Below are 72,089 nucleotides of genomic sequence, written 5' to 3' on the forward strand. Positions count from 1 at the left end.
CCTCTCCTACTCCTAATAGGAAAAAGGGGAGTCCTACTCCCGGTGGGAGTTGAACTGCCCCCCTTGGGCGCGCCACCCTCCTTGGCCGGCCCCCTCCTCCACTCCTTTATATACGGGGGCAGGGGCACCCCAGAGACACAACAATTGATCATTGATCTCTTAGCCGTGTGCGGTGCCCCCCTCCACCATAATCCTCGATAATATTGTAGCGGTGCTTAGGCGAAGCCCTGCGACGGTAGAACATCAAGATCGTCACCACGCCATCGTGCTGACGGAACTCATCCCCGACACTTTGCTGGATCGGAGTCCAGGGATCGTCATCGAGCTGAACGTGTGCAAAAACTCGGAAGTGCCGTAGTTTCGGTGCTTGATTGGTCGGGCCGTGAAGACGTACGACTACATCAACCGCGTTGTTATAACGGCTCCGCTTCCGGTCTACGAGGGTACGTAGACAACACTCTCCCCTCTCTTTGCTGTGCATCACCATGATCTTGAGTGTGCGTAGGATTTTTTTTGAAATTACTGCGTTCCCCAACAGATACGCCTAGTTGATGTGAGACTATCTTCTCCCTTTTTGTCTTCTCCACAACCACCATTCTATTCCACCTATAAGTGCTATGTCCATGGCTCACGCTCATGTATTGCGTGAAGATTGAAAAAGTTAGAGAACACCGAAAGTATGAAACAATTGCTTGGCTTGTCATCGGGGTTGTGCATGATTTAAATATTTTGTGTGGTGAAGATGGAGCATAGCCAGACTATATGATTTTGTAGGGATAACTTTCTTTGGCCATGCAATTTTGAGAAGACATAATTGCTTTGTTAGTATGCTTGAAGTATTATTATTTTTATGTCAATATTAAACTTTTGTCTTGAATCTTTCGGATCTGAATATTCATACCACAATTAAGAAGAATTACATTAAAATTAAGCCAAGTAGCACTCCGCATGAAAAATTCTGTTTTTATCATTTACCTACTCGAGGACGAGCAGCAATTATGCTTGGGGATGCTTGATACGTCTCCAACGTATCTATAATTTTTGATTGCTCCATGATATATTATCTACTGTTTTGGACATTATTGGGGTTTATTTTCCACTTCTATATTATTTTTGGGACTAACCTATTAACCGGAGGCCCAGCCCAGAATTGCTGTTTTTGCCTGTTTTAGGGTTTTGAAGAAAAGGAATATCAAACGGAGTCCAAACGGAATGAAACCTTCGGGAATGTGATTTTCTCAACGAACAAGACCCAGGAGACTTGGACCCTACGTCAAGACACAAAATAGGAGGCCATGAGGTAGGCGGTGCGCCTACCCCCCCCCCCCCCCCCAAGAGCTCCCTCCACCCTCATGGGCCCCCTGTTGCTCCACCGACATACTCCTTCCTCCTATATATACCTACGTACCCCCAAACGATCAGATACGGAGCCAAAAACCTAATTCCACCGCCGCAACTTTCTGTATCCACGAGATCCCATCTTGGGGCCTATTCCGGAGCTTCGCCGGAGGGGGCATCGATCACGGAGGGCTTCTACATCAACACCATAGCCCCTCCAATGAAGTGTGAGTAGTTTACCTCAGACCTACGGGTCCATAGTTATTAGCTAGATGGCTTCTTCTCTCTTTTTGGATCTCAATACAATGTACTCCCCCTCTCTTGTGGAGAACTATTTTATGTAATCTTCTTTTTGCGGTGTGTTTGTTGAGACCGATGAATTGTGGGTTTATGATCAAGTCTATCTATGAACAATATTTGAATCTTCTCTGAATTCTTTTATGTATGATTGGTTATCTTTGCAAGTCTCTTCGAATTATCAGTTTGGTTTGGCCTACTAGATTGATCTTTCTTGCAATGGGAGAAGTGCTTAGCTTTGGGTTCAATCTTGCGGTGTCCTTTCCCAGTGACAGTAGGGGCAGCAAGGCACGTATTGTATTATTGCCATCGAGGATAACAAGATGGGGTTTTCATCATATTACATGAGTTTATCCCTCTACATCATGTCATCTTGCTTAAGGCGTTACTCTATTTTTAACTTAATACTCTAGATGCATGCTGGATAGTGGTCGATGAGTGGAGTAATAGTAGTAGATGCAGGCAGGAGTCGGTCTACTTGTCTCGGACGTGATGCCTATATACATGATCATACCTAGATATTCTCATAACTATGCTCAATTCTTCCAATTCCTCAACAGTAATTTGTTCACCCACCGTAGAATACTTATGCTTTCGAGAGAAGCCACTAGTGAAACCTATGGCCCCCGGGTCTATCTTTATAATATTAATCTCCTACTACTTAGTTATTTCCTTTGCTTTTTACTTTGCCTTTATTTTACTTTGCATCTTTATCACAAAAATATCAAAAATATTATGTTATCATATCTATCAGATCTCACTCTCGTAAGTGGTCGTGTAGGGATTGACAACCCCTATTCGCGTTGGTTGCGAGGATTTATTTGTTTTGTGCAGGTACGAGGGACTCGCGCGTAGCCTCCTACTGGATTGATACCTTGGTTCTCAAAAACTGAGGGAAATACTTACGCTACTTTGCTGCATCATCCCTTCCTCTTCGGGGAAAACCAACGCAGTGCTCAAGAGGTAGCAGTTGGACGAATCAGAGTTGGTTTACGAGCCGTATACTGAGCCGCCAGCTCGGCCTCTCAATGGGCTCTTCCTTGGTCCACCACATTCTGAGCATTAGCACCACCACCCGCCGGGTCATTACCACACGGCGGGTTATGATTCCGTCCACTACTTGACACCGTCGGCTCATCTAGATGCCTGCTGTAGCTTCGGCTCGGGCGAGGTGCGGAATGAATCCTATCACGGTTGTAAGAATATGCTTGCTGCTGCACCAATGCTGTCTGAAGAAACTCTCTAGCCCTTCGTGTCTGAACCGCCGCTGGCGAGTCACCTTCCACAGGGATAGCCGCCAGTCGGGACGCCGCGGCAACCATGTTATTCAAGGGGTTGGAGTAGTGACCCAGTGGCATCGACATGTGTTGTGGCGAGTTATTGTTCTGTCGAGGCGGATCCATTATACGTGGCTAAGCTGGCATTCCTGTCCTAGGTGCTCCGGCCCGGTTTATGGCTGCCGGGTTATTGGTCCCTGCCCCTGGCGTATTGAAAATATTCCTTGCTTTAATAGTCACCGGCAGACGGCTCTGATGCCTTCTCCTCATCACTTCATTTGAGGCATTCTGATCTAACATGAGCCGGTAAGATTCCGCTTGGACTCGCTCTTCCTGTGCATCCAAAGCAGCCCGCTCCTCAGCCATCCTGGTATTTTCAGCGTTCAGCACCTCCCTGGCCTGCGCTATATCATCACGCACCTTTGTAATCACCGCATTATGTTGATCTTGATCCGCCGGATTAATAGCTGCCGTAATTAGCGCAGTCAGCTTGTCCAATAATTCAGTTAAAACTTGAGCCGGCGGGCACTCAGGGCCTCCTACCCCGGCAGCCGCCGCCGCTCCCGACCCGGAAACCAGCTCCGCCGCTATTGATGAGTGCTATACAGGCTGTGTACCGGCCATGAAGATCGCAACCCGGTTCGACGGCTCACATGGGTCCGGAATACTGTTGCCATCGGAACAGCCCCCGAGCCGGCCGTCTTGCAACGGGTATAACGATTCTGTCTCACCAGTGGATGAACCGCCATCGGAATAGACGACGGTCTCGTCACCAGATGCTGATCTGTCCTCAGATCCCTCTCCATGGATGAACCCCACAAAGGTACGTTTCATGGCTAGCCGAATCCGTGCGGGTCTCACGCGCTGAGTCATCTCGACGATGTCGGTGCAGATGTCTGGCTCAGGGACCGGTTCACTGATCTTGCCGATGAAAACGTGAATTCCGCCGAAGGGGACCCGGTACCCGTACTCTATTGAGCCGGCCTCAGGGCCCCAGCCTACATCATCGATGTAGAGCCTGCCGCGGCGACTCTTGGTCATCTGGCCCACGGCGTATCCCTTGATCCCTTTGAAGTTCCCCTTCAAGAACTCGAAACCATCTTGCAATAGCCCCACGGTGGGCGCCAACTATCGTGGAAATATCATGTCAGATGTCCTAGAGAGAGGACTTAGTCGTGGAGCCATCACTTGAGGTTAGCTTAAAGGGGTTAATCAGGACAAAGGACACGAGGAGTTTATACTGGTTCGGCCCCTTACGGTGAAGGTAAAAGCCTAATCCAGTTGTATGTGGAATTGGTAGGGTTTTGATGAGCGGGGAGCGAATATGCTTGATCGGCTCTCGAATCTGTTGTTTCTTATCCTAAGCCGCCGCCGGGTCGTCTCCTTATATACACGGGTCGACGCCCTGCGGCTTACAGAGTCCCGACCGGCTCATACAACATGTCCGGCTCAGTGACGTATCTTACATGCCTTTACAAGTTCTACATACATGGCAGTTTATGCTTATGGGCCTTAAGCCGCCTTCGGGTCTGGGCCCGCTACTAAGCCTACCTATGAACCGTCGTGCAACCTTGGGCTTTATAATCGATAACTCTTCAGGGGGATGACCCGGCCCCTCCTGGGCGAGTCATACCTAGTAGTTATATCCCCAACAGAACTGATCGAACTGAGTAGGCTCAACAAGAATGAGCGCTAACTGCAGATCCTCTCTGAGGCCACCCCTAAAGTGATAGATCATGCTCTTTTCATCAGGAACGTCCTGCCTTGCGAAGCGAGCAAGTTTCTGAAACTAGATGTTGTATTGATACACAGACATGCTTCCTTGCTTGAGATTGCGGAATTCCTCACACTTGCTCTCGACAACACTTGATGGAATATGATGAGCTTTAAAGCCCCGACAGAAATCAGTCCGGGTAATCTCTTGACCCCCTCTGGAATCTTTGTATTGCCGATACCAATCAGCTGCTTGGTCCTTGAGCTGAAAAGAAGTGAACTTGACGTAGTCCTCAGGCCTGATATTGCTACATTCAAAATGCTTGCTGATGTCCACGAGCCAAATCATCGGCGTCCATGGCCTAGGCACAATTTTTGAAAGTCTTTGGCTGGTTTGCAAGGAACTGGTTGAGGGTAGCAAACTGAGCCTGATTGTTGAATTGCCCGTGACCTTGATTTCCTTGGTTGCCTTGGCCTTGGTTGCGCTCTTGCAAGAGTTGCAAAAGCACCTGAGTATTGGCGTTGGTGGCTACCATGATAGCTTGCCATGCCTCCGGAGGCGGAGGAGGTGGCGGAGGTGGAGGAGGTGGCAGAGGTGGAGGGTTTACCTGATCCCCATCGTTGCGGCCTGGATTCAAACGTGTTGGAGGAGCCATCTTGAAGAGGGTGACATCCGTTAGAACCATGATAGACGGATAGACAAGCTGAATCAACGGATAGAAATTGCAACATATAGTCTTCACAATAGCCATTCGAACAGAGATTGAACGAATGAATTCCAAAGTTAACATTACACGAGCATTAAGGTGAGAAGCCACTTAGATAAAGGTTGATGAATGAAACAACAAGGTACGACTGGAACAAATAAGTGGTAAGGATCACCCAATCACATACCAAATATCTGCCGGAAGAATAACTAAGAGCTACTTGAACTCCCACCTATTAACTCCCGAAACTTTCTGGTTATGCAATCTGGTGTTGGGGATACATGGAGGCACAATATATATCACACAACTAACAAGCCCTGTGCTCCAACTGTATCCATCCGTCAACACATAACCAAGAAAACTCTGAAAATCGTGTACCTCAACCTTCGAAAAGCATCCGTTATACGAGCTATGGCAATACTCCAGAACTCCCTCCCTGGTACTGGGTGGCGTTGAGGTTATCTCACCACTAACTGCATAAAAGAGATTTTCGATGTCGGTGAACTCAGGTATTCCAGAACTACAACGATAAAATTGTGACGACAACACCTCGGAGCTCAACTCCCCGGGACACTACCACAACCCCTAAATGTCAGGAGGCACCAAGAACAATGTTCTCGTCACAAGAATATCTGAACGATTCCAAGATACTCGTGTGATCCTAAAAATTTTTACTGAAAAATGAGGAGAGGAAAGTCAAAACATCTATGTCAGGAGACCTCACCAGAGCGATGAAGGGGACTGAGGAGTAAAAAGAATCCTACTCTCCGATATATATAATCCTAAGACTCAAAACATTTTTGTTCTAGACTCAACAACATCAGCGATTCGATCAAGCAGGGGCTTCCTAAGTTGGGGATGGCTCTGATTCCAACTTGTAACGCCCAAGATGCGACTATATCTCCCACGTGTCGAGGCACGACTTAGAGCCATAACCGCATTTTGGTTTTGTCGCAAGAAGGGTCATCTTCACACAATCCCATGTACAAGAACAAGGATAAATAAATAGTTGGCTTACAATCACCACGTCACACAATGAACAAATAATTCATACATCATTCAGAGTACACACATAGTCCGACTACGGACGGAACCAAATGAAAAGAAGACAACCCCAAATGCTAAATCCCGATCATCCCCAACTGGGCACCACTAATGATCATCCGGAAAGGAAACATAGTAACAGCCAAGGTCTTCGTCAAACTCCCACTTGAGTTCGGTGGCATCACCTGCACTGGTATCATCGGCACGTGCAACTGTTTTGGTAGTATCTGTGAGTCACGAGGACTCAGCAATCTCAAAACCCGCGAGATCAAGACCATTTAAGCTTATAGGTAGGATGAGGTTATGGTGGAGTTGCAGCAAGCACTAAGCAAATATGGTGGCTAACATGCGAGTACAAGAGTAAGATGAGAAACTACACAACGGTCGTAAACTAGAAGTGATCAAGAAGTGATCCTGAACTACTTATGTTGAAACATAACCCCACTGTGTTCTCTTACCGAACCTTGTCGAAAAGATACCATCACGGTTACACACGCGGTTGGTGTATTTTAAATAAGTCAAGTGTCAAGTTCTCTACAACCGGATATTAACAAATTCTCATCTGCCACATAACTGCGGGCACGGCTCTCGAAAGTTTAAACCCTGCAGGGGTTTCCCAACTTAGCCCATGACAAGCTCATGATCCGTGGAGACAATCCTCCATCGCGAGACCCTCCGATCAGACTCGGAATCCCGGTGCACAAGACATTCCGACAATGGTAAAACAAGTCCAGCAAGACCTCCCGATGTGCCGACACCCTGATAGTAGCTGCGCGTATCTCGTCTCAGGCCACAATCGGATAGGTCAAGCTACGAGTAAAACCTATCCTCGAGTTTCCTCATGGTGGCCCCGCAGGTTGCCCGGTTCGGACCAACACTCATGCGGAGCACTAGCTCGGGGGGGTGTTGATTAAGTCCTCGGGTTAATTACTCCCTATGCAAAATTTTAGTTGTTATTAGGCAAATGGTAAAACCAATGTTGGGCCTTGTTGGAAGAGTTTTATTCAAAGCGAACTATCAAGAGGGGCCCATGAACCCTCACCGTGTTAGGGACGCAAAATCAAGGAACATAACACCGGTATGACGAAAACTAAGGCGGCAAGAGTGGAACAAAACACTGAGCAAAAGGCCAAGCCTTCCACCCTTTACCAAGTATATAGATGCATTAATTAAATAAGAGATATTGTGATCTCCCAACATATCCATGTTCCAACATGGAACAACCTGCACTGCACCTGCAAGTAGCAACGCTATAAGAGGTGCTGAGCAAAAGCGGTAACATAGCCAAACAACGGTTTGCTAGGAAGGTGGGTTAGAGGCTTGACATGACAATATGGGAGGCTTGATAAACAAGTGGTAGGTAGCACGACATAGCGATAGAACAAACAACTAGCAAGCAAAGATAGAAGCGATATCGGAGGTAATGATCATCTTGCATGCAAAGTTCTCAGGGTTGTCGAAAGCTTGCTCCTCGTAAATGTACTCAACAAGATCCTCGTCCACGAACTCGTCTCCCAGCTCTACCCAAAGCAAGAACACAAGCAACGGAACAACAATCAATCACGGTGCAATGCACAAACAACATGATGCAAGACATGGCATGAAATGCAAGGTATGATGTGCAATGCATATGGGTACTCCGGAAGGGAAAAGGATGATTATGGCATCGACTTGGCAAATGAAGCATGCCATTGGAAAGGTTAGGAGATTTAGGTCGAAATCGATATAAGGATCACTGGAAACGGATGCACGGTTTGCAAATGACGAGGAAAACAAGAACGATGCAAAACTGCGCTTAACAGCATCATAGCACTTAAGATGCATCATGAAACTACGCTATAGCACTCCAACAAAGCAACAAGGCACATGGTAGTGAGGTACAAATGACGCTCTACAAAACATGAACACTGAGCTCCTGCTAGAACTCACTAGAACAAGCCTAAAATAGCATGGCCAAAATGCAAATGATAACAACTTCACAGACTTTGTGAAAATACTAAACATGGCATAAACAGATTCATGATAGCAACTTTGCAAGCTCAAGCCACTCACCACTAAGCATTTCATGGCATCACAAGGTAACCAACAGTAAGAAGACACATTTATGAAGCTAAAAATGACAGTAGAAAGTTCATAGGGTGCATGGATCACTAGCAAAACACATGGCAAAAATGCACTTCCTGTTAACAAACTGACAGCAACGACATTTAGCAAAAGTAGAGCATGATAATGACAAGCTACACTACTCCATAATTACAACCAGAGGCATGAACGGATAGAGCACCACCATATCTTCAAAACACTCTTACTTAACTTCATCAAAATATCCATGGATCTACTTGTGGCAACAAGTCAACATAGCAACATAATGTAATAGGAAAAGTCTTGGCAGAAATACTAAGTGTCTGAAATCAGCAACAACATATGGCCTACTTTGCATGCTTGTGCTAGTCACCACAGAGCTCATAAAAATACAAGGCTTGCACCACTGTAAAGATGGCATAAAGGTGCTCCTAAAACATGTAGACATGATGCTCAGAGGATGCACACACAAAATGCTATGAAAATGACAGCAGACAACATCATATAACACTTTTGCAATGAAGATTAAGGCATCAATATGGACAGTAACATGCATGCAAATGGCACTAGTATGTAGAGCATCACGAGACGAACATTTTGATATATCATAGCGCAAATCGGAGCTATGGGCACAGAGATATGGCATGATGAAGGGGCACACATAATGTCACAAGAAAAAGGACTTAGAGAAGAAATCGACCTCCGCATCTAGGGTTCGTCCGGCCGCGGAATTCGAGGCGATGGCGGATCTCGCCGGAGTCGAGGCGGCGACAGCCGGAGTTGGTCGGAGAGGACCGGCAAAGGTCGGGACGGCCAGATCCGGTGCGGGCACGTCAGATCTGAAGAGGGCGACGGCGGGCGCGGCTCCGGTGGACGTCGAGCGGCGGGCGCGGGCGGCGAGGCGCGCGGTGGTTGGCGGCGGCGAGGAGGCGGCGGACGGCGCCAGGTGGTGGCGAGGAGGTGGTGGACGGCGTCAGGCGGTGGCGGCCCACACGGGCCAGGAGGGCCCCGCGCGGGCCTGGCGAGCCGGCGGCGGTGGGAGCGGGCGGACGCCACGTGGCACGCTACGATTGGTGCGGGCGGCGGCGGACGCATCCGAAAAGGACGGACATGTCCGGCGGCGCGGAGGTGGTGGTGGCTAGGGTTTGATCCGCAATTTCGGGGGAGAGGGTCTTTTTATAGATAGGGGAGCTAGGAGAGTCCAAATGAGGTGCGGTTTTCGCCCACACGATTGTGATCCAACGACGGAGAGCATTGAGGGGGTTTAGATGGGCTAGTGTGTAATGCCCTCGATGCGGCTATAGCTCCCACGTGTCGAGGCACGACTTAGAGACATAACCGCATTGAAAGCAATGTCGCAAGTTAGGCAATCATCACAACATCCCATGTAATATAAATAATAAAAGGGGAGATACATAGTTGGCTTACACTCGCCACGTCAAACAAAGTACATAAATAACATACATCAATCAAACACTCATGGCCCGACTACGACGCCAAAATAGAAGAAAACCCAACATGCGACACGGTCCCGATCAACCCCAACTGGGCACCACTACTGATCATCAGGAAAAGACACATAGTAACGCTGAGAGTCCTCGTCGAACTCCCACTTGAGCTCGTATGCGTCACCTGAAGCGGAATCACCTGGACCTGCATCTGGTATAGTAGGAATCTGTGAGCCACAGGGACTCAGCAATCTCGCACCCTCGCGATCAAGACTATTTAAGCTTATAGGAAGGGGTAAGGCAAATATATGTGGAGCTGCAGCAAGCGACTAGCATATATGGTGGCTAACTTATTCGCAAAAGAGAGCGAGAAGAGGAGGCAAAGCGCGAGCGAGAATCTAGGGAGAGAGCAACCTGCGCAAACATAACTCCAACACCGTGTCCACTTCCCGGACTCCGCCGAGAAGGGGCCATCACGGTAACACACACGGTTGATTCATTTTAATTAACTTAAGGTTCAAGTTATCTACAACCAGACATTAACAAATTCCCATCTGCCCATAACCGCGGGCACGGCTTTCGAAAGTTCAATCCCTGCAGGGGAGTCCCAACTTAGCCCATGACAAGCTCTCACGGTCAATGAAGGAATAGACCTCCACCTGAGACATTCCGTTCAGACTCGGTATCCCGGTACAACAAGACATTTCGACAGGTTAAAACAAGACCAGCAACACCGCCCGAATGTGCCGACAAATCCCGATAGGAGCTGCACATATCTCGTTCTCAGGGCACACTCAAATGAGCAATCCGTACAACTAAAACCAAACCTCGAGTTTCCCCGAGGGGGCGCTGCACAGGGCTCTAGTTCGGACCAACACTCAGAGGAGCACTGGCCCGGGGGGGTTTAAATAAGATGACCCTCGGGCTCCGGAAACCCAAGGGAAAAAGAGGCTAGGTGGCAAATGGTAAAACCAAGGTTGGGCATTGCTGGAAAAGCTTTAATCAAGGCGAACTATCAAGGGGTTCCCATTATAACCCAACTGCGTAAGGAACGCAAAATCCGGGAATATAACACCGATATGACGGAAACTAGGGCGGCAAGAGAGGACCAAAACACTAGGCGAGAGGCCGAGCCTTCCACCCTTTACCAAGTATATAGATGCATTAAGATAACATAGCAATATAATGATATCCCAACAAGTAAATAAATGGTTCCAACAAGGAACGACTCCAATCTTCACCTGCAACTAGCAACGCTATAAAAGGGGCTGAGCAAAGCGGTAACATAGCCAATCAACGGTTTGCTAGGACAAGGTGGGTTAGAGGTTTGACATGGCAATTGGGAGGCTGACAAGCAAAATGTAGGCATCGTAGCATTGGCATAGCAAAGAGCGAGCAAACTAGCATAGCAAAGATAGTAGTGATTTCGAGGGTATGATCATCTTGCCTGCAAAGCTGTCAGAGTTGACTGGATCCTCAAAAGCAATCTCAACGGGCTCCTCGTTAGCGAACTCGTCTCCCGGCTCTACCCAAACAAGACAAACAAGCCACAAGGATACAATCAACCACGTGCAAGCTCAAACAAAAAGATGCAATGATGATATGCTATGCGGGATGCAATGTGGGATGCAAAATGCAAGATATGGCAAGAAAATGCATGAACCTGGCCTAAACTTGGAAAACCAAGTGTGCCACTGGAAATAAGGGATGAAATCGCTTGAAAACGATATAAAGATCACCGGAATCGGAGTTACGGTTTGGAAATGGCAAGCGATTCAAAATTGGCACCGGTCTGTGATTTACAGTAAGTAGGCCTCTAATGCAACGAAATGAACATGCTACAGCCACCAATCATGACAACAAAATACATGGCAGGGATGCACACAAGATGCTTAACAAAATACTAGCACTGAGCCACGGCCAATTCATCCATTAACAGGTTCAAACAAGCATGGCAAAAACGCAAATGGTAAACAGATTTCAGACTTGGTGAAATTAACACTTGTCTGAAATTTCAGATCATGAAGCCCTCTTCCGAGCAACAAAACAACATGCTACAGGACCTGATTATGACAAAGAAGAACATGGCATGGAGCTACTCAACAATATTAACAAAAGACCCTTAGTGACCTTGAGCCAAAAGGGACCACAAAATATACTAACAAGCACACGAACATAGCTAAAACACAATCAGTTTTCAGACTTAGTGAAAACTGAGACATGCTGAAAATATAACTCACGAAGGCATGTAAACGAGCTCGATGCACTCACTACGGTGAAAGTCATGGAAAGGCAAGCATACATCCATTAAGAAGGCACAAATGCTAGCTAGACATGGCAGGAACAATGGCATAGCATGCACAGATCAACTACAATAGCATCGGCAAAATCGCAAACGAGTTGATGATCTGCCCAGATTCACAACGAAGCAAAAGTAGAGCTCGATTGACTCAAGCTAGGGTGCTCCATAATTGCAAGTAAAGACATGGATGGATAGAGCATAACAAGATTAACAAAATTCTTTTACTGATCATCCTCAAAAGAGGCACGGATCACTAGGAAATAGCATGAACATATGGCATCGTGAACTAAATAATCCCAGACTTAGTGAAAACTACTAAGTCCCTGAAAACAGATTTACCGGGTGCCTCACTTTGCAAGCTTGCACAAGTCACCACACACATCACAAAAATGCATGGGTTGCATCTCTGGAAAGAAGACAAAATCCTTAACAAAACATATGAAGGACTCACAGGCATATCATGCACACAATAATCCTGGCAAAAATGACAAAAGTCTAAGATGAACTAGCAGATCTGACAATTAACTCACGAAGCCTCCTTCTAACAGCATTTCAGGCATCAAGATGAACTCAAATGAAAATGATGCAATGGAATGAAATGATGTACTCATCGAGACGAACATTTTGATATACTATATGTCCAAATCGGAGCTACGGATGCGGAGATATAGCCGGTCAAAGTTTGCATAAAAATTACGGTTCGGAGGGAAAGTCAACCGAGATATTTTTTCTAGATCCAGATCTGCATGGATTTCGATGCACGACGGAGTTCACTGTTCACCGGAGGAGGGGATCATCGCCGGGGCCTTGCCGGAGCTCGGGAGGCGGCGAGGAGGAGACCGGGGCGGCGGCGTACGCGGCGAGGGCGGCGGCGCGGGGTCGGTGCGGCGGGGCGGCGCCGGCCTGAGGAAGCGGCGAGGCGGCGGGGTCGGCCGCGGCGGCGCGGTGGTGGCCCGCGGTGGCGCCGGCCACCGGAGTTGGAGAGGGCGACGGCGCGGTGTGGAGGGAGGCGCGGGGGCGCGCGTGGGCCGGGGGGGCCCGTCCCGGGCCCCGCGGGCTGGCGGCGGTGGCGAAGTGGGCGAGAGGCGGCGGCGAATCCGGAAGCGCCACGTGGCGGCGGCGGTCGGGTCGGACACGTCCGGCCCAGCGGTTTTCGTCCGGCGACGGCGTGGGAAATGGATCTAGGGTTAGGGGGGAGGGGATCCGCGAATTTGGAATGGGGGGGGTCTATTTATAGGCATAAGTGGAGCTAGGAGAGTCCAAATGATGTGCGGTTTTCGGCCACGCGATCGTGATCGAACGCTCTAGATGATGGAGAAGAGTTTGGTGGGTTTTGGGCCAAATTGGAGGGGTGTTGGGCTGCAACACACACGAGGCCTTTTCGGTACCTCGGTTAACCGTTGGAGTATCAAATGAAGTCCAAATGATACGAAACTTGACAGGCGGTCTACCGGTAGTAAACCAAGGCCGCTTGGCAAGTCTCGGTCCAATCCGGAAATGTTTAATCCCCACACACAAAAGAAAGCTAGAAATGACCACCGGAGGAGAACGAAGCGCCGGAAAGCAAAACGGACAACGGGGAAAATGCTTGAATGCATGAGATGAACACGTATGCAAATGCAATGCACATGATGACATGATATGAGATGCATGACAACGAAAACAACACACGGAGACAAAGACCCAAACCCGAGAAATAAATATAACTTACGCCGGAAACGGCAAGAGTTGGAGTACAAATTGGGAAAGTTATATCCGGGGCGTTACATAGTGGGCTGTTGTGGAGTGGTGCTGGGCCGCAATGAGAGAGGGGTTTTTGCGGTTACCCGGTTAACCGTTGGGGCATCAAACAGCCTCCAAATGGAACGAAATTTGACAGGCGGCCTACCGGTGATATACCAAGGCCACTCGACAAATCTCGGCCCATTCTGAGAACGTTTTTCTCCTACTCATGAAACAAGATTTGAGAGGTGCAATGGGTGCATGTGGGAGTGTCGGATTCCAAAACGGACAATGGGAAAAAGGCCGGATGCATGAGACGAACACGAATGCAAATGAGATGCACATGATGACATGAGATGAAACGCATGACATGAATACAATGCAAAAACGAGGATAAAACCCAACCACGAAGGATATAACATATTACATAGCCGGAAATGGCAAGAGTTGGAGTTACAATTATGGAATGTTACATCCGGGGCGTAACTTTCTGATTCGTGTTTCCTTGCCTGAGTAGGTTTCGGGAAAAAAAGAGTCTGGAGACCCCTGGTCAGTTTTTAGGCCAAAATTTTGGCAGGCGGAAATATTTTTCCCTATCATGTTTTTAGGCTTTTTGAGTCTTTTAAGACACTCGCCATAGTGATTTTTTGTCGCACCTTTTCATCATAGCTGCCCTAATTTCCAAAAAAATAGTCAAAAAAATTTCGTGCCTATCCTGTCAAAAAAAGAGAGCGGAAAAATTCCCAGAGTGTGCTTTTCCCTTGTTTACATGTCACGTCATGATTTTGTTAGTGTTCTAGGCCCGCGTCTCTAGTACGGTCTACCCTAGGACCAGCACAATACCGTCGTCGGGCATTTATTGAATTTGGATCTCTGAACTGATTATTGCTGACCCTTTTTGCTACCATATTATAAGCCTTTCCAGCTCCACATACATCTACGTCATGTGTTTTACTCTCCCTGGTAATCGCTCTATCCAAGCTTTGAGAGTTTTGACTACAACGGTTGCCGATCACCACCTGCTGTTGGGTAAGAACTGTTAAGAATTTGAGATTTGCTTGACGGATTTGTGACACACTGCCACTTTCTAGTAGTCTGTAGGATCATATTCTTGTGTGTTTCTATTGCTGCTAACCATGGTAGGACCACAAGCCGACGAGATTGACTAGGGGAACATGACGAAAAAGGTGCTTCATGATAAATTTCAGCAAATGTTGAGTCAACAGGTGGAAGACGTCATGGCCACCTTAGGAAAGGCACTGGAGAGGATTGATGACGTTGAGAAGACAATTGACACCAAGTTGGACGCCAAGTTCGATGAAGTACTCGCGCTTCTTCCACAACCACCGCCCGCTGCACCTTTCGCACCTCTACATCATCATCATCATCATCATCAACAACAACAACAACATCGCCTTCCAAATCAAGCGGGACGAGCATTGCGCGTTCCCTTTGAGCCTGGTCAAAATTCTGGTGCTGTTGTACCTACTTTTGATACTTCTGTAGCTCCTGCTGCTACTGCAGAGGTGGAGGTGGAGGACCATTATGAGGATGAGGTTGATCAAAATCAGTACTACGTGCAACCACCAGCACCACCACCACCAGGTCGTCCTCATGCATATCATCGCAACGGTAGGGCTGCACCACCACCTAAGGTATGAGATCATGACCATCTTCCTAAACTAAAATTGAATATTCCCCCTTTTGGGGGTAGATATGTTCCTGATATATATCTTACTTGGGAGTTAGAAACTGAACAACGTTTTACATGTTTACAATATCCTGAGGAGAGACGTGTTCCTACTGCTGTTTATGCTTTCACTAGTTTTGCATGTGTTTGGTGATATGAACATTGTAGATTATATCCTATTCCAGCTACTTGGGCTACTTTCAAAACTACTATGCGTACTCGTTGGGTTCCATCATATTATCAACGTGAATTACTTCAAAAATTGCTGCGCTTAAGACAAGGAAAACATTATGTAGAAGAATATTATCATGAATTATAAACTGGAATGATTAGATGTGGTATTGTTGAGGATAATGAAGTTATGCTTGCACGTTTTATGGGTGGATTAAATAAAGAGATTCATACCATTCTAGAGTATAAGGAGTATAATAATATCACTCGTTTATTCCATCTTGCTGGCAAAGCTGGACATGAAGTGTAGGACCGACAAGCATTGGCGTGAACTAACTTTTCTACAGGTCGACCTTCATCATGGACACCGCGTGCATCCTCTACTCCCACACGTCCTACTGCAGCACCACTGACTTCAGCCGCCAATTCCAACCGAGATACAAGAAAACAAGCACCACCACCACCATCTGCCAGGAGCACACCTTCCAGTTCCGCACAAAGCTCTTCTCCATCCATGGCATCAACAGGGCAAACACATGATATAATTTGTCGTCGTTGCAAGGGTGGAGGTCATTATGCGAGAGAATGCCCATCTAAGCATGTGATGATTGCTACTGACGATGGTGGGTATGAGTCCGCTAGTGACTATGATGAGGAGACTTTGGCTCTTATTACAAGTGAAGAACATGGTGGAGATGATTTTGATCATGAGACACAATACATGGCTCCTGAAGACGCTGACAGGTATGAATGTTTAGTTTCTCAACGTGTTTTGAGTGTATACGTCACACAAGCTGAGAAAAATCAGAGGCATAATTTGTTCCATACAAAGGGAGTTGTGAAGGAACGTTCTGTTCGCGTCATCATAGATGGAGGGAGCTGCAACAACTTGGCTAGCATGGAGATGGTGGAGAAGCTATCCCTCACCACAAGACCACATCCACATCCTTACTACATCCAATGGTTCAACAACAGCGGCAAGGTTAAGGTAACACGTACTGTTCGTGTGCATTTTAGTATCTATACATATGATGATTATGTTGATTGTGATGTGGTACCTATGCAAGCATATTCCTTATTACTTGGTAGACCATGGAAATTTGATAAAAAAATCTGTACACCATGGTAGAAACAATCATTATACTCTTGTTCATAAGGATAAAATATTACTATGCTTCCTATGACTCCTGATTCCATTTTGAAAGATGATATTAATAGAGCTAATAAAGCAAAACGGGAGAAAAATAAGAGTGAAAATCAGATTGTGACAAAAGAATTTGAGTAACAAACGAAGCCTAATAATAAACCATCTAGTGTTGCTTCTGAAATTAAATTGAAAAGTGCATGTTTACTTGCCACCAAATCTGATATTGATGATCTAGATGTCAGCAAATCTGTTTGCTATGCTTTTGCGTGCAAAGAGGCATTATTTTCTTACGAGGATGTACCTTCCTCTTTGCCTCCTGCTGTCACTAACATTTTGCAGGAGTTCGCTGACGTCTTTCCACAAGACGTGCCACCAGGATTACCACCTATTCGAGGGATTGAGCATCAGGTTGACTTAATTCCCGGTGCCTCTCTGCCAAACCGTGCGCCATACTGTACCAATCCAGAGGAGACGAAGGATATTATGCATCAAGTACAAGACCTGCTCGACAAAGGTTATATACGCGAATCTCTTAGTCCTTGTATTGTTCCTATTATACTAGTGCCAAAAAGGGATGGTACGTCGCGTATGTGTGTTGATTGTAGAGGCATTAATAATATTACTATTTGTTATTGTCATCCTATTCCTAGGCTAGCTGACATGCTTGATGAATTGAGTGGCTCTACAATATTCTCCAAAGTTGATTTGCATAGTGGATACCATCAAATTCGTATGAAATAGGGAGATGAATGGAAAACATCACTTAAAACTAAGTTTGGATTATATGAGTGGTTAGGTATGCCTTTTGGGTTAACTAATGCACCTAGTACTTTCATGAGATTACTGAATGAAGTTTTACATGCTTTCATTGGATGATTTGTGGTAGTCTATTTTGATGATATACTGATTTATAGCAGATCTTTGGAGGAACATTTGGAACATTTACATGATGTTTTTATTGCTCTATGTGATGCATGTTTGTTTGGTAACCTTGGGAAGTGCACCTTTTGCACCGACCAAGTATCTTTTCTTGGCTTGTTACTCCACAGAGAATTGAAGTTGATAAAGCCAAGATTGAAGCTATTGAGAGTTGGCCGCAGCCCAAAACGGTCACACAAGTGAGGAGTTTTCTTGGCCTCGTTGGATTCTATAGGCGTTTTGTGAGAGATTTCAGCACCATTGTTGCACCTCTCAATGAGCTTACAAAGAAGGATGTGCATTTTGTTTGGGGTATCGCATAGGAAGAAGCCTTCACGGTATTGAAAGATAAGTTGACACATGCTCCTTTACTCCAACTTCTTGATTTTAATAAGACTTTTGAGCTTGAATGTGATGCTAGTGGAATTGGATTAGGAAGTATGTTATTACAAGATGGCAAACTTGTTGCATACTTTTCTGAAAAATTGAGTGGGCCTAGTCTGAATTATTCTACTTATGATAATTAATTATATGCTCTTGTTCGGACTTTAGAAACATGGCAACATTATTTATGGCCCAAAGAATTTATTATACATTCTGATCATGAATCTTTGAAACATTTTAAAAGTCAAGCTAAACTAAATCATAGACATGCTAAATGGGTTGAATTCATTGAGACTTTCCCTTATGTCATTAAACACAAGAAGGGTAAAGAAAATGTTATTGCTGATGCATTGTCTCGTCGCTATACCATGCTTTCACAACTTGACTTCAAAATATTTTGTTTGGAGACTTTCAAAGATCAATATGTGCAAGATGTTGATTTTAAAGATATAATGCAGAATTGTAAAGAAGGAAGAACGTGGAACAAGGTCGTCGTTAATGATGGATTTGTGTCTCGTGCTAACAAGCTATGCATTCCAACTAGCTCTGTTCATCTTTTGTTGTTGCAGGAGGCGCATGGACGAGGATTAATGGGACACTTTGGCATTAAGAAGACGGAGGATGTACTTGCTACACATTTCTTTTGGCCAAAGATGAAACGAGATGTTGAGCGTTTTGTTACTCGTTGCACTACATGCCAAAAAGCTAAGTCACGACTCAATCCTCATGGTTTATATATACCTTTGCTTGTACCTAGTGTTCCTTGGGAGGATATATCTATGGACTTCGTTTTAGGTTTACCTCGAACAAAGAAGGGGAGGGATAGCATATTTGTTGTCGTGGATAGATTCTCAGAAATGGCACACTTTATACCATGTCATAAAAGTGATGATGCTATTAATGTTGCTGATTTGTTCTTTCATGAAATTATTCGCTTGCATGGTGTGCCAAATACTATTTGTTTCAGATCGTGATACTAAATTTCTTAGCCACTTTTGGAGATGTTTATGGGCTAAGTTGGGGACTAAACTGTTTTTTAGTACTACTTGTCACCCCCAAACTGATGGACAAACTGAAGTAGTCAATAGAACATTGTCTACTATGCTTAGGGTTGTTTTGAAGAATAATAGTAAAATGTGGGAAGAATGCTTGCCTCATATTGAATTTGCTTATAATCGTTCATTGCATTCTACTACTAAGATGTTCCCTTTTGAAATTGTGTGGTTTCCTACCTCGTGCACCTATTGATTTGTTGCCTCTTCCATCTTCGGAGAAGCTTAATTTTGATGCTAAAGAACGTGTTGAATTGATTTCAAAAATGCATGAGTTAACTAAGGAAAACATTGAGCGTATGAATGCTAAATATAAACTTGCTAGAGATAAGGGTAAAAAACATGTTGTGTTTGCACCTGGAGATCTTGTTTGGTTACATTTGCGTAAGGATAGATTTCCTAATTTGCACAAATCAAAGCTAATGCCACGTGCTGATGGTCCTTTTAAGGTGTTAGAGAAAATAAATGATAATGCATATAAACTTGAGCCGTCTGCAGATTTGAGGTTAGCACTTTTAACATTGCAGATTTGAAACCTTATTTGGGTGAGGAAGATGAGCTTCCATTGAGGACGACTTCATTTCAAGAAGGGGAGGATGATGAGGACATCAATACCATTGTTACACCCATAGCCCCTGCTGCTATACATACTGGACCAATTACTAGAGCTCGCGCACGCTAATTGAATTACGATTCTAACGTTCATTTCGTTTCTTGGTAAAGATTCTAACGTTCATGAGAATATGATGTTGCCTAAATTGGATACATTTGTTTTGATTACAAATAAAGGGTCTAGCTTGGACAAGAAAGATGAACCTTGGAGCAAGTTCAAGCATGGACATGATGGCATGCGCAAGGGGAACAAGCACGGAGTTACAAGTGATGATTCCGGGACTTTGAAGCCACCATAATGAGTGCATGAAGCCTTGGACGAAATATACAAGATGTCACTTCATAAATTTCGTCCAGAGACTATTCTAGGTGCTGTGTCACCTTATTTTTGGGCCAAGCCCATGTAATTTTAAAATACTTGATTATAGGTTGTTTTTAGAGTCCGTATGTGTGGGGAAACAAGAGTTAAGGTTGGTTTTGGACCCCTCCTCCAAGGGCCACGAAATTCCCTCCTCTTTCCTCCATATAAACAACCCTTACTTTGGGTTTTGTTTAGATTAAAAGTTCGCCATAGCTGCAACTTTGCGTACTTCATTTGTGTTCAACGACCAGACCAAGACGTCACAGAACCCCCACCTTGATCAATAAAGCTTTCATCTTGTATTCGCAATATCCAGATTGCAATATCAGTTTCTTGCTTGTTCTTCGTTTGCTTGCAGGAAATAGACCCTCGTGGTCAGGTTGATCGTGCTCCAGCATGGTCAATAACCTCTCAGAGTTGGTTTAGCGATTGCTAAGGCACGACGTCCTCGCACGTTCGTAGTCGGGTCGCCAAAGTCTATTCCACCGAAACGATAATCACCTTCTCATCGAAAGACGTGACACCTTTGTCTCTATCAGATCTCCTATAGGAGTGGTAGATGAGCAAAGCTCCCTCTAGATTGTCTCATATACTCTGCTAACCCTAACAAATGTCCTAGACATGGAATATATAGGCAGCTTGGGGCGAGGGACGAGCTGGAGGGCAAAACAGGAAACTCCATGGTTGAATCATGGGAGGGTCATTCGCACGGGCTAAGTTGGCCCCGTGCGCATGGGGGTCCCGTGGGCACGGTACACGCCCGTGCGCAAGGGGTAGCTACATCGGCGAGGCCCATGGACATGGGGTCTAAAGGCCCTTGCGCACAGGGTGTGCATCTTCACTTCTAGTAGCTCTCTGGGTAGCCCATGTGATAGAGGTGAAAGTGTTCCAATCTTTCGATGAGATGATAACTATCGATTTGGTGGAGTCGACTTTGACGATCCGACTACAAACGTGCACGACGTTGCGCCTTAGCAATCACTAAACCAATCTCCTGATGTTACCGACGATTGGAGAAGCACGACCAGCCTGACCACGAAGGTCTATTCCTGCATGCAATCGAAGAACAAGCAAGAATATGATAATGCAATCTGAATATTGCGAACATAGATGAAGTATTGATAAAGGTGGGGATCCGAAAGCGGTTTTGGTCTGGTCGTTGGACACAAACGAAGTACACGAAGTTGCGTTGGCTAACTTTTAACTAAACAAATCCCACGGGAAAAGCTACTAGATGGATCTACTTATATAGGAGCAAGGGGTGGCGGCCAAGGAGGTAGGAGGACGTCCCAAGGCAGTCTAAAACTAACCCTAGGTCGTACAAGGCTCATGGGCCCAAGTGGAGGTGATGCAACACCTTTGGACTTGTAGTTTGACTCGGATTCTGCTGCAGCGTCAGATTGTTTTGTTGATAACTCAACGCTCCAGATGAATTTTAAGGCGAATCCAATTTTGTTGGAAAGAGCACGAAATCTACTTTCCAACAAAAAATAATCACTCAATTCAGAGTCTGTATGAAATAGTTGTTGGCGTTTTGAGTCAGGTATGTCTATGCAGTCCAAATCTGAATCCAGAACGTGAGAGACTTGGACTCTATCTTCTCTTGGCCCAAAAGTGATGTGAGAAGACCTTTTGAATATCACATAAACTTCTCTTTTTCCCTTATCTTCATACGTGGATTGTACAAATGTCCCAGACACCTGCAATTAAACATGACAAAAAAGTTTGTGAAGTATCTTTGTCTTGGATGACATAAATAAATTATTGCATAGTTTGCACTAGAAATAACCTCACAAATATACATGTATGCAATGTTTTTGGTCTTATCCAAGGTAGGCATGTCCTCATCATCCTCCCCTTCTTCAAAACAAAGCCATCCTCGGCGTTGCTTAATGTGAAATGTTGCTAACAAAAGAGACAAGGTGTACATGTTGTATATATATATATATATGTCATCCATTTTTACTTTCCTTGCTTTTTGCACATATGACACATGTATACATGAGTAACTTTCATAGTTCATAAAATCTGAAACCAAAATATTATCACAAGAAGTAGAAGGCATGAAAATATTGCAACTCAGTTTGCATATATAAGTGAAGCTCTTATTCATTTCAAAAGGTTGACAATGTTCATCATTAAACCATCCCATCATTGGTGAATAAACCTTATTTGGATCAAATTTACATGCTACAATATGCTTAAATAAGCAAACATGCAATAAGTCATTTGACACAAAATCATCACCAAGATTAGAGGTCATATCAAAATGATTAAACATTGGTTCTTTTGCATCAACAGTTAATTCAATGGGTGCACTCAAAATTGTTGGTATTTTAGCTGTTTGATCACATGGCACATTCATGATAGTAACACAATTCTCTAAAATAGCCGATGTGCTCAAATCAATAGGTAATTCAACACATGATGTATTCAAGTTAACTAGGCATGCATCATTCTCATGTGAAAGTGGAAAATCTATACCTTTTTCATTACCTCTTATGATCAACTCAAACGATGTAGGCACTCTTGGTGGTGATGTGTCACATGGTGGAGATGATGTAGTCCTCGCAACAACGGATGTGGTTGTCATAGTATGCCTAGTAGCTGAAGAAACATCTGTATCAACTCTTGGAATGTGCACCGCGTGCTTGTTCTCCTCATGGGCAACACGTCGTTTTATTTCCTATTCAGCTTTGCAAGCAAGACAAAACAAATGGTCCATAGGATAACACTCTTCATGTATTAGTATCTCTTGAACATCTCGGTTTAATCCTCCCCAAAATCTATCCATAAAATCTTCTTCACTTTCTTCTAAAAATGAGTGCAACAATGTAGATTGTAAATCATCATAATATTTTGTTACCGTGTCAGTGCCTTGTTTTAAATGTTGTAATTTTTTAATCATTCCACGAGTATAATAAACATCAACAATCTATCTCTCATGACAAGTCTTAAACCATCCCAAGTAGTAGGTATAAAATTATGGTTTAACCGACAATATTCACTCCACCAAACTAAAGCAAAGCTACTGAAAGTACTAACCCCGGCTTGAAATTTTCCACGCTCATCAAAATTATGGGAAGCAAAAATAGCATTTATTTTGTACTCCCATTCAATATATAAATCAGGCTTAAAATGACCAGTAAATGGTGGCATGGAAACATTAACTTGATTATGTGCATTCTTATGTTGTTGCTCCTCTTGTGACGGTTGTTGTATTTTCTTAGGTGATGGCAAATCTCCCATGATCGATGAAGCCCAAGAACTAACAACTCCGGAACCTGCCATAGTTAGTAGAAAACGAGAAACAAAATCCGAGAATAATGTCCTATGAACTACTAGGATGTGGCGGTAAAACGCTCACAATATAGCAAATATCAATATCTTACAAGTTCTTATCATGCAGTAGGTGGTGACAGGCAACCAGTGGTGTCAAATAACTCCAAAAATTGAGTATAGCGATTGTTAGGGGAACGTATGTATACCCGGTGTAGAAATATGTGAAGCTTGGAAGGCTTAAGTATATGGTAGCAAAAGATTAGCAATAATCAATTCAGAGATGCAATGTTGAATAAACGCTCAACGATAATATTGTGCTGGTCCTAGGCTAGACCCGACTAGAGATGCGAGTCTAGAACATTAATGAGGTCACAGCGTAGGACGACTAGCATCAATAAAGGATACGAATAGCTCTGGACAGCAAGATATAAGTGAAGATCACAACGGCGGTAAAGATAATGATGTGAAACAAGCGTCAAGCAGGATATATCAATAACTTTCTCTCCAACTTTTCTAGAGAAAAGTTTGTGTCAATTTTCTGATATTTTTTTTAAAAATGGCACTGACTCAAGCTTTTAAACGCAAAAAGAACCGCTTAATTCCAAGACGATATGAGGAGTCAAAAAAATCTAAAACTGGTCTAAAAAACTGGAACAAGCTGTGTTTGCGAACTTCAGAGGGCAAAAAGATTTATTTAGAAGCCGATTTTGAGGTGTCAAATATTGAACTAGCTTCTGCAACTATTTAGATGCGGCTCATAGCCAGCTTTTATTTAAGTACTCGCGGAGTCAAAACGGACTTCGTATGAGGAAGTTATGCCTGTTTTACTGAACAATGCACAAAACAGATTCTAATCCGAATTCAACTACGAGATTGAGTCTAGATAGATCCGAATTTTGTTTTTTTTCTTCTCTATTTTCTCCCTCACACTTTTTTCTTTTACTTTCTCTTTTTTTCTCTGTCTTTTTTTCTCTCTCCCTCTTTCCAAAACAAACTAGATAAGATGCAGATTGGATCAAGCGAAGATGTGAACGATTTCAACTATGATTATGACAATGAACGGTGGGTAGCATGTGGTAGAAATTGATGGATGGGTGGTGGACAACGGAAGGGATAACGATGTAGCGGCGGCGTGACTAATGTGAACAGAACTCGAAACTCTAAATGAACTAGACACTAAGACCAGCAACTCGACACGACGATGCAACCGATAATTTAACTATGCAAGCAATGAAAAGAAAATTGCAAAGGCTCATACTGGCTTGGACAAATGATGAATAGATCTAACTTTTTGTGGCTTTTTCTTAGACAATAGGTAAGAAAATAAATCTAATCTATGAAAATTTGGAAATTTTCACCGAGCAATTTGAAAACTGATACCACTTGATAGAGGCGAAGGTGTCCCGATTTTTCGATGAGATGGTAACTATCGATTTGGTGGAGTCGACTTTGACGACCCGACTACAAACGTGCACGACGTTGCGCCTTAGCAATCGCTAAACCAATCTCATAAGGTTACCAACGATGCTAGAAGCACGATCAGCCTGACCACGAAGGTCTATTTCTGCATACAATTGGAGAATAAGTAAGAATATAATAATGCAGTATGAATATTGCGAATATAGATGAAGTATTGATAAAGGTGGGGATCCGAAAGCGGCCTTGGTCTGGTTGTTGGACACAAACGAAGTACACGAAGTTGCGTTGGCTAACATTTAACTAAACAAATCCCATGGAAAAAGTTACTAGATGTATCTACTTATATAGGAGTAAGGAGTGGCGGCCAAGGAGATGGGAGGACGTCCCAAGACAGCCTAAAACTAACCCTAGGTCGTACAAGGCTCATGGGCCCACGTGGAGGTGATGCAACACCTTTGGACTTGTAGTTTGACTTGGATTCTGTTGCAGCGTCAGATTGTCTCGTTGATAACTCAATGCTCCAGACGAATTTTAAGGTGAATCCAATTTTGTTGGAAAGATCACGAAATCTACTTTCCAACAAAAAAAAGAATCACTCAATTCGGAGTCCGTATGAAATAGTTATTGATGTTTTGAGTCAGGTATGCCTGTGCAGTTCGAATCTGAATTCAGAACGTGAGAGACTTGGACTCTATCTTCTTTTGGGCTAAAAGTGACGTGAGAAGACCTTTTGAACAACACCTAAACTTCTCTTTTCCCCTTATCTTCATATGTGGACTGTACAAACGTCCCAGACACCTACAATTAAACATGACACAAAAGTTTGTGAAATATCTTTGTCCTGAATGACATAAATAAATTATTATATAGTTTGCATTAGAAACACCTCACAAATATACATATATGCAATATTTTTGGTCGTATCCAAGGTAGTCATATCCTCATCACCATGGGCACGGGGTCTAGGAGACCCATGCGCACGGGGGCACCTAGGAGGTGTTGCCTTCTTTTTTATGGGCCCTCCTTCTTTCCTATGGCCTTGGCGTCCTTCTCCTAAGTTTTGGGGATGTTCCTTAGCTGCCTGATGGGTGTAATCCTTGTCCCTAATGACACATAACATTCTTTGGTGAGGTAACATCCAAATTTCATCCATATCCATATCCATATCAATCTCATAAAGGAGTGAGTTCACCTCATTTCCGATGGCACGTACGCGAGCTCTTGTCAAAGGTTCTCGTGGTGCTTGATAGTCGGTGTAGTGTCCATGGGATGATCGAATGATGCTCCGCATCAGGTTACGCATAGGTCAGTTACATCTAATAGTAAACAAGCTCGGGATTGCTTCTAAGTCTTGAAGTAATGCACCAAGTCTTTCAAGAATTCCATTTTGATTCTTCTAGGAGGCCGACGAATGTGCCCATTGACTAATTATTTGGTGGTCCTTGACCCGACCCATGTGTCCGGGATTCAACGTGGCTACCACACCTTATTCAGAACACCATCATGAAATGATCGACATCTTCGTCAAAAAGCATCTCCTCTATGTCAGAATCATCCGACTCTAACAACGACGAAGAACTTCGATCATCCATGTAAAAAAATAATCAGTGATTTAATATAACATATCTCTCATCACCTAAAATTAAAATGAGAAACCGCTAGAAAGATTGTCTTTGGCAGGTAGCAAATCCGCACAACCGAGATCTCTTTCGCACCGTCGGCCAAAAGCAAACCTACCATCCCTACTTCCCCACGGCTCCAAACCTACGGCAGATGCAAAGACAATTTCGTGGCTTAATCGCTGCCGGAGCAGTCGGATCTGCCCGCAACGAGGCCCCGTGCAAAGCTCTGAGACATATTCATGGTGGCGGCCATGCTCCTGCGGTAAAGATCGGCAACCCCAAGCTTTAAAATTGGTGAAGAAGATGCGGGTGGAACTATTCGACAGTGTAGGATGGCCCAGGGCAGCAAGAATCCGCGACGAGATGCGGTGGCTGCGAAATGCTGGGCGCGAGTTAGAACGTCCGTAAGATGAAGAAATTAGTAAAATGAAAAGAGAAGATGGACATATAAGGTGGGAGGGCCGAAATATACAGCTTTCCTCCTTTTCTTTTTCAGAACAGGCCGTTTTACGGAATCTAAGACGATTTTTCTCTGAAAAAAGATGCTGAACGACGAATGAAAATCCGGGACACAGGCAACGAGTTTGTCCGCTCAACGACCCGCCCAGAAGCTCAGAGGGGACCGACTGACCGAGAAGGTAGAGTAAAAAAGAAGCCCTAGCTCCGACGCCGGCGACGGGATGAGGTCCGGAGGCGCCGCCGAGGTGATAGATCTCTCCAGCGACGACGACGGGGAGTCCCTCCCCTTTCCCAGCACCAGCGCCGTCACCGTCGCCCCCTCCTCCACCCGCGATGTCAAGCCGTACGAGCTCGCCGATGTGAAGCCCCTGCTTTACCCGATCCAGCACCCAGGCTGCTATGCGCTCGTGCCCGTCAAGGACGAGGACCCCGTGCCCTTGCCACTCGCCGCCAAAGCCCCCAGGGTCCTCCCCCCGCCGCGCCTCTGCCGCCAATTCTGGAAGTCCGGCGAGTATGTTGTAGCCCGCCGCAACCCTGACGCCGATGCCCCTGGTATGCTGACTGCAGAAATCTCGGCGACACGTCCCTTGTTTCTACTTTTTTTTTACTATGACCCATTTCCTTTTGATTTCGGTGTTTGTGATTTGGTGGTGTGCAGGCGGGCGGAATCGGCTGAGGATCAATCCAAAGTTCCTGCACTCAAATGCTACTTCTCACAAGTGGGCATTTGGCGGTATGAGAATGAACTAATCTTAGAAAATAACTCCATCTCGAGAAATTGACTCATTTGGTTCACAAATTCTTTCATACACTTAATGGCCTCCCAGTCTTTGTTAAATGCAGTTTTTTTAGCAAGATAAGAGTTCATACGCATAATGGCGTCCCAGTTTCTGTTGAATGCAGTTTTGTAGTAACAACTTGTCTTGTCAGTTGTCAGCTTGTCATTTATGTATTTAACTATCATGGGTTAATTCTCTTCCTCACTGCCACTTTATTTCCGGTTGTAAACATGTAATGGGAAGTTTAAAAAATTGCATGTTAGCAGTAAATATAGTAAAACAGTGGCTTCTAAATGGCTTACTCACTTAATTAAAACAAAAAGGACCTGAGACGTATGTTGAGAATTGTCATCTGAATTTTTGTCTGCCGCATACAAGGTGGCCTAGCCCATTTGTCCTTACAATCTGGGCATAAATGTCCCTCTCGATCTCAGAATCTTGTATTATAAACACTTGATCCACTGTTTACATCACTTTTGTAAGTACACGCTTGAATCATTGTGTAAATACTAGCACTTCGAAAACCAATCTAGGACATTATCGCGGTTTCTACTTGTTTTTGGGGTTAAATTCAAGCATATCTAACCTGATCCTAACCCACTTTCTTGTGTGTATAATGGACACACTTTGCTTTGCATCATATGGTACTTTCTCTTCATTATTTGTATCCAGTGTTGACTTCGTTAATTTTTGCAGCCATTGCTGAGCTTCTTGATAACGCTATTGATGAGGTATTTTCCGTATTTGACGATGCTCAATTAACTCCATCCTAAAAGGAAAAATAGATCAACATGAATGCTATGTATCGTTTATTTGGTTGTGTATTTTCTGTCAGGTGAATAATGGGGCAACATTTGTTCGTGTTAATAAATTCACAAACCCACGGGATGGTAGTCCCTCATTGTTGGTTCAAGGTTTGCAGCTTCAATATGACAAATAAATGTGTAACTATTCAGTTGGTAGAAACATTCAATAATGACCTTGGGGTGTTCTGTATGGCCAAGATGATGGAGGGGGGATGGATCCAGATGCACTGCGATGTTGCATGAGCTTTGGATTTTCAGATAAGCAGTCTGATGCTTTCATCGGGCAATGTATGTTCTTTGTGCCTTTTTTCCTATTTCCATGCGAGATCATCAATATCTTAAAGTCTTGCTATTGGATTCATTGTTGCCTGTTTGTCAGATGGCAATGGTTTCAAAACAAGCACAATGAGGCTTGGAGCGGATGTGATTGTTTTTACACAGAACCAAAAAAACTGGTATTTCTCCTTTGCACTCATTTAATCTAGGAGTCCAGTTCTTCACAATTACACCCTCTGTTCATAAATATAAGACGTTTTGGCAGTTCATTTTAAACTGCCAAAGTGTCTTACATTTAGAAACAGAGGTGGTATATCAGAACAAACATTTTGTGGTGTTACTTGCCACCTTGGTCGTTGGTTTCAAAAGTAACTCCTAGGGAAAGTACACTAAAATTTTCAAGAGTATTGTGCAGGAATGGATCTGAAAAATGGTGAAATATTTATTGAAAGTATTTCTAAGTGTTAATACGGCCTTTTGCAATGCTTTTGAATAAAATGTCCGTATGGGGGTAATTTTCACCTTTTGTGTTACATGAAAACAATCAAACATGTATCACTCTAATGTCTAATCTAATCTCATATGGCGACTGTTCATTTGTTATATTATTTGTTGCATGTTCCTTGTCAGACACACACTCATGCTTCACTGTAACGCTGCCACCACATGAGTTATCATTCGGTTATGTTGCTTAAAATATAATCATACCTCTCAATTCCTCTGTTGCCTCAGTAAAATGTCTGGCCACCCAGTTCATGTATCAATTCAAGCAATTTGTTGCTTTTTTTTAGGACACCGACAAGAAGTATTGGTCTTCTTTCTTACACATTTCTGATGGAAACAGGCTGCGATGATGTATTGGTGCCAACAGTAAGTTTGATGCTTTCTTTGTAAGCTGATGTCAAGTTCTGGAAATTTTAGTTAGCTGGGCTCTGAGCTATGTTGTAGTTTTACTTGTTCCCTTGCCCCATTGTCTCTTGCAGGTAGACTACCAATACGATCTTACAACTGCTTCATATACTCAGCTGTTACGTCATAATCAGAAACTCTTCTCTTCTAATTTGGCGATCCTTTCGAAATGGTCCCCTTTTGCTAGTGAAGCTGAGTTGCTTAAACAAGTATGTAAACTAGCATTTTATTGTTTTGGCATATTTCTGGCAACCTGTTGAATGGTGCTAACAATCATATAAAGATGAGTATACTATGTAAAGAAAGAGTTCGCAGATGCTTTTGGAAATTAAGAGGTTTGACAGATTAACCAATAGCCTGTATAGATGAAATGGTTTAGAAAGATGGTCCGTCTTCTTTTGTAGGAAAGAGACCTGCATGTGAAGGTGCTTATGGAACTGTTGAAGTCTTTTGCCCCCCATAATAGACTTGCATAGTGATTTTCTAATTCTTAAAAATCAATTATATGTTCTCTAGCATGCTATGTAATATTATATGTGTACTATATTCTTTATTTATCGCAAAAGGTTAATTGATGCATGTATAGTTTATCTGTAAATTAAGCCAAATGGTTTTCCTAGTTCCCATCAATTCTATATGTGACAGTTCCCTTGTAGAATAAGTGTCTCAGTTATCATAGATCTCTGTTAGTTAGGGCAAGCTGCCCAGTTTATCATTCTGGCTGATCTTTTCTCTGGTTTATCTCAATACTTTCTTACTTACGATACAGTTTGATGATATCGGAGAGCATGGGACGAAGATAATTGTATTCAACCTCTGGTTCAATGATGATGGGGACATGGAGCTTGATTTCAACTCCGATAAGAAGGTTTGTAATGTTGGCCTCCTGGAGCTATATTTGTGCTGGCAGATGATTTTGATGTCCCAAAACTTGATGTGTTATTGCATGAATTAACTTAGCTCGTTTATATTGAGACGTTGATGTCCCAATCCAGTTTGACTTAATTGTTTAGGATTAGCTTGAGGATTTCAGTAAACATGTTTTGACACACAGACTTGCCAGTATGCCACATTCCCTGCCCAGCACATCATTTTCCAAAATAACTAGTTGGGGCCCACATGTTATTTTGATGTACTATAGAAACCAGTTTCAACGATAGAAGATATGATGATAAGATGAATTTTTAGCTTGATCAGTAATTTGCTTGGCAAGCTCTAATTCCTCCCTGCTTTTCTTGTTAGTTCTGTAGGAGGTGGAAAGAGCGAGATATGTAATTAATGATAGCAAGTTCTTCAACAGGGCCTCCCCCTAGTTTTCTTTCTTAGTAGTTCTTCAATTGGGCTTTTCCCCTCTAAAATGCTTTTGAAATGGTAGACAACTAGCCAAACCTACATGATTGTGGACCACACACATATAAAATAAGTAGAACAGAGATATGTTTGTTATTTGCTTCGTTTTACAAGTAAGCCAGTTCTTGTGTAACACAATAGGAATAAAATCAAAGTTCCCAATCCAGTATTTGGAAGCATAACATTAGAAACATGACATGACAACTCTATAGAACTGACACGGAATTGATTTGAGATTTGATACATGCTGAATAAGTATTGTAGGAGTTTCTAGTTTTGATGAAGTGATATGTTTCAATACATATGCCATGCTATATAGTAGAAGTGTTTATTTATCTTACAAGCTACATGTTCTATCTGTGCATCTCCTTTGGGGTTATCATTTGAACAGTTCTACCATTGGCTAAACAGTTAGATATACAATAATTTAGGATATCCTCATTACTGGGGCACAGAAGAAGGTCAAAACCAACAAACATGAGAAGCTTATGACTCAGGACTACATTGCAAATCGACTTCGTTATTCACTTAGAGTTAAGTACTGATCCCCATTATCTGATTTATTAAACTTGTTTTGTTTATTTTGCTAGACAAACATGTCTCATTTGCATTTCTGCCTGAATTCAAGCAGGCATACGCCTCCATCTTGTATCTTCGTGTACCTGATAGTTTCAGGATAATCCTGCGTGGACAGGATGTGGAACCACATAATGTAGTTAATGATTTGTTGTATCGTGAATGTGTGTTGTATAAACCACAAATCGCTGGACTTCCAGAGGTATGTGTAACTTAGAATTTCTGAAGCATATTTTCCATTTCACCAATTTGGTCGATGTGAAAACCATTTTGAAGCTTCTTGTAAGATAGTTAGAATGATTGTATATGTTCACTTGTATGGTTGTATCCTGGATGTCTCTATTCTAATGGTTGGTTGGTCTGTTTTGTTAGAAACCTATCTTATTGCCATCTGCTAACTGCTTTCGCCTATGGATTTCTCATGATAAATTCCCCATATTGAATCTTACTCATAGAAGTGTTTTACTTCCATGGATAATCTGTTCTGTTTTTTGAGAAAAAATCAAGGTTAAATTGTACATTGCTTATCTAGTTATTTTCTGTTAGTCATATCCATGTTGTACAAAGTAAATCATTTTAGTTAAGTATGGATGACGAGGAGGTCCAGAATAGGTTTGCCCTTTGTGTTGTTGTACCATCCTTGTTAGAAATGTCTACATTTGCTACGTTATGCAACTTTTTCCAGAACCACTAGTTGCTAGGTAAAACAAGATCTTAATATATTAATAATACTTGAAACACTCCTTTGTAAGTCTTTTTAGCCTGGAAATGAATGTCCTACTGGATGGATCATCTAGTCCCTTGGTAGTGGTTTTTACTCCATGAAATGGTTACCCCCTCACCTCCACTAAAGTCTGCTTAGATTTTGCAAAATGTCCTGTATTTGTAATATAGTAGGCAAAACTTGTTTATATAAAGCATGCCTTCTCAGTGTACCTCCATGTTGTTTTTATTTAGCTATCTATAGTCACAACCATCGGATTTGTCAAAGGTGCCCCAGACACTGATGTACAAGGATTCAACGTTTATCACAAGAATCGTTTAATAACGGTGAGAGCTTTCTTCTTTTCCACGACACTTGACAACGTAGAATATTGTGCTTCTCAAGAAATAGTTTATTCATAGTCTTTATCTTCTGCGAAGGGGAGCCTTGGCGCAGCGGTAAAGCTGTTGCCTTGTGACCATGAGGTCATGAGTTTGAGTCCTGGAAACAGCCTCTTTAGAAATGCAGGGAAAGGCTGAGTACTATAGACCCAAAGTGGTCGGACCCTTCCCCGGACCCTGCGCAAGTGGGAGCTACGTGCACCGGGCTGCCTTTTTTTTTTAGTCTTTATCTTCTGTCAGCAATATGTTGCTTTTGACGTACTTTTATCATCAGAAAGCTCTTCCTTCAAGCAATGTCTTTATCTAACAAATGAATGACTCTAGACTATGGGAATGTAGTTCTAGTGAAATGCATTGGTAATTTATTTGAGTTATGGATAAGTCCATATCCTGTTGATGGGGATATGCTGTTCAGACTAGGGACTCCTTGGCAAATTGTGCATAAGACCTCCACTATAATCTGGTATATATCAACAATCTAAAATAGTTGGGTGAGAATATGCTGTTGTGACTAGGGAGTCTTTAGTATTTTATGCACAACACACCCAATTTAATCCAGTATGGATTAATTAACGTTCTAAATAGTTGCCCATGACTAGGTGCTTAGTGAGCCTTTTTTTTGCGGGTCATGCTTAGCGAGCATTCACCCAAGCTTGTAGTCTTCCAAGTAGCTAAATATTTTAAGAAACGTAAATATCATCCCTGCAACTTGAATAATAAAGAAATTGAGTTCACTATGTAGCACAATTGAGAAAATATGTGATGTATGATATTTACTAGATATGTTTCTTCAACCCTGTTGTTTGCTTGGCAAGTCACACTTCCAAATTTTTTGCAGCCTTTTTGGAAAGTTGCCAGCAACTCATATGGCAAAGGGCGGGGAGTTGTGGGTAAGAGATGTTTTACTTAATATAAAATAGATTTCCTTCGCCCACTTGTATAAGCTCCTTATATTCTCTCACTTTTCCCACTATATAGAAGTTACGGAAATATTTGAGACTTTTTAATGATTTTTTAAAACGGATTTCATGGATGTTTACAATGCTATAAGATGTACACGTACAAATTGTGGTGCTAAAATATGACCACATGTGCCTACACAAAACAATCAAATTGGTACAGCTAAGATGTACACGTTCAAATTGTGGTGCTTAAATATGACCACATGTGCCTACACAAAACAATCAAATTGGTACAGCCTAAACAGTGAATTGTATGCCATTCAAAAATGTACGGTTTGTTCTTTTTGTGTGGGACACATACGCTCCTGATTTTCTAGGCGTATATCAAGTTGGCACATATGCATGTAAACCCATGCATTCTTGTCATAACTTTTTGTAGTGGTAAAAGAGTAGAGATAATATAGGGAGCAGATCTAAGTGGGTGGAGATGATGAGCATTTGCCTTTTACGTAGTGTCCTATGCAAAATATAGAAGAAACATTATGCGTATGTTTTATTCTGTTGGTATTTTCAGGTATTCTTGATGCGAGTTTCATCAAACCTACCCACGACAAGCAGGACTTTGAGAAGTCAGTCCTTCATCAAAGGCTCGAGAATCGTTTGAAAGAAATGACTTATGAATACTGGTAAAGCTTTTTCTTTCAGAAAAATTCTAAAGATTTGCAACAGTAACGAACTAATGATAACTTGGTCACGTTTCTAATCTACAATAGACCCACACAAATATTATCTCATCATGCTAGCAGGTGTGCCCTGTTGTGGATCATTTTGCCAAATCATTTAATCAAAAAATTTGTCACTCGTTAGTCAGCACATGCTGTCTGGACTAAGAACCATAAGGCTGACCATATTGTGGGACCTTTGTGTAGTTCTGATAGTCCTTTTTTTTCTGTCATTTACTGGATAGTTCATACCTTTTTTCTTTGATGTCATCTGCTGGCAGCATACTTGCGGGGGGTGTTTGGTTAGCTGCGTTGCATGTGGCTCACATCTACCATGCAAATTTTGGTTGTTTGGTACCCTGTATGGGCTCTTCAGCCTGGCCCGATGGATGCAAAAAGGGGCCTCTCAGCCAGGCTGAGGGAAACGCAGGGATTGAGCGTAGCTTGCGTACAGGCTCGTTCCTTTGGTTTTCTTCTCCCCCCTTCGGTTTCTTCGGACCAAGCGCCGCCGTGCCCTTGTCAACGCCGCCGCCGCTGTGCCCTCGTCAAGCTCCGCCGCCGCGCCCTCGTCAAGCTCCGCCGCCCTCCTTCGCCCATGTCCAAGCGTTGCTGCCGGCCTCGTCAAGCGCTGCCACCGGTCTCGTTCGCCTTCGTCCAAGCGCTGCACGCCGGATCCTGCCGCCTCGTGCCTTCACAAGCGAGGATCCACCGTCAGGCCATCTGGAGTCATCGAGCCCCAGATCCCGTCGCCATGATCCACGTTCCTTCCTGATTTCAGCTACATTCTGAAAAACCTGCATGTACAGCCAGCCATATCATACAAATTTCACCAAACACTCATCTCGGCTCATCATTGCATCGGCTGAACCAGGCCGCACTCACCCAGCATCCCCCATGCCATGCAGCCTAAAGCTACCCAGGGAACCAAACACGTCCCGTGATGTTAATTTAGGTGCGCTCCCTAGGTCCTGAGTTTGCCATTCAAAATGTTAAAAAAAGCATCCGATATAATTTGACAATGCTTACACGACATGCATATAAGACTTAAATTTTGATCCAGTTTTTTGAGCAAAAAACTTACGTTTTATTGCAGTATGAAATCAGAACTGTACTGCTGTTACAATTGCAGAAGCATGTCTTGAAAAGAGCCATCACATGCATTGCAAAATAGTGAAGATTGGATTGTCAAGTCCAGTCATGACTGCGTTGTACTTATGAGTAGCCTTTTCCTCACAAAATTCCTCTCTTTAATCTGTGGCCTACTACTCTGCATTCTAGTACTTTAACCCCGAATCGTGCATCTATTGACTCCCTCCTTGTTTTATCTAAAGATCTGAGTTTACTTGACATGTGAAATATTTGCGATGCTGTACCTACTGTGAATGTGTGCTGGGCATGAGAACCCTGTGAACCACTGTAGTGCATGAACTGTAGCATTGCTGCACTGGCAACAGCAAGAGGTTTAGTTTGTTGATCACTGTAGGAAGTTGCTGATTTTGAGTTAATTGGATGGCCTGAGATCATAACTTGTAAAAGCTGAATATTATCTCATTTGAGATATATTAACTAGTTAACTGCTAGTTGTTAACCTCATCTTAAACTTTTACGTGTTTGTTGTGATAAATGACTATGATTGATGTGTGGGTGTTTGTTGTGTCCTTGTCACACTTTTTTGGGTGACTTAATGTCATCAGAATTTCATGCTTGAACTAATCATTTTTGTAGGGGCCTGCATTGCCATCGCCTTGGTTATGATAACAAGTCATTACCTAAAGCATCCCGTGCACTTTATCGTGCTAAGCAGACGGGCGCTGGTAGTTCGCCAGCAAGTGTTCCGCATCAGTTACTGACTGCTGATATTCCAACAAGCAGCTGTGTACAGAGTAGTGAGTAATCCATCTTTCTAGGGTCACCTGTCAAATTTCACCATTTGGTTAATGTTTTTCTGTTTTTTAACAGGCATGGGACAGAAGAGAAATTTCGATGCCCTCGGAGTCATCAGTGACATAAATAATCACCAGACGAAGGCAAGGGAGACTAGTAGCATGGGCATCTATCTTTTCTGTCTGGTTACCCCCACCCACACACTGCGCGCACGCACACGCTATACACCGCAAAACTAATTCTTTTGGTCCTCTTAGAAGCGCATATTGGTATGGAAAATCTTCAAAATACCATCAGCGTCCTTACATGGCTGATTTGTTGTTGGTTTTCTTTGACAGCATCGGGATGTTATTCAACGAAAACGATTTCATGAATACAAGACCTTGACACTTGAAAATGACAAATTGCGTGATGAGTAAGTACAATACAGAGTTTGATAAGGGACATCTATATATGCACTTTGTACATCTTTGTTTGTTAAGGAGCATCTACAGAGTTCAAAGCAGTTTAGGAAAGCATTTTCCCACATGCAATTTATCTGTTACTGCTGATGTAGTTAACGCAGAATATGAATAGTATATGTTGATAAAGAGGATTATCAGTTGCTCGTATGTCTGGGTACCATGTTTCTATTAGCAATATCAGGGTAGTATGAAAACAAATATACATGTAACATTAGAACCAAGAGGTTACAGCTTCTTCAAAGTAAATATGCCATGCGTGCTTCGACAATTTTAGTGTTAATGCCTATCTTTTTTGAATTACCAGATGCTTACAATACGAGGAATCAGAGAAGCAACTTGTCGAAAAGGTATTATTATCTTCTGTGCAAGTAAAGTAGTACCTCTTACTGTTGTTTCATGAGTGCAAATGACGAGGTACTGTCTCTAATTTCTGTGAATATGTACTTTGTCCAAACTTAAAGAAGTCAACCATTCTTGTAAAGTTCAGCCACATCATTTTTAATCTATTAATTGAAATCATGGTTTACTTCACCATCGTTAAGGTACAGCCTACATAGTATGAAGACCCTCCTTGTATTGAAAATGAATCCATTTAGTGGCTTAATGCCATCGCCATCATAATTTGGTAACCATGAGTTACATTTAATCTTTGGTTGGTGCCCTTGTACATTCCTTTGTGTTATCTCCAGAGCTTGACATTTTAGAGAAATTTGGCAATCTTGAGTTACATTTTACTCTTTGGTTGGTGCCCTTGCACATTCCTATGTGTTATCTTTAGAGCTGAACATTTTAGAGAACTGATTGATATAACAAAAGAATATTGTGATCATGCTTTTAGGAACAAAAGCTCCGGTATCAAATTGCTAAGGAAACAAAGAAGTATGAGGAATTATTAGAAGAGCTCAAATTATTAGATGTGAAGTTAGAGACATAGTGAACAGTTTTTCTTTGCACTTCTCCACCATGATAACTCAGCTTGGTTCTTGGCTGACTGTATTTGAAGGATACACATGCTGATTGTCGTGCTATGTGTACTAGCTATGATTATGGGAAGAAATGGTCTCATCGACCAGCAATATCTTCTGGCTACCCTTCACTGGGTAGAGATGTGCAATTTTGACACAATAATCTTTGTAGGGAACCTTGTGTTGAAATACATGCATGTATATATGTTGTAGAAGTATGTCCACCATGTAATTTGATTGTCTAATAGAGGTTTCACGAAAATATTGCTTCTATTTGTCATGATTCCGAAGTCTCTGAATATTACTGAAGAATGTATGGTTCGTTTATGAAGACCAGGCTCTAGTTCAGAGCAACTCTAGCAGACCCTGCAAAATCCTGACCCGCAAAATGCGTTTGCAGTTTGACGCGGATCTCGTTTGCGGGTCAAAAACGTGCGTAGCCGAACAGAAACCGTATATGGCACTGCATAATTTGAAAAAAAAAGTTCTGTGGGAGAAATTGCAACCGTAGTAGTTCATCATGTGCTACATATACTACATGATCAAAGACTAATTCATTACAAACACTAGTTCATATTACATACTACATTCATTACTAGTACTAGAGGGGGCGGGGATCTAACGGCGGCGAGCTCGCGGCCATGGACGATGCGGTGGAGGAGCTCAATCCTCCTCGTTGGAGCTGCCGAGGTCGATGTACTTCGCCTTTTGCTCCTCGCGGATGTGCCGCCACTCGTCGCCCTCCTTGGCGGCAAGGTTTGTCGTGACCGCCTGCTGGAACGATCTCCTCGGGCTCCTGCTTGACGGCAACGACCTCGATCTTCTCCAGCTCCTCCGACCACTACCTCTTCATGAGGAGAAGGCTTGCGCCGGAAAAGGAAGAGCTCGCGACGAAAGTGTTGGAAATATGCCCTAGAGGCAATAATAAAATGGTTATTATTATATTTCCTTGTTCATGATAATTGTCTATTGTTCATGCTATAATTGTGTTATCCGGAAATCGTAATACATGTGTGAATACGTAGACCACAACACGTCCCTAGTGAGCCTCTAGTTGACTAGCTCGTTGATCAAAAGATAGTCATGGTTTCCTGACTATGGACATTAGATGTCATTGATAACGGGATCACATCATTAGGAGAATGATGTGATGGACAAGACCCAATCCTAAGCATAGCTCAAAGATCATGTAGTTCGTTTGCTAGAGCTTTTCCGAATGTCAAGTATCATTTCCTTAGACCATGAGATTGTGCAACTCCCGGATACCGTAGGAGTGCTTTGGGTGTGCCAAATGTCACAACGTAACTGGGTGACTATAAAGGTGCACTACGGGTATCTCCGAAAGTGTCTGTTGGGTTGGCACGAATCGAGACTGAGATTTGTCACTCCGTATGACGGAGAGGTATCTCTGGGCCCACTCGGTAATGCATCATCATAATGAGCTCAATGTGACCAAGTGGTTGATCACGGGATCATGCATTACGGTACGAGTAAAGTGACTTGCCGGTAACGAGATTGAACGAGGTATTGGGATACCGACGATCGAGTCTCGGGCGAGTAACGTACCGATTGACAAAGGGAATTGTATACAGGATTGATTGAATCCACGACATCGTGGTTCATCCGATGAGATCATCGAGGAGCATGTGAGAGCCAACATGGGTATCCAGATCCCGCTGTTGGTTATTGACCGGAGAGTCGTCTCGGTCATGTCTGCGTGTCTCCCGAACCTGTAGGGTCTACACGCTTAAGGTTCGGTGACGCTAGGGTTGTAGAGATATTAGTATGCGGTAACCCGAAAGTTGTTCGGAGTCCCGGATGAGATCCCGGACGTCACGAGGAGTTTCGGAATGGTCCGGAGGTGAAGAATTATATATAGGAAGTCCAGTTTCGGCCATCGGAAAAGTTTCAGGGGTCACCGGTATTGTACCGGGACCACCGGAAGGGTCCCAGGGGTCCACCGGGTGGGGCCACCTATCCCGGAGGGCCCCATGGGCTGAAGTGGGGAAGGGAACCAGCCCCTGGTGGGCTGGTGCGCCCCCCTTGGGCCTCCCCCTACGCCTAGGGTTGGAAACCCTAGGGGTGGGGGCGCCCCACCTGGCTTGGGGGGCAAGCCACCCCCCTTGGCCGCCGCCCCCCCTTGAGATCCAATCTCTAGGGCCGGCGCCCCCCTAGGGGCCCTATATATAGTGGGGGGGGGAGGGAGGGCAGCCGCACCCAAGCCCCTGGCGCCTCCCTCTCCCTCCCGTGACACCTCTCCCTCTCGCTGAGCTTGGCGAAGCCCTGCCGAGATCATCGTTGCTTCCACCACCACGCCGTCGTGCTGTTGGATCTCCATCAACCTCTCCTTCCCCCTTGCTGGATCAAGAAGGAGGAGACATCTTCCCAACCGTACATGTGTTGAACGCGGAGGTGCCGTCCGTTCGGCGCTAGGTCATCGGTGATTTGGATCACGACGAGTACGACTCCATCAACCCCGTTCTCTTGAACGCTTTCGCTCGCGATCTACAAGGGTATGTAGATGCACTCCCCTTTCCCTCGTTGCTAGATAACTCCATAGATTAATCTTGGTGATGCGTAGAAAATTTTAAATTCTGCTACGTTCCCCAACAGTGGCATCATGAGCTAGGTCTATGCATAGTTTCTATGCACGAGTAGAACACAAAGCAGTTGTGGGCGTCGATATTGTCAATTTACTTTCCGTTACTAGTCTTATCTTGATTCGGCGGCATCCTGGGATGAAGCGGCCCGGACCGACCTTACACGTACGCTTATGTGAGACTGGTTCCACCGACTGACATGCACTAGTTGCATAAGGTGGCTAGCGGGTGTCTGTCTCTCCCACTTTAGTCGGATCGGATTCGATGAAAAGGGTCCTTATGAAGGGTAAATAGAAATTGGCATATCACGTTGTGGTTTTGGCGTAGGTAAGAAACGTTCTTGCTAGAAACCTATAGCAGCCACGTAAAAACTTGCAACAACAATTAGAGGACGTCTAACTTGTTTTTGCAGCATGTGCCGTGTGATGTGATATGGCCAAAAGGATGTTATGAATGATATATGTGATGTATGAGATTGATCATGTTCTTGTAATAGGAATCACGACTTGCATGTCGATGAGTATGACAACCGGCAGGAGCCATAGGAGTTGTCTTAATTTATTTATGACCTGCGTGTCAACATAAACGTCATGTAATTACTTTACTTTATTGCTAAACCGTTAGCCATAGTAGTAGAAGTAATAGATGACGAGACAACTTCATGAAGACACGATGATGGAGATCATGATGATGGAGATCATGGTGTCATGCCGGTGACGATGATGATCATAGCGCCCTGAAGATGGAGATCAAAAGGAGCAAATGATATTGGCCATATTATGTCACTATTTGATTGCATGTGATGTTTATCATGTTTTTACATCTTATTTGCTTAGAACGGCGGTAGCTTAAATAAGATAATCCCTCACATAATTTCAAGAAAGTGTCCCCCCTAACTGTGCACCGTTGCGAAGGTTCGTTGTTTCGAAGCACCACGTGATGATCGGGTGTGATAAATTCTAACGTTCGAATACAACGGGTGTAAGCCAGATTTACACACGCAATACACTTAGGTTGACTTGATGAGCCTAGCATGTACAGACATGGCCTCGGAACACGGAAGACCGAAAGGTCGATCATGAGTCGTATAGAAGATACGATCAACATGAATATGTTCACCGATGTTGACTAGTCCGTCTCACGTGATGATCGGACACGGCCTAGTTGACTCGGATCATGTTTCACTTAGATGACTAGAGGGATGTCTATCTGAGTGGGAGTTCATCGAATAATTTGATTAGATGAACTTAATTATCATGAACTTAGTCTAAAATCTTTACTTAATTATCATGAACTTAGTCTAAAATCTTTACAATGTGTCTTGTAGATCAAATGGCCCACGCTAATGTTGCCCTCAACTTCAACGCGTTCCTAGAGAAAACCAAGCTGAAAGATGATGGCAGCAACTATACGGATTGGGCACGGAACCTGAGGATCATCCTCATAGCTGCCAAGAAAGATTATGTCCTAGAAGCACCGCTAGGTGACGCACCCATCCCAGAGAACCAAGATGTTATGAACGCTTGGCAGTCACGTGCTGATGATTACTCCCTCGTTCAGTGCGGCATGCTTTACAGCTTAGAACCGGGGCTCCAAAAGCGTTTTGAGCAACACGGAGCATATGAGATGTTCGAAGAGCTGAAAATAGTTTTCCAAGCTCATGCCCGGGTCGAGATATATGAAGTCTCCACAAGTTCTTCAGTTGTAAGATGGAGGAAAATAGTTCTGTCAGTGAGCACATACTCAAAATGTCTGGGTTGCATAACCGCTTGACTCAGCCGGGAGTTAATCTCCCGGATGACGCGGTCATTGACAGAATCCTTCAGTCGCTTCCACCGAGCTACAAGAGCTTTGTGATGAACTTCAATATGCAGGGGATGGAAAAGACCATTCCTGAGGTATATTCAATGCTGAAATCAGCGGAGGTGGAGATCAAAAAGGAACATCAAGTGTTGATGGTGAATAAAACCACTAAGTTTAAGAAAGGCAAGGGTAAGAAGAACTTCAAGAAGGACGGCAAGGGGGTTGCCGCGCCCGGTAAGCAAGCTGCCGGGAAGAAGCCAAAGAATGGACCCAAGCCCGAGACTGAGTGTTTTTATTGCAAGGGAAGTGGTCACTGGAAGCGTAACTGCCCCAAATACTTAGCGGACAAGAAGGCCGGCAACACTAAAGGTATATGTGATATACATGTAATTGATGTGTACCTTACCAGTACTCGTAGTAGCTCCTGGGTATTTGATACCGGTGTGGTTGCTCATATTTGTAACTCAAAACAGGAGCTGCGGAATAAGCGGAGACTGGCGAAGGACGAGGTGACGATGCGCGTCGGGAATGGTTCCAAGGTCGATGTGATCGCCGTCGGCACGCTACCTCTACATTTACCTACGGGATTAGTTTTAAACCACAATAATTGTTATTTAGTGCCAGCTTTGAGCATGAACATTGTATTAGGATCTTGTTTAATTCGAGATGGCTACTCATTTAAATCCGAGAATAATGGTTGTTCTATTTATATGAGAGATATGTTTTATGGTCATGCCCCATTGGTGAATGGTTTATTCTTAATGAATCTCGAGCGTAATGTTACACATATTCATAGTGTGAATACCAAAAGATGTAAGGTTGATAATGATAGTCCCACATACTTGTGGCACTGCCACCTTGGTCACATAGGTGTCAAATGCATGAAGAAGCTCCATGCAGATGGACTTTTGGAGTCTCTTGATTATGAATCATTTGACACGTGCGAACCATGCCTCATGGGTAAAATGACCAAGACTCCGTTCTCAGGAACAATGGAGCGAGCAACCAACTTATTGGAAATCATACATACTGATGTGTGCGGTCCAATGAGTGTTGAGGCTCGCGGAGGCTATCATTATGTTCTCACCCTCACTGATGACTTGAGTAGATATGGGTATGTCTACTTAATGAAACACAAGTCTGAGACCTTTGAAAAGTTCAAGGAATTTCAGAGTGAGGTTGAGAATCAATGTGACAGGAAAATCAAGTTCTTGCGATCAGATCATGGGGGAGAATACTTGAGTCACGAATTTGGCACACACTTAAGGAAATGTGGAATAGTTTCACAACTCGCTCCGCCTGGAACACCTCAGCGTAATGGTGTGTCCGAACGTTGTAATCGCACTCTATTGGATATGGTGCGATCTATGATGTCTCTTACCGATCTACCGCTGTCATTTTGGGGCTATGCTTTAGAGACTGCCGCATTCACTTTAAATAGGGCTCCGTCGAAATTCGTTGAGACGACACCGTATGAATTATGGTTTGGGAAGAAACCTAAGCTGTCGTTTCTAAAAGTTTGGGGATGCGATGCTTATGTCAAGAAACTTCAACCTGAAAAGCTCGAACCCAAGTCAGAAAAATGCGTCTTCATAGGATACCCTAAAGAAACTATTGGGTATACCTTCTACCTCAGATCCGAAGGCAAGATCTTGGTTGCCAAGAATGGATCCTTTCTAGAGAAAGAGTTTCTCTCGAAAGAAGTAAGTGGGAGGAAAGTAGAACTTGATGAAGTATTGCCTCTTGAACCGGAGAGTGGCGCAGCTCAAGAAAATGTTCCTGAGGTGCCTGCACCGACTAGAGAGGAAGTTAATGATGATGATCATGAAACTTCAGATCAAGTTGCTACTGAACTTCGTAGGTCCACAAGGGCACGTTCCGCACCAGAGTGGTATGGCAACCCTGTCCTGGAAACCATGTTGTTAGACAATGGTGAACCTTCAAACTATGAAGAAGCGATGGCGGGCCCAGATTCTGACAAATGGCTGGAGGCCATGAAATCCGAGATAGGATCCATGTATGAAAACGAAGCATGGACTTTGACTGACTTGCCCGACGATCGGCGAGCCATAGAAAATAAATGGATCTTAAGAAGAAGACATACGCGGATGGTAATGTAACCATCTATAAAGCTCGGCTTGTCGCTAAGGGTTATCGACAAGTTCAAGGGGTTGACTACGATGAGACTTTCTCACCCGTAGCGAAGCTGAAGTCCGTCCGAATCATGTTAGCAATTGCCGCATTCTATGATTATGAGATATGGCAAATGGACATCAAAACGACATTCCTTAATGGTTTCCTTAAGGAAGAGTTGTATATGATGCAGCCGGAAGGTTTTGTCGATCCTAAGAATGCTGACAAGGTGTGCAAGCTCCAACGCTCGATCTATGGGCTGGTGCAAGCATCTTAGAGTTGGAACATTCGTTTTGATGAGATGATCAAAGCGTTTGGGTTTACGCAGACTTATGGAGAAGCCTGCATTTACAAGAAAGTGAGTGGGAGCTCTGTAGCATTTCTCATATTGTATGTGGATGACATACTGTTGATGGGAAATGATATAGAATTCTTGGAAAGCATAAAGGCCTACTTGAACAAGTGTTTTTCAATGAAGGATCTTGGAGAAGCTGCCTACATACTAGGCATCAAGATCTATAGAGATAGATCGAGACGCCTCATTGGTCTTTCACAGAGTATGTACCTTGACAAGATATTGAAGAAGTTCAATATGGATCAGTCAAAGAAGGGGTTCTTGCCTGTGTTGCAAGGTATGAGATTGAGCACGGCTCAATGCCCGACCACGGCAGAAGATAGAGAAAAGATGAGTGTCGTCCCCTATGCCTCAGCCATAGGGTCTATCATGTATGCTATGCTGTGTACCAGACCTGATGTAAACCTTGCCGTAAGTTTGGTAGGAAGGTACCAAAGTAATCCCGACATGGAACACTGGACAGCGGTCAAGAATATCCTAAAGTACCTGAAGAGGACTAAGGATATGTTTCTCGTTTATGGAGGTGACGAAGAGCTCGTCGTAAAGGGTTACGTCGATGCTAGCTTCGACACAGATCTGGATGACTCTAAGTCACAAACCGGATACGTGTATATTTTGAATGGTGGGGCAGTAAGCTGGTGCAGTTGCAAGCAAAGCGTTGTGGCGGGATCTACATGTGAAGCGGAGTACATGGCAGCCTCGGAGGCAGCACAAGAAGCAATCTGGGTGAAGGAGTTCATTACCGACCTAGGAGTCATTCCCAATGCGTCAGCCCCGATGACTCTCTTCTGTGACAACACTGGAGCTATTTCCCTTGCCAAGGAGCCCAGGTTTCACAGGAAGACCAGTCATATCAAGCGTCGCTTCAACTCCATTCGTGAACGTGTTCAAAATGGAGACATAGATATTTGTAAAGTACATACGGACCTGAATGTAGCAGATCCGTTGACTAAACCTCTCCCTAGAGCAAAACATGATCAACACCAGAACTCTATGGGTGTTCGATTCATCACAATGTAACTAGATTATTGACTCTAGTGCAAGTGGGAGACTGTTGGAAATATGCCCTAGAGGCAATAATAAAATGGTTATTATTATATTTCCTTGTTCATGATAATTGTCTATTGTTCATGCTATAATTGTGTTATCTGGAAATCGTAATACATGTGTGAATACATAGACCACAACACGTCCCTAGTGAGCCTCTAGTTGACTAGCTCGTTGATCAAAAGATAGTCATGGTTTCCTGACTATGGACATTAGATGTCATTGATAACGGGATCACATCATTAGGAGAATGATGTGATGGACAAGACCCAATCCTAAGCATAGCTCAAAGATCATGTAGTTCGTTTGCTAGAGCTTTTCCGAATGTCAAGTATCATTTCCTTAGACCATGAGATTGTGCAACTCCCGGATACCGTAGGAGTGCTTTGGGTGTGCCAAATGTCACAACGTAACTGGGTGACTATAAAGGTGCACTACGGGTATCTCCGAAAGTGTCTGTTGGGTTGGCACGAATCGAGACTGAGATTTGTCACTCCGTATGACGGAGAGGTATCTCTGGGCCCACTCGGTAATGCATCATCATAATGAGCTCAATGTGACCAAGTGGTTGATCACGGGATCATGCATTACGGTACGAGTAAAGTGACTTGCCGGTAACGAGATTGAACGAGGTATTGGGATACCGACGATCGAGTCTCGGGCGAGTAACGTACCGATTGACAAAGGGAATTGTATACAGGATTGATTGAATCCACGACATCGTGGTTCATCCGATGAGATCATCGAGGAGCATGTGAGAGCCAACATGGGTATCCAGATCCCGCTGTTGGTTATTGACCGGAGAGTCGTCTCGGTCATGTCTGCGTGTCTCCCGAACCCGTAGGGTCTACACGCTTAAGGTTCAGTGACGCTAGGGTTGTAGAGATATTAGTATGCAGTAACCCGAAAGTTGTTCGGAGTTCCGGATGAGATCCCAGACGTCACGAGGAGTTCCAGAATGGTCCGGAGGTGAAGAATTATATATAGGAAGTCCAGTTTCAGCCATCGGGAAAGTTTCGGGGGTCACCGGTATTGTACCGGGACCACCGGAAGGGTCCCGGGGGTCCACCGGGTGGGGCCACCTATCCCGGAGGGCCCCATGGGCTGAAGTGGGGAAGGGAACCAGCCCCTGGTGGGCTGGTGCGCCCCCCTTGGGCCTCCCTCTGCGCCTAGGGTTGGAAACCCTAGGGGTGGGGGGCGCCCCACTTGGCTTGGGGGGCAAGCCACCCCCTTGGCCGCCGCCCCCTTGAGATCCAATCTCTAGGGCCGGCTCCCCCTAGGGGCCCTATATATAGTGGGGGGAGGGAGGGCAGCCGCACCCAAGCCCCTGGCGCCTCCCTCTCCCTCCCGTGACACCTCTCCCTCTCGCTGAGCTTGGCGAAGCCCTGCCGAGATCACCGTTGCTTCCACCACCACGCCGTCGTGCTGCTGGATCTCCATCAACCTCTCCTTCCCCCTTGCTGGATCAAGAAGGAGGAGACGTCTTCCCAACCGTACGTGTGTTGAACGTGGAGGTGCCGTCCGTTCGGCGCTAGGTCATCGGTGATTTGGATCACGACGAGTACGACTCCATCAACCCCGTTCTCTTGAACGCTTCCGCTCGCGATCTACAAGGGTATGTAGATGCACTCCCCTTTCCCTCGTTGCTAGATAACTCCATAGATTGATTTTGGTGATGCGTAGAAAATTTTAAATTCTGCTACGTTCCCCAACAGAAAGAGGGCCTCGCGGCGGAGGACGAGCCCTCGACGGAGGAGGGCGTACGCCTGTGCCGACGGTCGTACTCCTCCGTCTCGCGGACGCGGAAGCTCGGCGGCGGCAAGAGGCCCCTGTTCATCTACTTCCTCATCTCGTCCGACCGGACACGCCGTTCGCGCTCGGGGTCGCTGTCGCCGCCGGATATGCTCCCGGAGCTACCGCCGGAGCTCCACATGGCGGCTGGAGGCGGAAGGGGCTCATCGGCGGCGAGAAATGTGAGGAGTGGAGTGGGGAATTGCGGAGAGACGTGGCGACGGGGGGATAGCGTTTCGACCCGCAAATGCACCGCGAACTCGTAGATATACTGCTCGGGGGGTTGGGGGCGGTTTGCGGGCCGCGATAAAATTTGTTACGGGTCGGGCGAGTATACGGGCTCTGTTCTGGCCAAAAAATTGGGCCGAGCCCGTATACTCGTCGGAATTTTGCGGGGTCTGCTAGAGTTGCTATCAATGACATCAACAAACAACTCTTTCAGCAGGTTATTTTGCTTTATCAACTCTACCTCATTTTCATTTACTTTCTGTGTTACTATACTTGTGATATAAAGCCAACTGGGTGTAATAGAGTTCGATTCTGATAGGAGCTGGGATCCTACCAGGTCTAGCTCGTAGGTTGTAGGGTTGGAAGGGGGTTTGGCGTGGAGGAAGGCGAGGCCGCCGGCGCTGAGGTGCCGTCGTCACGCGCGCGCGAGAGAGAGGGCGCAGGGGGGGGGGCGGCTAGGGTTAGGTCTCACAGCTCCCTTCAGGAAGCCGAGCAAATATGATTGCTTCTGGTTAATCTCAAAGCGGGTCCTTGCATGAATTTATATAATCCTCCTAATGATATAATTTGGGCTAAGCCCCTAACACGATAAGATAAGTTGGGCTGGGCCCCTAAGTGCCTGCGCCATGAGGCCTTCTCTCACTATAGTGTATGCCGGTCATAACATCTCTCCCCGCTTGCGCAAACAGTTCGTCCTCGAGCTGAAAGTCGGGAAAGTGCTGGCGGAACTCGTCGAGGTGCGCCCAAGTGGCGTCCTCCTCCGGAAGTCCCTGGCACTGAATCAGCAAGCGCCACGCACCCCAGCTCTGCTGGGCCTTCGAAACCTTCGCTGGACCGGGAAGTAAACGGCCCTCGGAGGTCCGAGGCAGATCCGGTGTGGCCGCCGGTGGCTCGTCGCGGAAAGGCTTCAACAAGCCCACATGGAAGACGTCGTGGATGCGAGCGCCTGATGGCAGCTGAAGGCGGTAGGCGACGTGGCCGATGCGCTCCAACACCTGAAACGGCCCAGCATTGCGGGGACCTAGCTTGCGCTTAGCGCGCGGGTTTAGTGACTGCGTAGAGCGGTGAAGTAGGCGCAGCCACACCCAGTCGCCCACCACGAACTCCGCCTCACGGTGGTGAGCGTCGTAGTACTTCTTGGAGAGCTACTAGGCCTGGAGAAGACGCTGGCGCACCTCGGCAAGGGTCTCATCCCTGCCGTGGAGAAGCTCGGCCGCCACCTCGGTCCGTGCCGTGTCCGGCTGGAACGACAAGATGGGTGGCAGAGGACGACCGTAGACCACCTCAAAGGGCGTGGCACGCAGGGCGGAGTAGTAGGAGGTGTTGTAGCAGTACTCTGCCCAAGAGAGCTAGTCGACCCATGCACGTGGGCGATCACCTGTAACACAACATAAGTACATGACAATCACCTTGTTGACCACCTCGGATTGGCTGTCCATCTGGGGGTGGAAAGCCGTACTAAGGCGGAGCTTCATGCCCGCCATCCGAAATAGGTCACGCCAGACATGTCCTGTGAACACCGGGTCACGGTCGCTGATGATCGAGGACGGAAATAAGTGAAGGCGGATGATGCCGTCGAAAAAGGCCCGCGCGATGGAGGTGGCGGTGTAGGGATGGCCGAGCGCAATGAAGTGCGCATACTTGGAGAAGCAGTCGACCACCGTAAGGATGACAGACTTGCCGCCCACCTTGGGGAGGCCCTCGATGAAGTCCATGGAGATGTTGGCCCAGACCTGAGAGGGCACCTCCAGGGGCTGTAGTAGCCCCGCCGGCTGCAATGTCTCTGTCTTGATGCGCTGGCATTTCATGCAAGACCGCACCCAGTCGCGCACCAATGCACGATCGTCGGGGATGTAGAAATTTGCGTGGAGATGGTGGAGGGTCTTCTGCATGCCCTCGTGGCCGGTCGAGTGGGCCAGCAGTAGGGCCTGGTGACAGAGGTCGTCGTTATCCGGCACGAAAAGCCGGCGCTCGTGCAGGAGCAGCCCGTCGGCCAGTTGCCACGGCTCCTCCAGGTCGTCGTCCGCGAGGCACTGACGGAGGAGCTGTGCGTCAGCGGCGCTAGCGGTGGCGCGACGGATGTCGTCGATGAAGGCGAAGGAGGGGCCCGAGCGGATGCAGAGGGCTGCCCCCGTGGAGTCGACGGTGTCCGTGTCGAGGTTGGTGTCGCGCGGTGTTGAAGCGACCCAGACGGTACTCAACGGTGAAGTCAAACCCGAAGAGCTTGCTGATCCACTGATGCTACGACACGGTGAAGAGGCGCTGGTCCAACAAAAAATTGAGGCTGTAGTGGTCCATGCGGATACAGAACAACCACCCCCGTAAATATGGCCTCCAGTGCCGCCTGCACCAAGCCGATGAGCTCCCACTCGTAGGCGGTGAGCTTGTGGTGGCGCGCGGCGAAGGGCCTGCTGAAGAACGCGAGTGGCCCGTTGCCTTGATGTAGGATGGCGCCAAACCCCACGCCCGAGGCGTCACAGTCCACCACGAAGAGCTTGTCAAAGTCAGGCATCTGGAGGACCGGTCCCGTCGTGAGCGCCTGCTTGAGGGTCGCGAACGCCTCAGTCACCTCAGTATCCCAAGAGAAGGCATCGCGGCGGAGCAGGCGCGTGAGAGGAGCCACGATGAGGCCAAACTCCCGGATGAACTTCCGGTTGTAGCCCGCAAGGCCGAGGAAACCGCGGAGGGCCCGCGATGAGTGCAGCGTTGGCCACGCCGCGATAGCCGCCACCTTGTCGGCATCCATAGCAACACCCTCCACCGAGATGACGTGGCTGAGGTAGGCCACCGATGTCGTGCCGAACAAGCACTTCGAGCGCTTGAGGTGCAGCTGGTGCACTCAAAGCTCGTTGAAGATAATGGCCATGTGTTGTAGATGCTCCGCCCAGGATAAACTGTAGATAAGAATGTCATCAAAGAAAACAAGCACAAACCGACGCAAGTAGTGGTGGAGGACATCGTTCGTCAGAGCCTAAAATGTTGCTGGCGCATTGGAGAGGCCCAAGGGTATCACCAAGAACTCGAACTGGCCGTGATGAGTGCGGAAGGCCGTGTTCGCGACATCATCCGGGTGCATGCACACCTGGCGATATCCCGAACGTAGGTCGAGCTTGGTGAAGAAGCGTGCCCCGTGTAGCTCGTCCACGACCAGAATGGGAAACTTGTCCTTCAGCGTCTTGGAGTTAAGAGTACGATAGTCGATGCAAAAGCGCCACGTGTCGTCCGCCTTGTGGGCGAGGAGAACCGGCGCCGAGAATGGCGAGGTCGAGATCTGGATGATGCCCAGGGCAAGCATGACCGCGCACTGCCGCTCCAGCTCGTCCTTCTGCAACTGCAGGTAGCGGTACAGACGGACTGGCACGGGAGCCGTGCTCGGGAGCAGGTGGATGCAGTGGTCGTAGACCTGGGCTGGCGAGAGGCCCTGGGGCTCGTCAAAGAGGTCGTTATGGTGCTACAAGAGACGAGCGAACAGGGGCTGCTCGGGCTCGGCGGCGGCCGCCGTCAGCTGTGGGTGGGGCGCCGCTGAGGAGGGCCACCCATGCCCTCCCACCGAACGCGGTGACCCAGGCGCCAGAAGACCATCGTCATGGCGTCGAAGTACCAGAGGATGGGACCCAGAGTCCGCAAAAAATCGACGCCGAGGATGAAGTCGAAGCACCCCAAGTCGATGCCAACGCACGTGATGGTGAAGTGCTCGTCGCTGACACTAACGGGGACATGCCGCGCAATCCTGTGACAGTGGAGGCGACCACCGTTAGCGACGGTGACCCGGAGTTGCTCCCCGCCCGTCGGCTAGAGCGCCAGGCGACGTATGGTCGATGCGGACAGAAAGTTATGGGTAGAGCCCGTATCTAGCAGAGCCAGGAGACGCTTGCCGTGGATCATCACCGGCAGCTTAGTCTTCTCCGCTCGTATACTCGCTAGGGCATGGAGGGAGACAACGAGTGCAGTTGCAGGAGCGGGGGCCAGCGCGACTCCCGCGGCCTCAGGGGCGGACAGGGCATCAAGCCCCTCGGTGGTGTCCTCCTCGACGTAATCCGCAGCCTCCAAGTAGAAGAGCCGCGAGCAGACGTGGCCCAACACGTATGGCTCGTCGCAGCTGTAGCATAGCTGTCGGATTTCGGGTTCCGGCAGACCCTTGAGGTTCGAACACTAGGGTGCGCGCGGAGATTTCGCCTTCTACCTACCTGCACCCTTCTGCCTCGCTAAGATCTAAGCTATGGAAAGAACAGCACAAGAGACACAGGGTTTATACTGGTTCGGGCCACTGTTGTGGTGTAATACCCTACTCCAGTGTGTGGTGTGGTGGATTGCCTCTTGGGCTAGTGATGATGAGCAATACAAGGAAGAACAGCCTTGCGAGGGTCTGTTCTTGGCTGGGGGGATGAACTGCTAGGAGGAGTTCAGTCACCCTTCTCTCTCTCTCTCTTCTCGATTCTCTCTCCGATTTCCATCATAGCTAGTTTCTCTCTTGGCTTCTAGATTCTCCCTTCTTGATTCCGATCCTCCTACCCTGGGGGTGGCTAGTCCTATTTATAGGCAAAGGCCCTGGGCCTCTTCCCAAATATTGAGCGGGAAGGGCGCCAACAATTGGCCATTTTGAAGGGGAACATCTGGTACACTTATCCTGACTAAAGTTGGTCCTCGCCTGCCAAAGGCTCTGGTGGTGACGCTGGCTTGGGCTCCACAATGACTTCCTCCCTACCGTTGGACTGGTCTTGGTCTCGTTGCACCGAAACGGGTGCCTTTGCTTGATGCTCTCACCTGCGCTTGCTCCCTTTGCACCAAAGAGGAAAGGAGGACACAGCGCGGGCTGGCGCCCGCCTGGCACCCTTGGTCGTCATGGCTTGCGTCACGGGCACCTCGTGAGGTACCCCGCCTTGATCTCTCCGCCTCCTCGCGAGCCAGCCTGACGAGGCCGTGCTTGAGGAAGCTCCGTGTCGTCCGCCCCGCGAGGCTTGGCCCCTCGCGAGGGTCTTGGGTCTGTGTTGATGAAGATGGGCCGTGCTGGGCCCCCCTTTGAGCCACGTCGCAGGCCGCAGGCAGGCAAGTCTGGGGACCCCCATTCCCAGAACGCCGACAGTAGCCCCCGGGCCCAAGGCACGCCCTGACTTGGCTGTGCAGGGAGGCGGAAGGGCAAGAGCGAAGCGCCATGGGCCCTAACAGCCTGCGGCCTTGGGCGCCGCGTGGCAGTTGACTGGACGTGGGCGCCTCAGCAACCGCGCGAGTTGATAAGGGAGCGGCATCTGCCTAGGCTTTGCTTTTTTGCTTTCTCCGGTTGCTGCTCAGATCCCCTTTCTTACGCCTCTCCTTCCTTCCTCCAAAATTTCCAGATCTACTTCGACCGCGTGACCTAGGAAGCCATGGCGCCTCGTCAGTCCCCAGTCGGAGCTTGGTACTCGTCTGCCCTGGACTCGCCGAACGTGTCGGAGGCGAGCCTCGCCCGGTTGCGCCGGATGGCGGCGGTGCAGGGCATCGACGGGGCGAAGGTGTTCAAGGCCGGCTCTGCCACCCCTAAGGGCCAAGGGAGCACCTTCTATCCGTTCTTTGTAAGCGCCATTGCTGCTGGCCTGGTGCCTCCCTTCTCCGAGTTCTTCTTCTCTGTCCTCCGCCATTATAAGCTACAGGCTCTGCATCTCCACCCCAACTCCGTCCTTCTCCTGGCAATCTTCGCCTATTACTGCGAGGCTCACGTAGGGGTGTAGCCCTTAGTGGCTTTGCTACACCACTACTTCTGCTGGTAAGCAGTATAACTATTATCGCCCACAACTCTTTGTGTTAAACTCTTGCATATAACATCTATGCATAGACCTGGCTCTGATGCCACTGTTGGGGAACACAATATTTCAAAAATTTACCTAAGATCATGCAATATTTATATAGGAGAAGCATAGCAACAAGCGAGGAGAGCGTGTCCACGTACCCTCGTAGACCCAAAGCGGAAGCGTTAAGTAACGCGGTTGATGTAGTCGAACGTCTTCGCGATCCGACCGATCAAGTACCGAATGAACGGCACCTCCGTGATCTGCACACGTTTAGCTCGGTGACGTCCCTCGAACTCTAGATCCAATGGAGGCTGAGGGAGAGTTTCGTCAGCACGACGGCGTGTTGACGGGGAAGTTACCGACGTAGGGCTTCGCCTAAGCACTACGACAATATGACCGAGGTGGAAATTTGTGGAGGGTGGCACCGCACACGGCTAAGAAATCAATTTGTGTGCCTTTGGGGTGCCCTCTCCCTCGTATATAAAGGAGGGAGGAGGAGGAGGCCAGCCTAGGATGGGCGTGCCTATAGGGGGAGTCCAACTAGGATTCCCAATCCTAGTTGTAGTCCCCTTCCTTTGCCAAGAGGTGGAGAGAGGGAAGGAGGAGGAGAGGGAGAAGGAAAGAGGGAGGTGCCGCCCCCTCCTAGTCCAATTCGGACCAGCCCATGGGGGGGCCGCTGCCTCCCCTTGTGGCCCTTCTCTCCTTTCCACTAAAGCCCAATAAGGCCCAATACTTCCCCCGGTGAATTCCCGTAACTCCCCGGTTCTCCGAAAAATACCCGAATCACTCAAAACTATTCCGATGTCCGAATATAGCCTTCCAATATATGAATCTTTACCTCTCGACCATTTCGAGACTCCTCATCATGTCCGTGATCACATCCGGGACTCCGAACAACCTTCGGTACATCAAATCACATAACTCATAATACATATTGTCATCGAACGTTAAGTGTGCGGGCCCTACGGGTTCGAGAACTTATGAAGACATGACCGGGACTTATCTCCGGTCAATAACCAATAGCGGAATCTGGATGCTCATATTGGTTCCTACATATTCTACGAAGATCTTTATTGATCAAACCGCATAACAACATAAGTTGTTCCCTTTGTCATCGGTATGTTACTTGCCCGAGATTCAATCGTCGGTATAATCATATCTAGTTCAATCTCGTTACTGGCAAGTCTCTTTACTCGTTTCGTAATGCATCATCCCGTGATTAACTCATTAGTCACGTTGCTTGCAAGGCTCATAGTGATGTGCATTACCGAGAGGGCCCAGAGATACCTCTCCGATACACGGAGTGACAAATCCTAATCTCGATCAATGCCAACTCAACAAACACCATCAGAGACACCTGTAGAGCATCTTTATAGTCACCCAGTTACGTTGTGACATTTGATAGCACACAAGGTGTTCCTATGGTATTTGGGAGTTGCATAATCTCATAGTCCGAGGAACATGTATAAGTCATGAAGAAAGCAATAGCAATAAAACTAAACGATCATAGTGCTAAGCTAACGGATGGTTCTTGTCCATCCCATCATTCTCTAATGATGTGATCATGTTCATCAAATGAGAACACATGTCTATGGCTAGGAAACTTAACCATCTTTGATTAACGAGCTAGTCAAGTAGAGGCATACTAGGAATACTTTGTTTGTCTATGTATTCACACATGTACTAAGTTTTCGGTTAATACAATTCTAGCATGAATATTAAACATTTATCATGATATAAGGAAATATAAATAACAACTTTATTATTGCCTCTAGGACATATTTCCTTCAACTGGCTGGGTGGCTGGTGGGCTGGGCCGCTGGCTAGCTGGCCGGCCGGCCGATTGTTGTTGCTTTTTTTTACAAAAACCACAACAGTTAAATAACTAAAAATAAACACCAGGATAAAATCTAAATAAAAATATATAAACACACAATAAAAATAACCCTACTAATATAAACTACCAGAACACTAGTGCCTCAGCTAATGCAATTTTGAAAATAGTTTTTATGCAATAGGCCACACAAAACACAATAAAACACTCAAATAAAATGTTTTGGAGATCAAGAAAAATACCAGAACATATCAGATGAACTGGAAATAATATTCTGGACATTATGAATATTTTTAAAATATGGGAGAAGTCATGTTATCTCCGCTCCAATAAATTGCCTTTGGTTGCATAATGAAAAGAATATTTCAGGAAAGCAAATAATGCAATAAAAATGTGAGATGCATATGAATGATCTAATAACATCCTAATTTAGGAAAATTGGGATGCTACAAACCTACCCCCTTAAGATGAATCTCACCCCCGAGATTTGGGCTGGCAACAAATAGGTGTGGGTGATCCTGCCTGAGATCCACATCTCGTTCCCCGGTAGCTTCTTCCTCTGTATGATGATCCCACTGAACCTTGCATAAATTAATTGTCTTGGTGCGAGTAACTCTCTCTGCTGTCTCAAGAATCTTAACAGGCTTCTTGTCATATGTCAAATAACTCTCCAACTGAATTGCCTCAAGTGGCACTGTATCCCTCAATGGAACATCCATCATCTCTACGTGGCACTTCTTCAACCGAGATACATGAAACACATTATGAACTCCAGACAAGGATACTGGGAACTCTAGCTGGTAAGCTACCTCTCCTCTATGCTCCAAGATCTTGTAAGGCCCCACAAAACGTGGTGCTAACTTACCCTTGATTCCAAACCTCTTAATTATACGAAATGGTGAAACTCTAAGATATGCACGGTCTCCTACCTCATATGTTACCTCCTTACGTTTTGCATCTGCATAACTCTTCTGTCTAGATTGTGCTATCTTCAGCCTGTCACGAATCAACTTGACCTTCTCCTCAGCATCTTTGATCAAGTCTGGTCCAAATAACTGATGTTCTCCAACCTCATCCCACATTAATGGTGTCCTGCACTTTCTACCATACAATTCCTCAAATGGTGCCATCTTCAGACTAGCCTGATAACTGTTATCATATGAGAACTCTGCATAAGGTAAATTGTCATCCCAACTGGACCCATAATCCAAAGCGTAAGCTCTCAACATATCCTGCAAAATCTGGTTTACCCTCTCTGTCTACCCATCTATTTGTGGATGGAAAGCTGTACTGAACTTCATCCTAGTGCCCAAGGATTCATGCAACTGACGCCAAAGTTTTGATGTGAACTGAGTACCTCTATTAGGCACTAGCTTCCTTGGAACTCCATGCAGACAAACAATTTTAGACATATAAATCTTAGCTAGCTGAGCACTGGTATAAGTACTCTTTACCGGGATGAAGTGAGCAACTTTAGTCAAATGATCAACAACCACTCAAATAGAATCATAACCTGACCGAGTCCTGGGTAGACCTGTAATGAAATCCATACCAATCTCATCCCACTTCTAATCAGGTATAGGCAATGGCTGTAACAAACCTGGTGGTCTCTGATGTTCTACTTTAACTCTCTTGCACACATCACATGTTGCAATATACCCAGCAATTTCCCTCTTCTGGCTGGGCCACCAAAGTCTTCCCCTCAAATCCAAATACATCTGTAACATCCCAATTTTCAATTTGGTTGTTAATCATTAGGTAATCATATGCATCCATGCTCTTTGCATTTTTTTTGGTGTTATTTGAGCATTTTGATCCTAGAAACCTTAAGCAACTCAAGGACCCAAGGAGAGAGTTAGAGGTTTCACTAAATTTTCCTATTTGAATTTATTTCAAATTTGAAAAAAGGATCAATTTGATTTTAATATTTTCTCTCCGATTATTTCCAATAACAAAAATAAATGAGAGAAGATAATATGACATCTTCAACAGAGATGAAATATTGGAGAAAAAATATTTAAAATCAAATTATTTTTATTGGTATTTTATTTCCTATTTTATTTGAATTAGAGAAAAACATGCATTTTCTAAAATTGCATTTTAGTCCAAAAAATGTTCATCTTGTCCTAAATATTAGGTTTAGACGGTAAAAATTGTTTCTGGAATTTTCAGATTTTTTAAAATTTTATTAGGATTTTTGTTCACGGTGAAATTTATTTAAAAAAAAGAAAAAAAGTTCCTCGGCCGGCCCAGCCGAGCGCCGCCTCTTTCCTCCGGCTCAGGACCGGAGTACTGAGTTTGCCCGCGCCGCCGCCGTGTTCGACAAGGACACGGGGAACCCCGCCCCCTCTCGCAAGCCGTCTCGCCGCCTCTCCCCTCCTTAAATACCCCGCTCCGCCGCCCCTCTCCTCCGGATCAAGCCACCGCCGTAGCCCGCACCGCCGCCCCACCTCGTCGTCGCCTCGCCGCCGTCGCACCGTCGCCGGAGCTGCCAGATCTCGCCGCTGCTCGCCGGATTCTGCCTTCAATTTTCTCCAGTTAAACGGTATAAAAACCGTTCAGTTTTTCTAGTTTATTTTTTAGATATGTTTAGTTTTAGATCGGTTTTTCGTTTTTGTTTTAGTCTAATTAGTAAACGTTCACTGGTTAGATTTTTTAACAAACGGTTTTCGTTCGTTGGCCTCTGTTACCGAACGTTCGCACGTTAGATTTTTCTTTTTAATTTTATTTTTCAGCCAGGGACCTATCTGCGAATATTTTTCTTAAAGATTAGTCCACGAACTTCAAACCCTCGCTACTTTTTGCTTGTTTGTCCAAATCCAGTGAAACCAATGCCAAAATCTTTGTCTTGTTCCCCTCTGTCTAGATAATCAACTTGAATATAGTTTTGACAATTTAAAATTTGGTTTCAAGTAGAATTGAATTCGAACTTCTTTTGATCGTAGTTTGAGTTTCGTGACTCCGATTCGTTTGATTCTTTTTGCATATCGAAGCAATTCTCTTGAAATTTCAGTTCGGATCCTTTCTCTGAGTTTTACCTTTGCATCTTATGCTTGAGTGCTTATGTATGCTATTGTTTGTTCGCGATAGAGTTTCCGGAGTGCGAGGCTTGCTACTACGAATCTCTAGGGTTTTTCGATCGTCAGCAAGGCAAGTAACACTTTGATCATATCCCTTTATTATCCAGTTTTTATGCATTAGTTTCAACCCTCAAACACTGCATGACTAGGATTTGATTAACATGTGGGTATTGGGAAGTAGTTGATGAGGTAGTACCTATTGTCCTATATCAAACCCTGGGTATTTACTACGTTATGCTTATACTGCTATGCTATGCTCGTAGACGTGGTTTGGTTTGAGAGAATTCATGAAACATGTGAGAGATTATTGTTAACTAAGGATTAACTTAAGGTGGCTACTTTAATACACATCCGGGTGGATTGGTTTGTGGGCACCTGGAATCCAGTGTTGTCCAAGGAGATCCCGAGGTATCTGTGTGATCATCCTATGGTTAGCCATCGAGGCTCAAAGGGATCATTATGTTATTCATGCTGGAAACTTCCGTGTGCAGCCACAAGCCATTATGGGCTCTGGCATAGTTGAGTATGTTGTGTGACCTCTTTCAGTGATAGACTAGCAGATGTAGGGGATGTAGGTGGTACTGTCTACCCGTCGTAAAGAGTTAGTGCTTCTGAAAGACTGTGTCTCGGTCATCCGTTTCTCAAACAACATGCAGTGCGAGAAATTTAACGGAGGAGATCGAGCTTGTGGGGAAAAGTGCGCAAACCTCTGCAGAGTGTACAAACTAATCATGGTTATCCATGTCCCCGGTTATGGACATCTTGAGTATCTGGTGCTTGAATTATTATGTTGGTCTCATCACTTTACTTAATTAATTTTGTCGGGTTATTAACTTTTAATTGGGATTGAGTTGGGGTTACCTTCTCAATGTTTTTCAACCAACTTTGTAGTTAAATAAAATATATTCCTTTGTTGTAGGGAAAAACTAGCTTTATGTAAATGATAACCATAGAGCCTCCACCAGCCATATATGCATGTAGTGATAGATGCTATTTGTTCATTTCTCTATAGTGTTATCTTGCCAGCATATTCCATGTGCTGACCTACACAGGCTGCAACGTATTATGTTGCAGAGTTTTCAGACAAAGAGTAAGGTGCGCTAGGTCGTTGTCATGCACTCAGTTTTTCCATGGAGTTGGATGGACTCTTCTACCTTCGAAGCTTCCGCTGTTATCTTAATTAGACGGCCTTCAGCCATATTATTGTAATAAGTTCCCTTTTGAGACATTCGTTGTAATAAGTGTGTGATTTAACTCTGTTATAAATCCTCGAGTACTGTGTGTCAGCAATACCGATCCGGGGATGACATTTAAGCACAGAGACTTGACCGCCTGAGGTCGGGTCGCTACAAGATGGTGTCAGAGCACACGCTGACTGTAGGACGCGACCACTAGGATAAGCCACATCATACTCTTCTCTACTCATTTCTGACTCTTCTCCATTTTCTACTCTATAGATGGCAGACGCAAGGAACAAGTTCACTCAACCGAATGATGACACTCCTTTTGGACGACACTTGAAGGAAGTCACTAGGTACCCGAGCATCGGAATAGCAAGCTTCACTGGGACCTACACTGCCACTTTACCAGAAGAGGAGCGCTGGATGATTCGAGTTCATGTTGTAGGAAGGACATTCACACCAGTTACTGAGCCCTTAGAGTTTTCCTTTGATGCACCAACCTGGAGTCTAGGAAAGAGCATGGCCGCCCACACCGCCATTTGACGCATCGACGAGGTATACAACAAGGATCTCAAGGACTGGAGTCTAGGAAAGAGCATGGCCGCCCACATCGCCATTGGACACATCGGCGAGGTATACAACAAGGATCTCAAGGACACCATCTACCAGATATGTGGACGCTAAGATGAGCAATGGGAGCTGATTTGCACCAGGAGGGATAAATCCATTGCAGCCTACATCCAAGAGTTAAACCAACACATTTGTTGCTAGGAGAACCAGATGCGCGCCAGCATGATAGACATGAAGAAGGTGATGGCCAGGAACATGGAGCTAGAAGAGGAACTCAAATCTACAAGCGATGGATATGAAGAAGAAATTGCAGTACTACTGGAGAAGAATGAAGACCTGAAGAAGAAGCTAGGAATATTCATGGGAGATCCTGAACCTGAGGAGGACAACCATCATGAAGACTACATCATAATCGACGACACCGACTCTGACCCCGATAGTGATGATGGTTATGAAGACGAAGCTGGAGCAGATATCGTGGAGTCTTCCACCGATCAAAATTTCTAGTCGACCACCATATTATCAGTAGTATTCCCCCAAGTATATAGGAATAGTACGAGAATTTCGTAACGATAGTCTAGATTGATTGCATGATATTGTTTGAATTGAGCGGTGTGAAATGAATGTGTTTGACTCATGTGCATATGGGTAGTGAATTTCTCTTTAGACTTCACTCTATTCTGTTCTCACCCCTCTAAACCTCTCAGATGCCTCTGAGACGTGACCACGGATCTGTCTTCCCACCGGAGCTCACTCAGTTGATCCAACAACAGAATGCCTTGATGCAGTTGCTAGTCCAGAACCAAGGCAACAACAACAACAACAACCCACCACCGCCACCTCCAGTGGACAACTTAGCCCGTTTTCTGAGGTTGAATCCGCCGGTGTTCTCTAGTAGCACCGAGCCGATTGTTGCTGATGACTAGCTCCGCAGGATTGGAAGGGAGCTGACCACTATAGGTTGCACAGATGCTGAGAAGGTGCGCTTTGTCGCACACCAACTAGATGGACCCATAGCCTCATGGTGGGAGAACTACACTACCACTTTCCCCGTGGCCAATGTCACTTGGGATCAATTTCAGCAAACTTTCCGCACAACACATGTCTCAGCTGGAGCCATGAGTATGAAGAAGTGTGAGTTTTCCAACTTGCGCTAGGGGAATCGTACTGTGGCGCAGTACATGGATGAGTTTAGTAAGTTAGCTCGCTACGCCCCAGATGATGTAGCCACAGATGCCGCAAAGCAGGACAAGTTTATGGAAGGGCTGAATGATGAGCTGATTATGCAGTTGATGGTGGCAACATTCACTAACTATCAGGAGTTGGTAGACATGGCTCTTATGATGACAACAACAACAATGATGACAACAAGGTAACAACAACAATGATGACAACAACAACAACAACCCACCGCCACCACCTCTAATTGAAAACTTAGCCCGTTTTCTAAGGTTGAATCTGCCGGTGTTCTCTAGTAGCACCGAGCCGATAGTAGCTGATGACTGGCTCCGTTTGATTGGAAGGGAGCTGACAACCGCAGTTGCATAGATGCTTAGAAGGTGCGCTTTGCCGCACATCAACTGGATGGACCCGCAACCTCATGGTGGGAGAACTACACAGCCACTTTCCCCATAGTCAATGTCACTTGGGATCAGTTTCAGCAAGCATTCCACATTGCACATGTCTTAGCTGGAGCTATGAGTATGAAGAAGCGTGAGTTTCGTAACTTATGCCAGGGAAATCATACCGTGGGGCAGTACGTGGATGAGTTTAGTAAGTTAGCTCGCTATGCCCCAGATGATGTGGCCAGAGATGCCGCGAAGTAGGAGAAGTTTATGGAAGGGCTAAATGATGAGCTAAGTATACAGTTGATGATGGAAACATTCACTAACTACTAGGAGTTGGTAGATAGGGCTCTTATGATTGAAGGCAAGCAGCAGCAGATAGAGAGCCGCAAAAGGAAGTATGGATAGGGGAAGTACCACTCTGGAGCACAGCAGAAGCCTCGTTTTACCCCGAACTTGGGAGGACATACCAATCATAACCATGGAGGCCACACTCACAATGGAGGAAGTTCACATAACCATAGTGGCCCCAAGAATGGTAATGGGAATGGAGGGAACAACGGTCAGAACCGTTTCAACCCCACTACACCCGCCAAGAAGGATCTAAGTCACATTACTTGTTTCAAGTGCAGGAAGACTAGACACTACGCCATCGAGTGTCCTGAAGCAAAGAATGGAAATGGCAATGGAAGTTCTGAGAAGAAGCCCAACCATTTCACCAGAGGACAGGTCAACCACATTAACATGGAGGAAGTTGAAGAGCAGTTGGCTGCAGTTATCGGTAAGTTTTTGATTAAGTCATTTACTGCTACTATTCTTTTTGACAATGGTGCATCTCATTCATACATATTGAGGGGATTTGTGGATAAGTTTAAGTTTCCCACCAAAGCCCTTAAGACACCTATGTTAGTAAGCTCTCCTGGAGCGGAGTATATGGTAAGCAGAGGATGTTTTCAGATGCCATTGACCATAGATAGGCATGTTTTCCCCTCAGACCTAATAATTTTGGAGTCACAAGGACTGGATGTGATACTAGGCATGGATTGGCTATCGATGTATGGAGGAAATATCAATTGTGCAAGTAAGACAATTCTCCTCACCACCTAGAGGGTAAACAGATCAAGTATGTGTCTAGGCATGTGCCAAGGAGGACCCAAGTGAATTCCCTCTCGAGAGTTGTTCAGGAAGAAGTGCCTGTTGTGAAGGATTACCCGGACGTATTTCCAGAGGAATTACCAGGCATGCCACCAGACCGAGACATAGAATTTTCAATACATCTGTTGCCAGGCATCGGACTTATATCAAAGAGACTGTATCGGATGCCCGCAAATGATCTGGAGGAAATTAAGAAGCAGATTAAGGAGTTATTGGAGAAAGGTTACATTTGACCATGTTCATCACCGTGGGGAGCCCCAGTGCTCTTACTTGAGAAGAAGGATGGACCATTGAGAATGGTTGTTGATTATCGGGCATTGAATGAAGTGGCGATCAAGAACAAGTACCCACTACCGATGATCAATGATTTGTTTGACCAGCTGCAGGGAGCTAAAGTATTCCCCAAGATCGATCTTCGATTAGGATACCACCAGCTGAAGATCCGAGAATAGGATATACCTAAGAAAGCCATTACCACAAGGTATGGGCTATATGAGTACACGGTCATGTCATTTGGATTGACTAACGCCCCTGCCTATTTTATGAGTATGATGAATAAGGTGTTCATGGAGTTCTTGGATAAGTTTGTTGTAGTGTTCATTGATGACATATTGGTGTACTCGAAGAATGAAGAGGAACACAAGGAACATTTGCGATTAGTTCTCGAGAAGCTCAGAGAACATCAGCTATATGCCAAGTTCAGCAAGTGTGAATTTTGGTTGAAGGAAGTTGGATTTCTTGGACATGTTGTATCAGGAGAGGGTATAGCAGTAGACCCTACCAAGGTTCAGTCTGTCACTAAGTGGTTGGCACCCACCTCAGTTGGGGAGATCCGCAGTTTTCTGGGACTCGCAGGATACTATAGGAGATTCATTGAGATTTTTTCCAAGATTGCAAAACCTATGACAGAGTTGTTGAAGAAGGACACCAAGTTCAAACGGACCGAGGAATGTGAGGCCAGTTTTCAGGAGTTGAAGAAACGTTTAGTTACAACCCCAGTGTTGATCCTTCTGGATATACGCAAGGATTTCCAAGTTTATTGTGACGCTTCTCTCTTGGGACTTGGAGGTGTACTTATGCAAGACGAAGAGTTGTTTCATATGCCTCCCGTCATCTTCGAACTCATGAGTTGAATTATGCCACGCATGATCTGGAGTTAGCAACCGTAGTGCATGCACTCAAAACCTGGAGATATTTTCTTATTGGAAACCGTTGCGATGTATGCAAGGATCACAAGAGTTTGAAGTATATCTTCACGTAGAAGGAGTTGAATCTCAGGCAGAGGAGATGGTTGGAGCTAATAAAGGATTATGATATGAAGCTACATTATCATCTAGGAAAGGCCAATGTCGTAGCAGATGCTTTGAGCCACAAGAGTTATGTCAATACCCTCGTAAGCAGAGGATTACCATAGGAGTTAGTCGCTGATCTCAAGGAACTTTGTTTGAAGATAGTTCCAAGAGGATTTGTTGTAGCAATGGAGGTTCAGTCTACATTATTGGGAAGGATTCGAGAAGCTCAGAAGGATGATAAGGAAATTGTTGAGATAAAGGAGACGATGAGCAAAGGAAAGGCCAAAGGTTTTCGCAAAGATGAGCACGAAACTTAATACTACAGGAGGCTCATAACTCGCCATACTCGATTCACCCTGGAAACACCAAGATGTATTTGGATTTGAAGGAACTTTTCTGGTGGACCAGTATGAAGAAGGATATTGCCGAGTATGTAGCAGTATGTGATGTATGTCAGAGAGTTAAGGCAGAACATCAGAAGCCAGCAGGTTTACTTAAGCCTATGCTGGTACTCGAATGGAAGTGGGATAAACTTGGCATGGACTTTATCACCGGATTACCCAGGACAAGATCAGGATATGACTCCATCTGGGTAGTAGTTGATTGCTTGACCAAAGTGGCTCACTTTATCCTTGTGAAAACCACATACACGAGTGTGAAGTTGGCCAAGATATATATGACCAAGATCGTATGTCTGCATGGAGTTCTGAGGACCATCATATTAGATAGAGGAACACAGTTTACCTCGAAGTTTTTTAATCAGTTGCACCAGACTTTGGGTACCAGGCTAGAGTTCAGTATAGCCTTTCATCCACAGACAGATGGACAGACTAAAATAGTCAATTAGATTCTGGAAGACATGTTGAGAGCTTGTGCGCTAGATTATGGATCTAGTTGGGATGATAATGTGCCTTATGCAGAGTTCTCATACAACAACAGTTACCAGGCCCGTTTTGAAGCTTTGTATGGAAGGAGGTGCAGGACACCATTGATGTGGGATGAAGTTGGAGACCATCAGTTGTCCGGACCAGATTTAATCAAAGAGTCTGAAGAGAAGGTTAAGTTGATTCGCGATCGACTGAAGGTAGCTCGGTCCAGGCAGAAAAGTTATGCTGATATGAAACGCAAGGAGGTAGTCTATGAAATGGGAGACAGAGCATATCTTCATGTGTCACCAATGCGAGGAGTTAAACTTGGAGTTAAAGGAAAGTTAGCCCCGAGATTTGTAGGACCATACTGAGTTTTGGAACGTATGGGAGAAGTGGCCTACAATTTGGAGTTACCTGAATGACTGTTAGGAGTTCACGATGTATTTCATGTTTCCAAGTTGAAGAAGTGCCATGTAGAGATGGTCGATATTCCTATGAGAGATACAGTGCCCCTGAAAGCAATTCAGTTGGAGAGTGACCTAACCTACAAGGAGAAACCGTCAGGATTCTCGAGTTTAACAGCCGAGTTACATGCAACAAGGTTATCAAGTTTTGCAAAGTTCAGTGGAGCCACCATACCGTGGAGGAAGCCACCTGCGAGCGAGAGGAAGACCTATGGAAAGACCACCCACACCTATTTTCTATCCAACCTGAATCTCGAGGGCGAGATTCATCTTAAGGGAGGTAGGTTTGTAACATCCCAATTTTCAATTTGGATGTTATACATAGGTCATCATATGCATAGCATATTCTTATTTGGTTGTGATCCAAGAAATCTTAAGCAACTCAAGGACCCAAGGAGAGAGTTGGAGGTTTCACAAATTTTTCATATTTGAATTTATTTCCAAATTTGGAGAAAGGATCAATTTGATTTGAATATTTTCTCTCCAATTATTTCCAACAACAAAAATAAATGAGAGAAGATAAAATGACTTCTTCAACAGAAAATAAAATATTGGAGAAGAAATATTAAAATCAAATTATTATTTTATTTTTATTTTATTTTATATTTCATTTGAATTAGAGAAAAACTTGCACTTTTGAAAAATTGCATTTAGTCCAGAAAAATGTTCACCTTGTCCTAAATATTAGGTTTGGACTGTGAAAATTGTTTCTGGTATTTTTTAGAACATTTTTTATATTTTATTAGAGCATTTATTCACGGCGATTTTTTTAAATCCCAACTGGGCCGGCCCAGCTAGCGCGAGGCGAAGCCCAACGCGCCACCACCTCGCCCGCGTCCGATCCGGAGTCCGAGCGGGACACCGCCCACCGTCGCCCCCTCACCAAGCCAGCACCCCTTGGACCCTTTATAAGTGCCGCCTGACCCCCCTCCTCCAGAAGTCGCCGCCGCCGCAACCCCGCCTCCCGCCGCAAGCCGCGCCGCCGCCAGAGCTCGCCTGCCGCTCCGCCGCCTTCCGCGCCGCCCGCCGCCGCCTGCCGCCTCGCCGGGGCCGCCGCGGCGCTCGTCGTTGACCGCCGCCGCCGCCAGTTTCCTTCACCCGAATCGATAAAAACCGAAGAGAACCGTCGCCCCAGTTTTTTTATAAAACTCCGGTTTATTTTCGTTTAGATCGGTTTTATTTAGGTAATGTTATGCAGTGAACATTCACCCGATTAGTTCTTTTAACGAACAAATTCGTTCGTTAGTTTCTGTTAGCGAACGTTCGTTCGTTAGGTTTTTCTTTTTTATTTTAATTTTCGACTAGGGAACTATGTGCGAATACTTTTCTTGCAGATTAGTCCCTGAACTTCAAACACTCGTTACTTTTTGCTCGTTTGTCCAAATCCAGCGAAACCAATGCCCAAATCTTCGTCTTGATCCCCTCTGTCCAGATAGTCAACTTGAACATGGTTTTGACAATTTAAAATTTTGGTTCAAGAAGATTAGGATTCAAACTTCTTTTTATCGTAGTTGGAGTTTCGTAGCTTTGATTCGATTGATTCTTTTTGCAAATCGAAGCTCTTCTCTTGAACTTTCAGTTTGGATATTTTCTCTTGAGTTTTAACCTTGCATCTTATGCTTGAGTGCTTATGTATGCTATTGTTTGTTCATGATAGAGTTTTCGGAGTGCGAGGCTTGCTACTACGAATCTCTAGGGTTTTCCGATCATCACCAAGGCAAGTAACACTTTGATTATATCCTTTAATACCTAGTTTTTATGCATTAGTTTCAATGCTCAAACATTGCATGAGTAGGATCTTTCAACATGTGGGTTTTGGGAAGTAGTTCAAGAGGTAGAACCTATTGCCCTTTTATATTCAAACCTCTGGGTGTTACTACGTTATGCTTATAATGCTATGCTATGCTCGTAGACGTGGATTGGTTTGATATATTCATGACATATGTGAGAGTTAGTATTAATTAAGGGTTAACTTAAGGTGGCTACTTTAATACACATCTGGGTGGATTGGTTGGGGCACCCTGGAGCACCTAGTGGTTGTCTGGGCACCTGGAGCAATCCAGTGTTGTCCTAGGATATCTCAGAGTACCCGTGTGATCATCCTATGGTTTGCCACGCATGCTCAAAGGGATCATAAGATTGTTCATGCTAGAAACTTCTGTGTGCAGCCACATGCCATTATGGGCTCTGGCATAGTTGATAAAGTTCTAGAATCCTTTCCATGATGGGCTAGCGGATGTAGGGGATTGTAGGTGTACCGGCCTATCTATCAGTTAAGGGGACCTCTTCGGAAAGACTGCGTCTCGGTCATCCGTTTCTCAAACACCATGTAGTGTGAGAAACACAACAGAGGAGATCGAGTCTTGTGGGGAAAAGTGCGCAAACCTCTACAGAGTGTATAAACTAATCATGATTAGCCGTGTCCCCGGTTATGGACATCTTGAGTATCTGGTACTTGAATTATTGATTTGATCTCAACACTTTACTTAATTAATTTGTTGGGTTATAACTATTATTTTGGGATTGAGTTGGAGGAACCTTCTCAATAATTTTCAACAAACTTTGTAGTTAAATGAAACTTATTCCTTTGTTGTGGGAAAAAACTAGCTTTATGCAAATGATAACCATAGAGCCTCCACCAGCCATATATGCATGTAGTTATAGTTGTTATTTGTTCATTGCTCTATAGTGTTATCTTGCCAGCATATTCCATGTGCTGACCTACACAGGCTGCAACGTATTATGTTGCAGAGTTTTCAGACGATGAGTAAGGTGCGCTAGGTCGTTGTCATGCACTCAGTGTTGCCGTGGAGTTGGATGGACTCTACTACCTTCGAAGCTTCTGCTATTATCTTATTTAGATGGCCTTCAGCCATATTATTGTAATAAGTTCTCTTCTAAGACATTCGATGTAATAAGTGTGTGATTGAACTCTTTTATAAAACCTCGAGTATTGTGTGTGTTAGCAATACCGATCCCGGGATGACACTAAGCACAGGGACTTGACCGTCTGAGGTCAGGTAACTACACCCAAGCACCGGTACACCCACATATCAAATTATCAAAGTAACGAACACAAATCATACGAGCATGATGAAAACTAACTTGACGGTAATTCCCATGTGTCGTCGAGAGCGCTTTCCTTTATATAAGAGTTCATCCAGGCTTGTCATTTGAAATAAAAAGGATTGGGCCACCTTGCTGTACCATAGTTACTCTTGTTACTTGTTACCCGTTACGAGTTATCTTAACGCATAACTATCTGTTACCGGTAATTTCAGTGCTTGCAGAGAATTCCTTGCTGAAAACTGCTTGTCATTTCCTTCTGCTCCTCGTTGGGTTCGACACTCTTACTTATAGAAAGGACTAAGATAGATCCCCTATACTTGTGGGTCATCAAGACTCTTTTCTGGCGCCGTTGCCGGGGAGTGAAGCACCTTTGGTGAGTGGAATTTGGTAAGGAAACATCTATATTATGTGCTCAAATTTACTGTCACTGGTCACTATGGAAAATAATCCTTTGAGGGCCTTGTTCGGGGTATCTTCACCTCGACCGATAGAGCGGTGGAGTCTTGGCAGATGTCGGGGGAAACGACACCTATGGGATCACCGGGATCCCTTTTGCTACGGTTGGCGGGCACGAGGTTGTGCAAAGAGCGGGTCTAGAAGCCAGCACGAGGATCGTTTACCCAGGTTTGGTTCGCGAGGATGCGTAATACCCTAGTCCTGCTTTGATGTATATTTGAGTGTTCTTGAGTTCTTGAACTAGCTACGATGCGTGTGTTGTCCAGAAGATCCGAATCCTTCTCCAGAACGCCTCAGGCCTCCTTTTATAGCCAAAGGGGCTGCCACAGTGGCACAGAGGAGGTGGAAAGCTATACAGTGATCGAGTCTATCTCCTGGCACTATAGGACAAACCGCATTTAATGCGCTGCCGACATGCCATTCTCGCTTTATCGGGGACGACAAGGAAGCTCATCCCAGCTGTCGCCACCTTTCCTAGCTTCGACGCGCGCCCGGACTGATGAGGCGCGTAGCGCCACGCTGGCTAGCTGCTAAGTTGGTGCGGTGGCAGAGTCTTCACGAAGATCTACATGCCACCACACAGGTGCTTACCGACTTGGCCTACAGGTCACACGTCTCCATGCAGGTGGCAGCTGCATGGGAATGGCGGTGGAGTCTTAGCAGATGTGGGCCTGGCCGCGGCCCCGCGGATGTCTTCGGCAAGAGTCTTACCGGAGCCACGGCAAGGGTCTTGCCGTGGCGTCATGGTCGTCCCCAGCAAGGGTCTTGCTGGGAGTCTCGTAGGTATCCTTGGCAAGGATTTTGCCGTGGATCGTCGTCTTCTGGTCTGCACAAAGATCTGCATGCCACCATGGAGGTGCCTCCAGGGCCTCGGTTCCAAAGTGGTTGATGGTGTTGGAACTCTTGGGTTCAAGGGTGGCGGCTTTGCTGGTGTTGGGCAAGTTGCCCCGGCAAGGTTCTTGTCGAGGCTGTGGAGGCCGTCCCGGCAAGGGCCTTTCCGGGGGAGCCCACCTCGCCCTTCTGCTATCTCGTGTTTGTGGCTTGTTGTTGCTCTGGTTGTCTTGTGGCTTTGCTTCCTTCCTCTGCCCCGCCAGGCGTGGCTTCAACTGCCCGTGCACAAGTAAAGGGGTACAAAATAGGATCCCTCCTTTTGTGCACCGACAGGAGCCCCTGGGCCTGGGCTATACATAAGCGCGACGTGTTGTTGTGCTAGGCCCAAAATGGTGCGTGGGTGAGGGAGTCCTGGATTAGGGGGTCCTCGGCTGTACATAAAGCAACACCCTGCACTAGCCTAAAAACAAGTGAAGTTTCACCCATATAAGAACAGGTGCAAAAAAATAATGACACTCAATTTAGATAGCAAAAAAAGTGAACATCAAGTACTGGGGCACATTGACACTCCTGGTTTTCTACGAACACCAAGTACTAGGGCACACCAAAGCTCTAAAATTTGTGTGCCTAACTGAATTAACTGAATTTTCAATAACCGAATAAACTGAATTTTCAAAACTGACAAATATTAATAGGTTGACTACAGCAAATCCAATTTGCAAGCTTGACTACATAAAATTTGAGCAACTTGTTGAGCTAATTTTGAGCAGAACTCCTTGAGGAACTAGCAGCAAGGAGTGGCTACAACTACAAACAGTGGCTAGAACTGTAGATTTACACATTAAAGGACACAAACTCAAGCAAGCTTCCTGAATTCTTGTTGCTAAAACTAATTTGACCTAAATTCAAGAGGGATTTGGACCTAATTTGACCTAAATTCGAGAGGGATTTGACCTAAACCTAGCAAAACAGAGAAGAAGAGCGCATGGCCGGGAGGGCATGGCCGGGAGGGAGGAGAGAGGGATTATCTGACCACGATGAGGTGGTGGCCGGAGCGGAGACGACGCAGTGGGTGGGTCGGCGCAGTGGGTCTCCGGCGGGGCGGCGCAGTGGGTCTCCGAGGCTCCAAGTCTCCGGCAGGGCGGCGTAGTGCGTCTGGGCTCCGAGGCTTCAAGTCTCCGGCGGGGCGACGTAGTGGGTCTGGGCTCCGAGGCTCCAAGTCTCCGGCGGGGCGGCGTAGTGGGTCTCGGTCGGGGCGACGCAGTGGGTCTAGGCGCCGCGGGCTTCTAGGGTTTGGAGGGCTGGGAAGGCGAGGGAGGGGGTGGGTGGGGGCGGCGGAGCCCGAGAGCGAGGTCGCCGGTGGGTGGAAGGGGATCGGCGGCGGTTGCGAGAGGCGAGGGGCGAGATGGGTCGGCGCAGTATGGGTGGGGGTAGGGGGATTGGGGGAAGAACGAGGGTTGGCGAGGGGGGATGCTTAGCAATGGCGCACCCCTAGCGGTGCGCCATTAGAAATGTTTTTTTATAGCAATGGCGCACCCCCTAGAGGTGCGCCATTAGTAATCTTTTTATTGGATAGCAATGGTGTTAGTAATCTTTTTTTTGGATAGCAATGGCGCACCCCCTAGAGGTGCGCCATTAGTATTTTTTTAGGATTTTTGTTGCCTAGCGGAGGGCCGGCAGCGGCGTCTCGAACCCTACGTCTCGCTTGGGGGGGGAGGGAGGGGGTGGGTGGTCATCGGTGGCGGTGGAGCGGGGGAGGGTGCGGGGGGTCGGCGGCGGTGGTGGAGCAGGGGAGGGTGCGGGGGGTCGTCGACGGCGGTGGAGCGGGGGAGGGTGCGGGGGGTCGTCGGCGGCGGTGGAGCGGGGGAAGGGTGCGGGGGGTCGTCGGCGGAGGAGCGGGGGAGGGTGCGGGGGGTCGTCGGTGGGGGAGCGGGGGAGGGTGCGGGGGGTCGTCGGCGGCGGTGGAGCGGGGGAAGGGTGCGGGGGGTCGTCGTCGGCGGAGCGGGGGAGGGTGCGGGGGGTCAGCGGCGGCGGAGCGGGGGAGGGTGCGGGGGGTCGGCGGCGGCGGTGGAGCGGGGAAGGGTGCGTGGGGTGCTCGGCGGCGAGGGGGGTCTGGCGAGGGGGGATAGCGATCGAGATGGAGGACACTAGAATAGAAGAAATATCATTTGAATATGTTGAAATACAATCAAGAAATGAAGGCTATAATTTAAATAC

At 45.7% G+C, this 72,089-nt stretch overlaps 1 protein-coding gene across 1 annotated transcript; it reads left to right on the forward strand.

The window, feature by feature from the left end:
• Window positions 1–27,151: 27,151 nt before the first annotated feature.
• LOC125543960 (protein MICRORCHIDIA 6) lies at window positions 27,152–38,067 on the forward strand. Its single transcript, XM_048707474.2, has 19 exons — window positions 27,152–27,599; window positions 27,706–27,780; window positions 28,523–28,557; window positions 28,662–28,740; window positions 28,831–28,920; window positions 29,012–29,087; window positions 29,700–29,778; window positions 29,892–30,026; window positions 30,587–30,685; window positions 31,599–31,700; window positions 31,799–31,945; window positions 32,701–32,793; window positions 33,686–33,737; window positions 34,324–34,435; window positions 36,197–36,357; window positions 36,431–36,498; window positions 36,694–36,770; window positions 37,124–37,166; window positions 37,658–38,067. The coding sequence occupies exons 1-19, from the start codon at window positions 27,269–27,271 to the stop codon at window positions 37,751–37,753; spliced, it is 1,950 nt and encodes a 649-aa protein (XP_048563431.1). The 5' UTR covers window positions 27,152–27,268; the 3' UTR covers window positions 37,754–38,067.
• Window positions 38,068–72,089: the final 34,022 nt, after the last annotated feature.

Source organism: Triticum urartu, chromosome 3A, assembly GCF_056163025.1.
Source record: "Triticum urartu cultivar PI428250 chromosome 3A, HENAU_Tu73, whole genome shotgun sequence".
Classification (NCBI taxonomy): Eukaryota; Viridiplantae; Streptophyta; class Magnoliopsida; order Poales; family Poaceae; genus Triticum; species Triticum urartu.

What these genes read in the sequence shown, in the direction of transcription:
- LOC125543960 (XM_048707474.2), top strand. Translation starts at nt 27,269, where the DNA reads ATGAGGTCCGGAGGCGCCGCCGAGGTGATAGATCTCTCCAGCGACGAC. An exon ending in TCCCTCATTGTTGGTTCAAG is followed by an intron (nt 28,741 to 28,830) that starts GTTTGCAGCTTC and finishes TGTATGGCCAAG; the next exon opens with ATGATGGAGGGGGGATGGAT. An exon ending in AAATCGCTGGACTTCCAGAG is followed by an intron (nt 31,946 to 32,700) that starts GTATGTGTAACT and finishes GTTTTTATTTAG; the next exon opens with CTATCTATAGTCACAACCAT.